Source organism: Castor canadensis, chromosome 1 (genome assembly GCF_047511655.1).
Source record: "Castor canadensis chromosome 1, mCasCan1.hap1v2, whole genome shotgun sequence".
In the NCBI taxonomy this organism is placed as follows: Eukaryota; Metazoa; Chordata; class Mammalia; order Rodentia; family Castoridae; genus Castor; species Castor canadensis.
In genome coordinates this window covers 67,266,064-67,338,152 of record NC_133386.1, presented here as the reverse complement: position 1 = coordinate 67,338,152, position 72,089 = coordinate 67,266,064, and positions in this window count along the sequence as shown.

Sequence of the window (72,089 nt, the reverse complement as noted above, 5' to 3'; positions counted from 1 at the left end):
GTCTGTCTTTGTGCAAGTACAATCCTGTTTTTATTGCTATTGCTTTGTAATATAGTTTGAAGTGAGGTATTGTATTGTGATACCTCCAGCATTGCTCTTTTCACTGAGTACTGCCTTGGCTATTCGTGGTCTCTTGTGGTTCCAAATGAATTTTAGGGTAGATTTTCCAATCTCTGTGATGAAAGTCATTGGAATTTTGATGGGAATTGCATTAAACATGTAGAGTGCTTTCAGTAGTATAGCCATTTTTACTATGTTGATTCTACCAATCCATGAGCATGGGAGATGGTTCCATCTTCTGTAGTCTTCCTCAATCTCTTTCTTCAGGGGTTTGTAGTTCTCCTTGTCATTAGATGTCATTCCCATCCTTTGTTAAATTTACTCATAGGTATTGGATTTTTTTTTTGTGGCTATTGTGAATGGAATTGTTTCCGTGTATTCCTCCTCAGTTTGTTCGTTGTTGGTGTATAGAAAAGCTAATGATTTTTCTCAGCTGATTTTGTATCCTGCCACCTTATTGTAGTTGTTTATGGTGTCTAAACTAGATCCATGCCTATCACCCTGTACTAGTATCAACTCAAAATGGATCAGGACCTCATTAACAGACCTGAATCTTGAAGTTACTACAGGAAGGAGCAGAAAACAGTCTGGAATAAATAGGTATAGGCAAGGACTTCCTCAATAGAACCCCAGCAGCCCAGCAACTAAGAGAAAGGATGAATAAATGGGACTTCATAAAATTTAAAAGCTTCTGCACAACAAAAGAAATGGTCTCTAAACTGAAAAGACCACCCACAGAGTGGGAGAAAATATTTTCCAGCTATACATCAGACAAGGGGCTGATAACCAGAATATACAGGGAACTTAAGAAACTAAACTCTCCTAAAATCAATGAACCAATTAAGAAATGGGCAACTGAACTAAATAGAGCTTTTTCAAAAGAAGAAATTCAAATGGACAAAAAACACATGAAAAAATGTTCACCACCTCTAGCCATAAAGGAAATACAAATCAAAACCACACTAAGATTCCACCTCACCCCTGTTAGAATGGCCATCATCAAAAACACCACTAACAACAGGTGTTAGCGAGGATGTGGGGAAAAAGGAATCCTAATCCACTGCTGGTGAGAATGCAAGCTGGTGCAACCACTCTGGAAAAAAAATTGGCGACTTCTTAAAAATCTAAACATAGATCTGCCATATGATCCATCAGTCCCACTCAGGGGATGTACCCAAAGGAATGCAACACAGGTTACTCCAGAGGCACCTGCACACCCATGTTTATTGCAGCACAATTCACAATAGCCAAGTTATGGAACCAACCAAGATGCCCCACTACTGATGAATGGATCAAGAAAAGGTGGTACTTGTACACAATGGAATTTTACTCAGCCATGAAGAAGAATGAAATGTTATCATTTCCAGGTAAATAGATGGAACTGGAGAACATTATTCTGAGCAAGGTTAGCCAGGCTCAGAAGACCAAAAATTGTATGTTCTCCCTCATATGTGGACTTTAGATCTAGGGCAAATGCAGCAATGTGTTTGGACTTGGAACACATGACAAGGGGAGAGCACACATGGGAGATATAAGAATAGGTAGAAAACCCATAACATGAAAGCGTTTGATGTCCCCACTCCAGAGGAACTAATACAGAAAACTTACAATGACAGAGGTTATCATGTGTAGGGGATAAGGAACCAATGTAAAGATCATTGAGTTAGAGTTGAATCAACATGGGTCATAACACATAGGTACATGAAAGCAATGAGAAGAATCTCTCTGTAGAGCTATCCTTAAATCAACTAACAAAAATGCTTTGTCTTCCTTATTATGCTTATGTCATTTCTTCAACAAAATCAGTGATGAGGGCAGAACATGACCTGCCTGGAACTGAGGGGGGAATAGGGGGAGGGTGGAAGAGGGCGGCAGGGTGGAGAAATGACCCAAACAACGTATGCACATGTGACTAAATGAAAAAAAAAATTAAAAAGATAAACAAGATTCTCAATGGAAAAAAAAATTAACACTTGCTAACAGAATCTAACAACACATCAAAAAGAACACAGCATGATCAAGTAGGATTCATTCCAGGGATGCAAAGATAAATACAACATATTCAAATCAATGAATGTAATACAACACATAAACAAAATCAAGGACAAAATCCACATCAGTATCTTATCAGAAGCAGAAAAAGTCTTCGACAAAGTCAGCGTCCTTTCATGATAAAATCTCTTAAATTACTAAGAATATAAGGAACATTCCTCAACATTATAAAGACTACATATGATAAACCTATAGCTAACTTAATACTAAATAGGGAAAAATTGAAACCATTTCCTGTAAAATCAAGAACAAGACAGGGGTGTTCACTTGTCTGACTCTTATTTAATTTGGTACTGGAATTCCTAACCAGAACAATGAGGCAGGAGAAATAAATGAAAGGGATTCAAACAGGGAAGGAAGAATTCAAAATTTCCATTTTTGTACCTAATATGATCTTATACCTGATAAACCCTAAGAACTCTACCAAAAACTCGTAGATCTTGTAAACACATTGAGCAAAGTAACAGGATACAAAATCATTACACAAAAAATCAGTAACATTTCTATATACCAGCAATAAACAATCTAATGAAGAAATCAGAAAAAAAAAATAGCATTCACAAGAGCATCAAAAAAATCTAAATACTTAAGAAAGAAGGAGGACTATTTTGGAAAAGAAAAGGACCAGAGGGAAGGGGTCAGCAAAAAAGATAGGGTAGTGAGGGCTGAGTATGGTCAAAGTGCATTATATACATGCATGAAATGTGGTAATGCAACCCATTGTTTTGTACAATTAATAGATGCTAATAAAAATGCAAAAATAGAGCTTCATAATTTGTTTTCTAATGCTAAAGAAAGTAATTTGACAATCTGAGTTACATCTTCTTTCAGGCAGGCACAAGTAGAAATACAGCAGTGCTGAGTTGTGAACTTAATTTCTCAAGTTTAGGAAAAACTTAGAAAAACATTTGCTTGAAATGAAAGTACAACTTCTTTCTCGATTTCAAATATAGTAACTGTCAACTTTATTGTATTATTTTTTATACTTCAATCTCTATCCCTGAATTGAAGTTCCTGAAAAGACCAGATTTTGTATCTCTAACATTTTGCACAGTTCTTGAAATCCACTGTCCAAAAAAGTCTATTAAGAAATAACTTGAAAATATTGAAAAATGTTGCCAACTGTGGTTACAGGTATTTTCAATTTTTCCTTCCATATATAATATATTTGTGTGTGTGTATTATATAGATCTGTATATACAGACATATAGGTATATGGAAAATACAATGTATATTATACATATATATTATACATATATAATGTATATATTATACATTAAATACATAATCTTTTTAAAGAAATACATTCTATTGTGTTCATAGCAAATATAAAAGGGATATATGAGATAGTGTGTATACAAGATATTATATGTACACTGCATGTATACATTCCTATCTTCATATACAGTATCACATACATACATCTTATGTACAGTGGGATTTGAACTCAGGTCCTTGCCAGACAGGCACTATTCCACTTGAGCAATGCCTCTCTTCCTTTTTAGCTTTAGTTACTTTTAAACATTGTCCTGAGCTTTATGGTTAGAGCTTGCCTTAGACCACAGTCCTTCTACCTATACCTCTCACATTGATGAGATTGTAGTTGTGTGCCAACATGCTGGTCTTATTGGTGAGGTAGGAGTCTTGCCAACTTTTTGCTCAGGATGTTCTGGAATTGTAATTCTTCCAATATCCATCACCCAAATTGCTGAGAGTACAAGCCAGAGCCATCACTCCAGCACAATATATTATATTTTAAAGAATAAATCATACTATTATTGTAGCTTATTCAATATTTCATTCTTATGTCTGCAACAATGTTGAAAAATTTATTTATTTGATTATATTTTAATTAAAATACCTTTTAATACTACAATGCAATTCTGATACTGACTTTATGAGGTAGTTAAAACTTCTTTGGCTAAGGTGTAGTCCCTCACAGAATGCTCTAAGTCAAGTACCAGCTGTAAACTTTAAAAAAAAATTATTATTCATTTATTCACATGTGCATACATTTTTGGGGTCATTTCTCCCCCCCTCTGGCCCCCTCTCCCCCTCTCTCCTCCTCCCTCCTTCACTTCCAAGCAGAACCTGTTCTGCCCTTATCTCTAATTTTGTTCAAGAGAAGACATAAGCATAATAAAGAAGACAACACATTTCTGCTAGTTGAGTTAAGGATATCAGCTGTAAACTTAAAGTTCCCAGGTAAATGTTTCTTATTAGGGAGTTCCCACTATCACCTCTGGTAGAAAAGTTCAAAACTCTGGAAATCTGTGTACTTTCAGTCATACTTATGTTATGCTATAAAGCATACAAATCAGAACCCGTCAAAAGAAGAGAACCATCAGCAAGGTCTAGGAGATTTCTAAATGTGAATTTCCCATGTCCTGTCCATGTGGAGACAGGATTCATCACCCTTCTGGTAAAACAATGTGTACCAACAACCAGGAAAAGTGCCTAAGCACTGTTTTACAAAGATTTTTTTCTTTTATTATCTAGGTAAGACTGAGGGAGTCATTGAGTATATGATGAAATACAATATCTAGTCTTTATTTCTTCTCATGGTTGAGCTCACATCACATGACTCAAAATTCCAATATTCCAGTCATATGGTTGGTCTTTCTGATACTGCTACCCTCATCCCAAAGCTACCTAGAGGACCCTCTTGTATCACCTCATATACAATGGGTAAAAAAAATTCTAAAACTTAGGGAAATTCCAAAGTGTTCCATTCCAGTAACAAATACAAAGACCAAACACATATTTTTATTATCCAAGAATTACACTAAGATTTTGCTTCAATTTTAAGAGAAAGCATTTGAAAAATATTATACTCAGAGCAGCTCAATGGATCTTAACTATAATCTCAATTTCAATCAGACTAAATGAAAGTTCAGTGGGTGTTTCAGAGTAGCCTGTTACAGCTATCACATTAATAGGGAGGTAGTACAATAATTCATAAGAATGTCAGTAATTGATAACTTTGGAAGTACTCTTATGTGTGTGATCTAATTGAGGATGGTCAAAAGAGTAAGTTAATATGACTCACTACAGTCCATTTTCATAACCCTCTGACCAAGTGGGAGTAAAAAATACCAAGCCCATTATTTATAGAATCATTTGGAAGAAAAAGAGAAACTTTCAGTTTTCAATATTTATACTCCCTTTCTAGTCCTAAAATTTAATCATCCATGCGATACTAAGAAAAAAAATTAGAAGCTAACTTCTTGTGCTGAAATTTATTAATATTATTTGAACAGAGATTAATTAAATTCTACATTGATTTATATTCATCAAAAGTATAGTCAAGGGAGGGAATAGCATACAAAACCTAAAAATTTCCATGTTATTACTTTCAGAACACAAATATAAATAAATATTTGTTCAAGACTTCTTTTTTGTTATAAGGAAATGACTAGAATATGAAGATTAGTAACAGGGTTTTAGACTCTTCTTCTACCTCTATAACCATAGATTCTATGAGAAGGGGTACTCATGGATAGTTTTTAATTTATTATTCTAATAATGAAAACATTTTAATATTTCATATGCCACTTATTAAAAATAGACAAAATAATTTATCCCATTGATTTGAAATTATTTTTCCATTTTGTGCGAGAATATTTTAATCATAACAAACATTAACCTAGAAACTCAAAAGTGATAATTTAGGTGTCACCTGATATGTTACCATCACTTGTATATAGTTATTAGAGTGATTGAAATCACAAGTTGTAGGTAATTTTTAAGTTTAAGCTGTTAGTTTTCAGACTGTATACATAAAAAGGCTGAACACAAAAAAGTGGCAGATAAAATCACTTATTTTTTTTCTTTATTCATTTATTCATATGTACATACATTGTTTGGGCCATTTCTCCCCCCTGCTCCCTGTACCCTCCTTCATTCCCCCACCCCCCTCACTTCCAGGCAGAACCTGTTCTGCCCTCTTCTCCAATTTTGTTGAAGAGGAAACATAAGTGATAATAAGAAAGACAAAACGTTTTTGCTAGTTTGGGATAACGACAGCTATACAGAGAGATTCCTACCATTGCTTCCATGCACATGTATATCACAACCCAAACTGATTCATCTCTACCTGACCTCTGAACTACTTCTCGGTCAACTTCCTATAGTGACCTTTGTTGTTTTTTAATGCTAACATTTGTCTTTCAAATGTCTGGAGTTGAAGATACGTATGAAGAAACATGTGGCTTATTTGTTCATTTTATATATTGATAGTAGTAGCATTGGTTGAATTATTACATTTCTTCTCAGGTAACAAACAAATCTAACTTCAAAAAATAGCAATGACATTTTGAGGACAATTTAGAGAAAATAACTTCACAATTTTCTATATTCCTTTCAGAGGTTGTAGCATTCTGTCACTTGGGAACTGCTCCTACACATCTGCATTGCACCATGTTTAGCAAGTGAGCTAGCATGATCGAAAAGAGGACATTCTCTCTTGATAGAGGCAATTTGTGTAAAGAAGGGAAAGAGGAAACACTGATTTCTCAGCTTCTCTTCACCTCATGAAATCGAAAATCTGATATTTCTTTTCTTTTCTTTTCTTTTTTTTTACTTTAGATAGAAAATAAATAGACTCGTAACAGTTATGTCTGACACCAGTTTGGAATGTTTCGTTTGCACGATAAAAATATGAAACCTGTATACAAAATAAAGGGTATAGATGGGGAGAAAGAAAGTCAAGAACTCCAATGGCATTTTTGGCATTTGCATACAGCTTTTCTGAAGACAATTAAATAAATAAACTTTATAGTTACTAACATGAACTTAATAGATTTTTCTTCATCCATAGGTGATGCTATCTTATATGTCATGACAAAATATGTGCTGGAGTTTTGAACAGCAAACCACTGTGGAAGTACTATAAATACTTGAAGCAAAAAGCCTGCTTATGTAAACTAGATAGACAACTAAAGATATTAATTTTGACTTTGTTGAATTCTCTATGTACAGAAATACACTGCAATGAATACAATAGTATTTATCAGACTGCTTACTGTTGTGTTTCAGGAACTATTCATATGTAGTTTTTTTGTTTGTTTTGTGGTTTTTTGTATGTTTTGTGAATTCAGAGCCTCATGCTTGCTAGGCAGATGCTATACATATTGGCCACTACACCAGCACTTTTAATGTAGGTTATTTTTGAGATAGGTCTCATTTTATGCCTGGCTAGACCTGGGCTGCTATCCTTCTATTTATGCTTCTCCATGCAGGCGGATGACAGGTGCCTGGCTCATGGGTAGTTTTATGAGGACATTAAGGAGCAATGATAATGTTACTCACCCAACTAACACAATTATTAATGAAGACAGTGAAGTGTGAATTGGTTGCAATCACACCTCCTTATGTTATAGTACTATTCTTGTAACTGTTACTGGGAAGTTTCTTTTGAACATTAGAAAATTTCGTTGCTCTAAGCTGATACAAAATGCTGGAAATTTAACTCACTGTACTCTGATTATCAAGTAAAATATTTGTTCAAATTATTGTGCTCATGTGAGAAGAACTGGATTGTCATTGGAGAAGAACTCAAATAAACATGCTTTATATACTTTATAATAGAATTATGTATATAAGGGATTAAATAGTGCGAAATATTTTTATTACATAGAATAAAGTACTTATTAAAGGATTATTAAAACTCAAATATAATACCACCATACCTAATTTTAAGAATTATATTTTATACTTATATCTAATTATTTATTTTGTGCATATTTATAGACATTTTAATACACTATGTTTTCACAAAAATTTCATTCAGTACAACTTAAAAATTGACTATTACTTCACATACGGCTGTGAAGTATGTGAAGTAATTTGAACAAATATTTTACTTGATAATCAGAGTACAGTAGTTACCAGTTTGTTTTGTAAACAGGAAAACAATGAAAATATGATTTAAAATTAAAAAAGGTAAAATTATAAAATTAAGTAATCTTAAAAGACAATATAAAAATAGTTGAAGTTCTACTTCCAGTCCAGTGCATAAGGAACTTGGAAGTAATCATTCTCATCTTCTTAGCAAATAAAACACTAAACAAACTAAAGATCAACAACTCATCTTTTTTTTTAATTGTTTTATTATTCATATGTGCATACAAGGCTTGGATCATTTCTCCCCCCTGCTCCCACCCCCTCCTTTACCACCCACTCCACCCCTTCCCTCTGCGCCCACCTTCTCAATACATTGATAAATTACACACTATTTTATATGAATTAAAGTTTTTAAATGAAACATTATAAATTTTAAAATACTTGAAGAAATATATACATATATATAAAATTTTATAACCTACATAAAGATAATATTTTTATCTTTATTGAGGTATAACTTGTATAAAAATCATGTACACTTAACATATATATCTTCATGGACATATATCATAGAGCCATGATACCATCACCACAATCAAAATACTAAACCAATCTATTACCTCCAAACTTTTCTTTTCTTTTGTGTATTTGTGTGTATGAGTTAAGAACATGTTACCACTTTTTCTCTTTCAACAAGAAGTGCATAATATCATGTTGTTAACTATGGATGTTATGTTGTATAGCAGATTTATATAACTTGTATAGCTTGAGTAATAGAAACTCTATACCTGTTTAACGATAATTTTCCATTTCACCTATATCCAGGCTGGAAAATACCATTCTATTCTCTGCTTCTATGAGTTTGACAATGATAGATGCCTCATATAAATGAAATTATGCAGTATTTGTCCTTTGACTGACTTACCTCACTTAATATAATGTCCATTCATGTTGTTAAAATGGCAGAATTTCCTTCTTTTGGGTTGAATAATATTTCATTGTGCATAAATATCATCTTTATTTGTCTATCAATGAACATTTGAGTTATTTTCATAACATGGCTACTGTTGAATAATGCTTCAATAAGTGTATTGGTGTAAGGGATATTTCATCCAGATTTATCTCAAATTTGTACTTGGAAATGGTTTGCTGGATCACATAGTAGTTTAATTTTAAAAATTTTAAGGAACATCCTGTTTTTCCGTAGTAGCTGAACCATTCCATTTTGTGACAAAGATTGGATAAGGGTCTCAATTTTTCAACATCTTCATCAACATTGGTTATCTTTTGTTTATTTTTAATAATAGTCATTTTAACTACAAAATAACATGTCATTGAGATTATGATCTTCATTTTCCTGATGCTTTACGTTGTTGAGTACATTTTGTCATCTGTTGGTCATTTCTATGTTTTCTTTGGAGAAATGTCTATTTAAGACCTTTGCATATTTTTTAATTAGGTTATTTTTTCTGCTATTGAGTTGTAGGATATTCTTATGCTCATTAAACACTAACCTTTGTACAATAGACTTTATATAAATAATTTCTTTCCACAGGTTGCCTTTTCACTCTATTGATTCCTTGCTGTGCTGGGATTTTAAAAATTTTTTTTTAGATTGAAGTAGTACCACTTGTGTGTGTTTGGTTTTGCTATCTGATGTTGTCTCAAATTCAAGAAATCATTGCCCAGACCAATAACAAAACATTTTGCTGTTTTCTTCAAGGAATTTCAGAGTTTCAGAGTTTTGTTTTTGTATTTGAGTGTTCAATTTGTTCTTATTATTGTATGACAGGAGCACAATTTTATTCTGTTTTATTTGAATATCCAATTTTCTGGCACCATTTATTGAAAAGACTATACTAAAATCTTCCAATTAGTATACAAATTTAGCAAATTAGTGGGATACATAATCAAAACACAAAGATTGTTTTTTCTATATACTGAAATGAACCATTATAAAAGGAAATTCAGAAAACTTTTGAAATTGTATTAAAATGAATAAAATACTTCAGAATGAATTTACTAAATGAAGTAAAAGACCTATACATTGAAAAATGGGCACCATGCTCTCTTGAGCCTACCCATCCACCCATCTGGTGAATGCACTTTTGCTTTACATCAATAAATCTACTCTTCTTTAGAAACAAAAAAGGAAAAATAAAACCACTGTTGGATGAAATTTAAGCAGACACAACAAAGTCATCTCACATTCACAGATTAGCAGAATTAGTTCATGTGGAGCCACAAAACGTCCCAAAGAGCCAATTATTTTAAGAATGAAGAACAATCCTAGCATCTGTACTCTTCCTTTTTCAATCTGTATTGCAAAGCTACAGTAATAAAAATAGCATGGTATTGACATAAAAATGAACACTTACAATTGAAAAGATCCCACAAATAATCCCACGTATCTATAGCCAATTTATCTTTTACAAGAGTACCAGGAAACCCACTTGAATAGTCTTTTCATCAAATATTATTAAGAAAGTTGGACAACATAAAAATAGTATTGTGAAGTTAACATGTTACAGAAATTTATTAAGTAATTAAAATCTGAGGTTATTTTGTTGCTAATAAATGAGAGCCATCTCAAACCAATACATGTAATAAAATATTCAAAAGACCATTAGAAAGTGATAATAATATGACTTCACTGTATAACTGCAATTTCCACCAATATTCTTACAGTTAAAGAGGAAGTCATGGTATTGGGGCTGATTGTATTTACATATGCTTTATTTAATGGGCTGCCACATAATGGGCTTGTGATAAGTTGTTCTTCTTCAAATGAAATGCTAAGAGATCTCACCCAAAATAGAAAGTCATAAATCTAGGATCACTTGTTATAACAAGTTCCACTTTTAGCCACTTACACATTTGATTACTGTCCACTATTTCACTGTCTATTATTTTCATAATATCTAAATCTACATGTGACCAAAAAGACTTAATGATCCTAGAGAAAAACAACTGGTCTTTAGCATCACAGACACACTTACTAAGCATTTTAAAATATCTTATCTTCACCTCTTTGAATGTGTTCATTTATGATTTATTTTTCCTCCATAAGACAAGTTTGAACAGCTTTTTCATGCTGTATTTACAATCAGGTAACATACTAAATTGAAGAGTAACAATGTAATTTGAATACTCAAAATATAGTGCAGTAATTAATTTTAAGCAAAAGAAATAAAAGATTACTGGGAGAACCACCTAGACACTATATAAAATTAGTGTAGGCTGAAGCAAATTATATATTTTATATGAAGCTCATCCCAACTTTCAATTGCTTGTTTGATTTATTTTTATCAATCTAAAATAATTAAACATTAGTCAAAATATACAGCAAATTTATAGCTACACTTAGTATGCTTTTCAATAATAATGACATTTAAGTTATTTCAACAAATATGGTTTTCCATATCTGTGGCATCTAGATTCATGGATTTAACCAACCAAGAATACCAAATAAAAACAAAACAAATTATACTTGTGTTGAACATATATATAGACTTTTATATTTATTGATATTCCTTAAGCAATGCATTGTAACTACTATTTATGTTATTATTAGGTATTAAATATAATCTAGAGATGATTAGAACTATGTAGGATGTTTAACATACATATATACATATATAACATATATATATATATGTTACATACAATTACTATGTTATGTTATAGAAGGAACTTGAGCATCCAGGGAATTTGTTATTCACATGAATCCTGGAAAACTTGCAAATACTGAGAGACAGCCATATAATGAAGTAGTGACTTTATATGGTGCTTCTAATTTTTACTCTGTATCATATTTCAAACTATACCCAGAATAAAACAATTCAACAGAGACAAGAAAGTGTTAAGATAATTAAAATAATACATGGAACATAATAAAATAAACTTTTTGTGTTAAAATGGTTATAATGTATCCTGATCAATTATAACATCCATTTTCTTCCACCAATTTTCAATGATTATTACCATCGTGTTATATTTAGTCAAAATCAAAAAAGCAATTAGAACTTTATTTTTGTTTGCCAAACTAAAGATGTAACCTAAGAGGTTTTATAAGTGGTAGAAATATGTGTTGTTTTAATATATCTATTAATGACATATTTTTTGGAAATTCTGATTTAAACAATGGTAAAGTTACATATTTACTTCAGGAATTCTTAGGGGTTTGTAATGTTTATTTTATTATATTATCAAAAGTAATAGTTTATAGTCCTGAAATCCACATGATCAGAATTCCTTTCACTACTCATTACAAAATATTCTCTTATATTTCATAAAATATAAGAATGCTGACCTAACTTTCTTTTAATTTTTACCCTATCTCTTTCTGAAAGAGGTATCCCACATTCTGTGTATCTTAGATGCTAACTTAACATTTTATCCTTATTCTTTTTCTCAAGATATACATTAATAAAAAAACTAATACTCATTGGCATGCTCTATTTTGTAAAAATATTTAACTATTCAATATAAAACAATGTGATTTTTAGAATATAAAATCACAGTTAGGAGTCCACAAATATCTATTTTGTATTTTTGCTGTATTGATTACTAGCCATTATTGTATTAATAAAATGTTTCCCTTTCATAAGTGAGGAAACTAGAAAGCAGAACGTTAAACTCTATTATGTATCTAAAACTACAGAGAAGTAGACATCTGCCCTTGGGTTAATTTGTTAGCATCTATATACAATATTAAGGTCAAGTCTATTGCTCTGTTTGACTATATAATGATGAAGTTTGTCTCAAATGTTTGGAATTTTGAATGTGTTGAAAACAAAATCAATTGTATAAAATTTGTCAAGCTTGAGTCTTTATTAGACTTACTAATTATCTGTATCATTTATTGAAAAGAAACATGATTCTGAGCACAGTAAGGGGCATGTAAAATCATTAGCTGTCTCTCCCCCTAGATATAGCAAGTGATGTGTAGTCCTGAACTCAGTAGGGACATCTTTATAACTATGCCCTGAAGGGAAGTGAAACATGCTTGAATGGAGTACTGTTAAATGAGCCTAATACTATCCTCCTTTCTTTCCTCCACCTTGTACTTATCCTCTGTAAGACTTGATTTTTGAAATGCTAGCATCATTTCTATTCCATTTGTGCTTCACATATTACTGTACATTTCTTTTTTAATAAACCTTATTAGTTATGAACCTCAGTTACCTTTTGGATTTCATAAAAAACTCCAATATTTGAAAATTAATTTGGCAGCTCAAACTATTCTTTTAGGCTTAGGCTACTGTAGACTACAACATGTCTAACTTCATAATATGCCCTGTGTTAATATCCTCAGAGGTAGGAAAGAAATTAAATTGATCCTCAACCCTGAAAGGTCTTCTTGTTAACATGACATCATGAAAAGTCTCCAGAAATACTCAGTGAATGTCTTATAAACCTGAGCAATTAATAATCTTCCATGCTAAAGCATAATATTTATTACAACTTCATGCCTCGAATGCTATAGAAGAAGAAGTCAAATTTGAGTTTCATTTTTGTTACTCAAAAAGGAATTTTAGTTACAACAGTCTTCCAAATCTGTAATAACTATAGGTAAAAGTTTTAGCTCTGTCAATAGGTTCTATAGAAACAAAATAATAAGGAATTATAGTCACAACTTTGTGACATTGGCTTTTATAAACAAAGTATACAGGATATGCGTCCTTTGATTTTTGAGGTAAGTTAATTAAATAGATCATGGATCAGACAATTTTCTGGGAGAAAACCATTTCAAGCCTAGGTTGAATAGGAATGAATGAATTATGGATGAATCAAATGATCAGGATGAGGCAGAAGGGAAGTACTGGATAACGAAGGGCCAGAATCCATACCACCTTTCAAGCTACATTAAAAATATTAGGTTTAAGACATCACTTTGAATAAGATTTAAAGTAACAGCAGAGAAAGCAATGGGATGGCGGCCATGCAGTACATACTCTCAAAATTGATCCCAATGGCTTGTGGAAACTTGGGAGATAATGATGGGAGGAAGAATTCCAATTATGGGATGTTTGCAATTGTTCAGAAAAGACATGATAACATTGTATTCCAATTATAGAGGTTGATTGTTTTCACTTGTATATTAAGTAAAGAGCATGATGATTTTTGCAGATGATTTAAATAAGTTATGTGAAAGAATGATGGAAAATGATGTTTTCAGGTCTTTAGTCCTAAGCAAGGGGAAGCATGATATTGCCAAATAACAATGCAGGCAAAATTCAGGGGTGAGTAAAAGTTTGTTATTGAACATATTAAATTTTATTATCTATTTATTACAGCCATGGGGATCAAACCAAGAACCTGGTGCATATTACACAAGTGGTCCAGCACTGAGTCCTAACCCTCTTAAATTTTTAATGCCTTTTCAACCTCCAAAACATGATCAAGTTTGGCAATGGGTATGTAAATAGATGCTCAGGCAGCCACTAGGTTAGAGACATAAATTATGAGGTCATAAAAATAAAGAATATATTTAAAGGCAAAGAACATGATGAGGAAAACTGAGACATGTTAAAAATATTGCAGAAATATGGGGAGGAGGGGATAAAGGAGAATAATGGAGAGTGTAAGTTCAATTATGATATATTGTAAGAACTTTTGTAAATGTCACAATGTCCCCCCAACACAACAATAATGATGATAAAGAGAAGAAAAAAGAGAATACAAACAATGACACCAATAAGTAGGAGTCTGGAAAATTTGTACAATATGATCAGAAAGACTATGAACTAAGGCAGATAGAAAGGGTATCAGAGAATGGTTTTAGGAAGAAAAGTATCATTACGATTAAATGCTGGTTACTTCTGAGAATAAAGAGTTGATTTTAGATTAGGCTAAGTGGATCTTTATACTAACAAAACCCTGGGCATACAGACTTCTTTGCATTTGTGGATAGAGAAATCTCAACTGAAGTGAAGTCAATTAAAACATTGAAGAAGATAAATTTAGAGACTGCATATAGTTCCTTTTCTATAAACAGGGTCAAAATAATTGTATGTGGTTGTAGGTCAACAGAGTCCTGTTTCTTTTAAGGTAGAAGAGCAGATGGTGTGCATAAGTTGTTCTATATGACATAATTATCTACCAGAAATTGAAAGCATGCAGTTAACTCACTCATTAAAATAAATAAAAAAATTGTTTGATATTTTAAGAACCTGCATATGATTTGATCATGGCCTATATAGATTCCTAAGCCTGAGTGCAGAGAGCTGAAAGATCATTTCTAAAAATGATATAATTATTCTTTTATGGTACAAAGTGGCAATTTTTTCTTATATAAATGAATTTCATAAATATTGGTTATCTACTCATCATAATATTTATGCTGTATGTGCCCACAGTGGAAACATTGCTTGGCTATGTATTTTTTAATGTAAATACAACAAATGTTTAAGACAGCTGTGTCCAAAAATTAAGAGAGAAAATGTGGTATGGAAAATATATGAGAGAGAGAGAGAACCAAATAACAATCAATATAATGTCTTATTGTGAGAATTTGTATTGTCAAAGACAATCATTTTAACAATCTAGAACTGGAGCTACTATTGCAAACACATGTTATCCATCACCAAGAAAACTAAATTTTATTGAGGAAAAAATGGCCCAAGTTTTGAAAGCCAATTCACTCCAAAGACTCCTGAACTGCAACATGATTCACAGCACTAAGCTGTTAAGTGGGAAACATTTGACCACTGTGAATCTTGGTGTTCATGTTGTTCTTCCTAAATTTATCAACTATTTCTTGCATTGGCCATGAAAACATCTCTCATTATTTATTTTCTCATTAAATGGGAAAGTGTTAAAAAATAAATTAACCCATAATTGTGGCAAAAAGGCTAGGAAAGTTAGCAGTACTTTCAGTGCATTTATGATGAACTCCTTGCTTAGAGATTTGTTATTACAGAGATGAAAGTGTATTCTATGTAATCAATACAATTTTATTAAAATTATAATCAGGAAAAATGAACTGTCACCAGACAACATGCCACAACATTTTTCAATGAGCAGCATTTAGTTAAACTAATTGAAACAATGTGCTATTAAGATTATGGTGTAAAGCTGTTATATATAATCATGTGCTTAATGTACCACAATAAATAATGACTGCTGCACTCAAGTTTGATGATGGTTCTTGAGGTTTTGTTTTAAAACTCTCATAGAAATGTTTTTCTCTGTTAAAAGTTTAGGAGTCACATGTCCAATTATCTGGATGAAAGTATGAAGCTAATTCAGAGTGATAGTGGTTTATCATTCCCTTTAAAAAGAAAGGTACAGAGTTCTCATGATAAGAAAACAATAAATATTCAATTGATATTTAAGAAAACTCATCTCAGACAAAAGTCAACATATTTTCATAAGAAAAAGTGAAAAAGAACTATTCATATGTCAAGGGATTAATACACTGCATCAAAGAAAATGCATAAATAAAGGAAAATATTAAGATTAAAAATCTCTTCCAATAAACCTTGCCAATATTTAACCATTAACTACCTGAATCATGTTGAACAAGAGTAGTTTATTGAATTGTGACATGTACATCAAAAGCATCATTTTTTGCAGGTATTTACTTATGATATTCAGTTTATTAAAGATTGGAGCTATCTACAAATCTATTTTAGGATATAGTGTCTCATTAAGTAATTTAAATTGCATTTTTTCTACTGTATTATGTAGTATTAAAAATGGAACCAAATTAGGCATGATGGCACCTATAATCACAGTCACTCGAGTTAAAAGATAAATATGGGAGGGATGCTTGCTTGAGTCCTGGAATTTGAGACAACCTGGGCAACATAGCAATACCCTCTTTCTGAATCAATCAATACATAAATAAACAGGCAAATAAAATAATTTCTTCTCAGTGTTCAGACTATACATCCCTCCATCTAGACTATCTTTGATGTGTTTTAAAATAATGTGTTTTAACCTGCAGTCAACATGATAATTAATGGTGAAAAACTGAAACCATTTCCCCTAAAATCAGGAAAAAGACAAGGGTGCCCACTATCCATACTCCTTTTCAATATACTGCTGGAATTTCTAGACAGAGTAGTTAGGCAAGAAGAAATAAAAGGAATACAAATAGGTAAAGAAACTGACAAATTATCCCTATTTGAAAATGCTCTGATCCTATATCTTAAAGACCCAAAACACTCTACCCAAAAACTCCTAGACATCATAAACAGGTATAGCAAGATGGCAGGATACAAAATCAACTTACAAAAATCATTAGCTTTTCTATATACCAACAATGAGCAAACTGAGAAGTAATAAATGGAAACAGTACAATTTACAATAGCCTCAAAAAAAAAATCAAATACCAAGGAGTAAACTTAACAAAAGATGTGAATGACCTCTACAAGGAGAATTACAAACCCCTGAAGAAAGAGATCAAGAAAGACTACAGAAGATGGAAAGTTCTCCCATGATCATGGATTGGAAGAACCAACACAGTAAAAATGTCTATACTACCAAAAGCAATCTACATGTATAAAGCAATTCCCATCAAAATCCCAATGACTTTCATCACAGAGATTAAAAAATGTACCCTAAAGTTTATTTGGAAACACAAGAGACCATGAAGAGCAAAGGCAATACTCAGCAAAAAGAGCAATGCTGAGTACCCAACTACAAATATACCCAACTACACACTATACCCAACTACAAACTATATCACAAAGCAATAGCAATAAAAACAGCATGATACTGGGACAAAACCAGACATGAAGACCAGTGGAACAGAATAGAGGATCCAGATATAAATCCACACAACTGTACCCACCTTATTTTTGACAAAGGGGCCAAAAATAAATGATGGAGAAAAGACATCCTCTTCAACAAATGTTGCTGGGAAAAATGGTTATCCATCTGCAAGAAAGTAAAACTAGATCCATGTCTATCACCCTGTACTAGTATCAACACAAAATGGATCAAGGAACTTAAACAGAACTTTCTCAAAAGAAGAAATTCAAATTGCCAAAAAACACATGAAAAAATGCTCACCATCTCTGGCCATAAAAGAAATGCAAATCAACACCACACTAAGATTCCACCTCACCCTGTTACAATAGCCACCATCAAAAACACCACCAACAAGTGTTGGTGAGGATGTGGGGAAAAAGGAATCCTAATCCACTACTCATGGGAATGCAAGCTGGTGCAACCACTCTGGAAAAAAATTTGGCAACTTCTTAAAAATCTAAACATAGACCTGCCATATGATCCAGCAATCCCACTCTTGGGGACATACCCAAAGGAATGCAACACAGGTTACTACAGAGGCACCTGCACATCCATGTTTATTGCAGTACTATTCACAATAGCCAAATTATGGAAACAGCCAAGATGCCCCACTACTGACAAATGGATTAAGAAAATGTGGTATTTATACACAATGGAATTTTACTCATCCATGAAGAAGAATGAAATCTTATCATTTGCAAATAAATGGATGGAACTAGAGAACATCATTCTGAGCGAGGTTAGCCAGGCTCAAAAGACCAAAAATGGTATGTCCTCCCTCATATGTGGTCTTTAGATCTAGAGCCAATATAGCAATGTTGTAGGACTTGGGTTACATGACAAGGGGAGAACATATACAGGAGGTACAGGGTTAGATAGAAAACCCAAAACATAAAAACATTTGACGCTCCCACTCCAGGGGAATTAATACAGAAACCTTAAAGCAACAGAGGTCAACATGAGAAGGGGATCAGGAACCAGTGTAAAGATCAGTTAGAGATGAATCAACCTGGGTTGTAACACATTTTTACATAAAGCAATGCTAGGAATCCTTCTGTATACCTGTCCATATCTCAACTAGCAAAAATGCTATGTCTTTTTTTATTATTGCTTATTTCTACTCTTCAATGCAACTGGAGAAAAGTACAAAACAGGTTCTACCTGGAAGGTAGAGGGTTGAGGGGAGAGGGTGGGGGTGGGGGCAGGAAGGAGAAATGACCCAAACAATGCATGCATATGAGAATAAATTAGTAATAATAATAATAAAAAAAGAGATAAGGTGAGGGAATAAGGCTGATGGGCTTCATATATATATGTGTGTGTGTATGTATACATGTTTATATATAAATATATGTATATACATATATTTTATATAAAACAGAATAATGAAACATCTTGGAACTGCTTTAAGTGAGCTTGGGGGGAGATGGTGGCGGTAGTCTAATCAATGTACAATGTAAAGCTATTCAGAATTGTCACAACCCTGTAAAATGACTATATCCTAATAAAAATGGGGGTAAAAAAGAAAAAAAAATAGGATGTTTGTCCTTTTCCCTAACCTTATTTTCTGTCATCATCTAATCGTGTCCACAGATTCCAATTGTTCCCTTAATGCGACTTTCTTTGTTTCAGTAGTTAGGGTAATATGGTAGTACATGGGATGCAAGGAGAGACTATATTCTAGTGACATTACCCTGTTTGACATGAGTCATATTGAATTCACCTTGATGGCTTTTTGCTCAATATCATAAAGCATATTTCCATAATAAGAACTGAGTAATCTACCTAGCTGTATGAATTTCTAAATGTACCCAGGTTTTATAAGCCCCATCAGCACATTCTATTTCTTTCTTGCTACTTGTTGAATTCCATGATACTTAATAATATCTGTGGCTACCATTTATATTGCATTATCTGCAGTGCTGGTTATTATGTTTTAAATGCTGAGCCTGCGTTCCCTACATTTTAGCAACAGTAGCTACTTACAACAACCTTTCCCAACTTGATTATTCCATAAAACTGGCCAAGATAAATGTTGATCATGAAGATAGGTCAGAGTTATACAAGCCAGCCCACTTCTAAAAAGACTAAGTGAATGCTTTTATGGGATGTTATATTTAAAATTTCCATTGCATAGATAATGTTACCAGAAATGTTATAATTATGTATCATTATGGTTATTTTTATTTACAATTTTTAATGGAAGCAGAGCCTACCTTTTCCAAGTCTAGTAGGTTTGACAGCTATAAGAATTGTAGAAAAAAATTAGTTTATTTTAATTAATATGATTTATGTTAAAAAGCATTAATTTTTGGTTTTTCTATCAAATGTTAATGCTTAGTTCTATTAAGTAATGAAAATGCAAAACAATTAAATGCAGAAATGATATTGTGATTTTGCATTTAATGACATTGGCATAAAAAGATTAGAAAAATATTTAATAACATAACCAGATATATTTAGGTATCAGAGGAAGCAAATTCCTGAATGATGGTATGCCAAATATATGATGAAGGTAATAATGATAGATATCATAATGCTGTACAGCAAACAAAAAATCTGATTTAATTTCTAGCTGAAAGGTTTGTATACCCTGATTCTTCCTATAACATCCACTCCTGGTGAGTTCAGGTCTATCCAGATAACATATAAGGTAATGATACAAATATTTTCAGAGACTAAGATAGCATGTGTAAATTAATTGTATATTCTGAGGTACAAGCAAAAGCATTCATTTAGCTGTATACAGATAATTTTCAATTTCTATGCATTATTTGAGCTAATATTTCTACAATTTGAACATGAAAATGAATGAAACAGATCTTAAAATATGTAAGTAATGAAAATTTATGAGTCAAAAATGATTTTTTCAAAGTTAAAGAAAGATATAAAGAATACACATTTGCTATGAATACTACCCCAATCTGATGAGTTATTATCTAAAACTCATTAATTAAAGAAGCAAAACTAACCATACATTCTATTATTTAGAAAGAACTCTATTTCATCTTCTGTTGATAATCAAAATTCCTTTTTTAGAGAAGGCTAGTTAAAACTAAAATAAATATGTGTTTGAAAATAATTTTTTATTAAATTGTAGATTCAGTACATAGTCATCAATGTTTGCTAAAAGGGAGTGAAGGGAGTGAAAAACAAGACATCAAGTATTTGTAAGGTCTAATGCATATTATTTCACAGATTCCTTGCTAATTAAAAAAGGAGAAGGACATGGAGAGGTGTAGCTTATTATATGAATATTAGCTTCACTTAATTTGGGATAACTTGAAACTGGAGGAGAACTGATGGGATATAACCTGGACTAATTAGTATTCATATTTTTATAGAGCATATTTAACCTGATATTTACTACACCTTTAGACATATTTGCCAATTTAGAGGAAACAGAAGATTTGAGAAAAGGGTTACCTGAAATCATAAGAAAATGATTAGGTAAGTGTAGCATATGGGGAACTCCAAAAGAAAGAAACACTGTCTTTAAATTTTATATTTTTGGAAAAATAAAATGTGAGAATTGAATATAGATTTTTACAAAAACTAAAAGTACACATCAAAGCATGATGTATGAAAAATTTGGAATCATGGTTTACAATAAGATAGCTTTAAAACATGCATTAGTTAACATTTCGAGAATTTCAAATATTTATTGCATGTTAGATACTAAGAAAATATTGTTAGTTTTTTGGTAGACTATTAGCATTGCAGTTGTATAGTAGTATAGTATATCAACTATACTATATAGTATAGTTGTATAGTAATATAATATAATCAAATACAGTATATTCAATTTAGGAAATGCATACTGATTTATGCATGGCTAATGTATTATTAACTTTATCTCCATTAAGCAAGTCAAACACAGAAAGAAAAATATCGCATTTTCACTCATATGCAGAATCAAGACCTAAATTAATAATAATATGATGTAATCATAAAGAAAGAACTGTTTGGGAACCAGAGGGTGGAGTAGATATTATAGAAGTACATTATATATACTTATATAGTGTAATGAAACCTACCAAAAACTTTAAAAAATGAGGGAGGAAAAATAAGGGAGGTTAATGAAATGTAACATATATGTGGTGACCTTGGCCAAAGTACATTATAGATATATTCTAACTGTCACAATGTGACCTCTTTGTATAACTAATGTATGTTAATAAAAAATCACTAAAAAAGAAGATTAGAAAGATATGTAATTAAACAGCTGTTAACTAATGGTTAGGTAAGGTATTATTGTTCTACACATCATTAAAAAATTGTTATACAATGTGAAACGATTAAATCAAGCTGACTGACATATATATTATCTCACATTTTTTGTAGTAACACTTAAAGCCTCCTATTAGTTATTTTCAAGAATAAAATATATTGCTAACTATAGTCACCATGTTGTATAATAGTAAATATTTTTCATCTAAGTAATTAAGATATTATGCCAGTGTTTACAGTCACTTTCATTTTTCTGTGTGTATCATATTATTTATGAGACTGATGCAATTGAAACACATAAGAGCATTTAGAATAAAGAATGTACTGAACTTGAATTGGCCATGAAATATTTTTATTTTCTACTTTCATGTGAACATGTCTTTTCATTTAATAAGTCAAAATTTGCAAAATTGTTTAAATATTGCCTTCAACCTGATAAACAAAATAGACTAGATGTAAAAGAAGGTATAATATAAAAAAGAATATTACTCAAGTGTTTGCTAGATTGATCTTTCTATTCCTTGACATCTTCTAAGTCTGTAACAAACTTTTCTAATTTGTGAAATTGCCAAGGCCATCTTAATTTTGAGTTTTACAGATTAAATATGATTCATCAAGTTAAATAAGGTATTTTTCCTTGAGGCTTAAAGATAAATTACTGGTGTTTTGCATTTACTTCACTGTTGACTAAAACAGCTCATTGAAAATCATCCTGTGGGCTGTTGGTACAAACTTTGTTAGATAATAAATAAGTAAAAGACTAAAAAAGTTTAAACAAAAGAAAACCATGAAAAATGGATCATGCTTTTGCTAGCAATGGATATCAGCTCATTTCTGTTTTGAAACCGAAGGGTAACTCTTTGCAATAGTTGCACTTTATTTTCTATTTGGTATACTATTATATCAAATATGTTAAAAACACAGTATCTTTCATTAAAAATTGACAGAGTTTTCAGAGAGTATCTGCAGTTATTTAAAACTATCCATTCTATTGCTTATGAAAAAGGAGTGTACACGTGTTCTTGTAATTTCAAAATATTTATTACTACATTGGGAACAGATAATGCAATGTGTATAAGATGAAAGGAGATGGAGAAATACCAGGTGACATGATCTACTTGAGATCAGCTATCATTATAAGATAACTGATCCTACAATGGCTCAAATTCAGGACAGGAACATTGTGAACATAGTCATTGCATTATCCAAGCCTTTAAGGATCCCATGCCAGCATCCTAGTCAGAATTGTTGGATATAAGTTTCTTGACTTAAAATCCAGGGCTCAGATTTTCTGACAAGTTATAGTCTCATACATGGAAATCTATATGTTTTAGTTATTAGAGCTGTTAATATTCATCAAAATTGAGTTGATTATAAATCATTTGGGATTTACAAATAATTAGGATTGATAATCCCAATCTTTGAAATTTGGGAGATTGTGTATATGGATGCTAAAATGTAAACTGTAGAATAATGTACCAGAACTTACTGATGTTTATTATTAAGCAAGAGGTAATCACCAAATATGTTTCAAATAATCTAAATATTTTTTGCATATTTTGATTTTTTTCCTTATAAACCTTAAAACAATTTAAGCTAGAAAACCAAACTCTTCACGGCAACTTAACTCTTTCCAGTGTAAATTTTATTTATGCTATAGCTGAATAAATTCTCTAGATTATAAATGAAATTTATCAGTCTTATAAAATTTGTAATGACTTGAATTTTACTTAGTAATTTAGAGGAACATGGTGAGCAAAGTTGACAGGGATATACAAATCTATAGGTCTCATGTCAGATGTTCTTTGTTATTTAAAGAACAAAAACAATGCAAAAATACTTGTTTCAGATGTTATTGGGCTCTGCTTTTAGTGATTTCAATTAAAAATGTTTCTGATTTAAAAATTAAATTGTATTTGTGTAAATCTTCTGAGGACGGTGAGCATTTGGTCTATCTTTCCAGTCCTCACAGACAGCACCACAAATCACCACAGTGAGGCACGCTCTTTACTCTTACTTCACTATTTTCTAAGCCTTTAACATATTACTTTTAAGAGATTGATTTCCACATTCCATGAAAAATATGTACATGATTTCTCTCAATGAGGAGTCATGTCTTATTCATCCTTGATTGCTTAGATCTTAGCAAAGGACCTTACCTGATTCTTAGTGTATCTGTGCTGAATGTAATTTGGCAAATCAGAGAGAAATGAGAACTGTGGCTCGGCTTTGTTCTGGGAGAGACCCATTTTGAGAACTAGTTCACTTGCTCTACCACACAACATCCCTGAGTGAACTGGAGAAAAGAACTCTGTACTGCCAATTCTCAATTTTGTAATATTTAGATCAGGATTAATTGTGATGATAGTAACAATACCTAACCTTTATTGAATGCCTATTAGGTAGTATGTCTGGTGTCAAGTACCATGTGCCCTGTTCTCTGCCAAAAACTTTACATGCATGATTTTAGTTAATCTTCCACAACTTCATACATTACCATTATTTCAAAAATTTACTGATTAAGAAAACAACTCAAACTAAGATTAATTTGAACAAGATTAAACAGAAAATAGATGAAGTACACAGCAGTTTGATTTCAGGGCCTGTTGTACTATTGCAAAGGTCCTAAATATAACACAGGATCAAGAAGGTTAGATTTGTTAAAACTAAATAAAACAAAAAGACTTGAAATGTTATTCATTATTCATGCGGTTTCTTTTCTGGAATAAAAATGCAAAGTTTTCTTTGGTCTGTAATTGCTAATGAAAGTGTCATTTTCAAGAACATATGAAAGTACTTATGCCTTCAAAGACTCTCACTCCTGTAAGTGCTAAAACACTAAATAGATTTGAATAGCTACAGGGGGATATTCTGCGCAATGGGAGTAACTTCTGTATTAAAGGAAACCACGTGTGACTCAGGGTACAGTGTGACACTTTTGCCAGATGACACACAACAACATATCTATTCCTTTAACTCATCCCAACAATTTCAATGTACACATGCACTTTTTAACCTAAATCCTCTTACCATTCAGTAGAGATTTGACATTTGAAAATATGAAATAACAAGGTTTATTTCTGTCTAATTCCTAGAAATTTGGCTTCCATCTAGACAGGCACCTGATTTGGAAAAAAGCAGAGGGTCTGGCCAGCTGGAAAGAACTAAAAAGCAAAAAGAGTCAAGGTTTCCAAAAGTATACGTCTCTCTCCATTAAAACTGTTCCAAACCACAGTAACTTAAAAACACACATGAAAAAGTCTTGATTCTTTCTATGTGGAACCTTTTTAATCATTTATGGCAGGCCAAGGGCTACAGCTCTCAGCAGCCACATGGTCAGAATCTCCATTCTCATGTCTTTGGATATAAGAAAAGTCTATAAACCAATTTCCAGTCTGTGTTAAAAGTAGTTTTACTATGAGGGGAACTGATACCTTTGATGTTCAATATTTCACATTAAACATTTGGTTTATATATGTGTCCTTTCCAAGATTATTAAATCATAACCAGTCACTTAATATTGGAATCCCACATTGCTGTAGCCAACTAACACTTATATCACTTTTCAGCTGCCTCCAGTATTAGGCTCACAAAGTGCCAGTTATAATGAAAAGGATTTAAAATAGAAATTCACTTAGTTTATTCATAATACTGCTTGCATTTACTTTGTGCAGTTACCTACAATGAAGATAGGTACACAGGTGCAGGACTCCTGAAAAACACCCTCAATTACTTTCCATAAATATTAATGGTTTCAAAAAGGAACTCATTTTTTTCTGACTTTTAGCTGCTATAAAATATAGGAAAGAATGCTAGTTTGAATAGCTCAGTTAGAGGAGAAATCATGTTTGTTTTTCAAACTATAGGGAGCTTTTTACAGTCATGTTTGCTTCTTCCATTAATATTAGAAATTCATGACAGAAATTAAAACACAGAAATGCAATTTTTGGTATCTGAATGAAACTGAGGCTAGGGAGCTTGATATATCCTAGCACAAAGATGAGTTCATGAGAACAGTTAGTTCTCTGCATTGCGCATCAACTTCTGAAGAAGATTTGTAAGACCAAAAAGGTAAATTTTACTTTTACAGGGCTATTTCTACAAAGTACAGTTAAGCGACAGCCATAAGGATGATGTTTGGAGGTTTTTTGTTTTCTATATCCAGCAGACCCACTGACCATCTCTCATAAATACCAAATAGATATATGGTCAGCCTTCTTACTGTAGGAACATACATTCAAATGCTCCATCCCAAATATACTGTGTCTCCTAAGTATTATTTCTCCTCAGCTTAAGTGAAGTATAAATAGTAAAAATTGTATGTATTTAAAGTATACAAGTAGTGTTTTGATATATGCATCATTGCAAGATGATTATCAAAATCAAGCTAATCAACATTTGTGTCTTTACGTAGTCACCTTTGGGTGGGCAGGAGAGATACTAAAGATACACCATCTTATTTAATTTAAGATGTAACATTCTTACTTGTTGTTAACTATTGTCACCATGCTCTAAATTAGGTTTCTAGAGACTATTCACTTTTTCAGTGAAAGCTTGTACTTTTTGAACATTTCTTCATATATTCCAACCTAAGCTCCTCCTACATAGAAAATTTAAGTTACCATGGGGAGTTTTCCTAGCAAATCTCAGATTCATTAAATGATAATATAAAGAAAAATTTTATAAAAATACTTAACAAATCACTCCCAGAATATTTGGTGTATTTTATATACTAAAAAAGTTGTAAGAGTACAAAGAAACAAATTACAGAATAGGGGAAATATTTGCAAATTATACATCTGACAGGGAGCTGATATCCAGAATATAAAAGGAACTCCAAAACTCAATAGCAAAGTATGAACAACCTGATTAAAAAGTGGATCAAAGATATAAATAGACATTTCCCCAAAGAAGACATAAATTGCCAAGAGGCGCATGAAAAAATGTTCAACATCACTAAACATCAAGGAAATGAAAATCAAAACCACAATGAGGTACCAATTCTCTCTATTATAAAAAAATTAAAGATAGCAAATGCAGATAAGGATTTAGAGAAAACAGATCCCTTGTACACTGATGGTGAGTATATAAATTAATTCAGCCACTTTGGAAAACAGTCTGGAAGTATTTTTAAAAATTAAAAATAGGGATACCATATGATCAAGCAATCTGACAAGTGAGTATATAGCCAAAGGAAATGGAGTAAGTATGTCAAAGAGACATCAATAGTCTTCTGTTCATTGCAGCACTATTCACAATACCCAAGAAATGGGAGCAACCTAACTTTCCATAACTGATGAATGGATACAGAAAATGTAGCACAAATATACAATGGAAGACTCTTCAGACATGAAAAAAAGATGAGATCCTGCTTGTCAATTGTAACAACATGGCTAGAACTAAAGATCTTTATTTTAATTGAGATATGCCAAGAACATATGATTCGCTAGTATGTGGAATTTTGTTCTCATAGACGTTGAGACTAGAAAGGTGGTTATCAAAGGCTGGAAAGAATAGGGTAGGATAGGAGAGATGAAGAAATGTTGACCAATGTATACTTAGAGAGGAGTAAGTCTTGATGTGTTATTGCATAGTAGGGAAACAAAAGATAACAATAATATATGGGTCATTTCAAAAGGAATTTTGAAAGTTTCACAATAAAAAATGGCTGGTTTAAATATTACATAAACACATTACATGGTTCTCCTTTAATATGGATAGTTTTTATGACTTTATGAATGAGTTAAGCTAAATTTAAAAATTAATCTGAAAGGGATCAATGAAATAGAATAATATTCAGTTACTCATCAGGTACAAGGTGGCTACATGAATCATCCAGAGAATAATTCATGACATATGCATAAGAAAATGTTGCTTATTTGGGCTTACAGGCTTTTCTTGGTAATTTGTATGAAACAAAACTTGTCTCTCACAGAATCCCTATATAACAAAATCATATTTACTAGTATAGCCCATACATTCACAAATATTTGTGACCTCATTGCTTGTTTAACTGGGGAAATAACACCTGCACACCCGTGTTTATTGCGGCACTATTCCCAATAGCCAAGTTATGGAAACAGTCAAGATGCCCCAGCACTGATGAATGGATTAAGAAAATGTGGTATCTATACACAATGGAATTTTATGCAACCATGAAGAAGAACGAAATGTTATCATTCACTGGTAAATGGATGGAATTGGAGAACATCATTCTGAGTGAGGTTAGCCTGGCCCAAAAGACCAAAAATCGTATGTTCTCCCTCATATGTGGACATTAGATCAAGGGCAAACACAACAATGGGATTAGACTTTGAGCACATGATAAAAGCGAGAGCACACAAGAGAGGGGTGAGGATAGGGTAAGACACCTAAAAAATTAGCTAGCATTTGTTGCCCTTAACGCACAGAAACTAAAGCAGATACCATAAAAGCAACTGAGGCCAATTGGAAAAGGGGACCAGGAACTAGAGAAAAGGTGAGATCAAAAAGAATTAACCTAGAAGGTAACACACACACACACAGGAAATTAATGTGAGTCAATTCCCTGTATAGCTATCCTTATCTCAACCAGCAAAAACACTTGTTCCTTCCTATTATTGCTTATACTCTCTCTACAACAAAATTAGAGATAAGGGCAAAATAGTTTCTGCAGGGTATCGAGGGAGGGGGAGAGGGAGGGGGCAGAGTGGGTGGTAAGGGAGGTGGTGGGAGCAGGGGGAGAAATGACCCAAGCCTTGTATGCACATATGAATAATAAAACAATAAAAAAAATTGGGGAAATAGGCATATTGCATCTTCCCTTAACTGGACTATCCACTTACCTATAAGTACAGTAAAAGATCCTTCAAGAATTCTTATTTTCCATCATATTTCTATCATACTTTGTTTTCACAGCATTTGGAAAATGATTCCACACGTTGAACAAAATGTTTTTTTTAATTTTCAATGAATTGATATGTCATATAAACACATATAAAAAAAGATGGGTTGTAAGCTACAACTGAGGGCTTGAAAAACAATTTTATTTCTACACTAATATCAACCTATAAAAAAAGTAGGGTGAAATTAATATAATAGTATCAAAACATATTCATGTAATAAATCTATATAACGTTCCCTAAAATTTAACATTAACTTATTTTCAAACATATAAACATGCCTAAAAACAGTGACTATTTTAGATGACAGCTAGAAGAAATTTTTCTATTTCTTTGTTTTGCCTTTTGCCTAGGTGAACATATCCATATAATCAGCAAATAGAGGAAAAAATAGAACTTTACCTACATCCTCAAAACTTCCATTAGGCCCAATTTTAGATAGAATCCAAATGAATGTAAGGACTTTTCTGACTTCCATAGATTTACTCACCTGATTTAGAACCTTATGTAGCAAAGTCATGCAACTGTACTTTTGTGATCAATGTCTGTTATTGAGTATTTGTGGTCGTAAAGCTATTCATGTCTTTTAAAATATTATTTCCATTTTTTATGGCTCGCTTGTCTTCCATGTTATGAATATATGACAATTTATTTAATTACCTACTATTAATGATCATTAGGAAGTTCCCAAATGGATTAATTTTATAATGCTACTTGTATTATTTCTGTGGATATCATGGGTCACATTTGTACATGAAATTGTGTGAACATATGCACATAATACAGAAAGTAAAGATGAAATTGCTAGGACTTACAATATCTAAAGGTTGAACACAGGAACGCTGACATTTTTCGACTATATCTTCAAATATGTATTCCAGCCATTAATACATAAAAGTTCTAGTTCTACCACATCATTACCAACTCCTAATATAACAAAAGCTTTTTAAATTTGTGTTTAGCTTTAATTTTGTAGCAGAGTGTACAGTGGCATTTTATTTCATTTTTAATGACTATTACTGTTGAAACCATTTTCCTATGATTTGTGCTCATTTTTATACATTCTTTGAAAGAAATTCTAGAAACCCTTAGCCTAGTTTTTTGAACTGTGTATTTCTTATTGTTGAGATATAAGTTATTTATATAGTGCTAACACAAGTATCTTATGATTTCTAAAGGTTTTCTTTATTCCATGTGTGGTCTTTTCGATTATTGCTTGCTTCTTTTCTCTTTTTATTGATTTATTTATTCATTTGTTCATACGTGCATACATTGTTTGGGTCATTTCTCCGCCATGCCTACCACCCCTTCCTTCTCCTCCCCACCCCTCTCACTTCCAGGCAGAATCTGTTCTGCCCTCTTCTCTAATTTTGTTGAAGAGAAGACATAAGCAATAATAAGAAAGACATAGAGTTTTTGCTAGTTTGAGATACGGATAGCCATACAGAGAGATTCCTAGCATTGCTTCCATGCACATGTGTATTACAACCCAAATTGGTTCATCTCTACCAGATCTCTTCACTACAGTGGGTATATCAAACACTTTCAAGTTTTGGGTTTCCTACCTTTCCCTATTCCTTCTGTATGTGTTCTCCCCTTAGCATTTGACACATGTCCAATAATATTACTTCATTTGTTTTAGGTCTAAAGTCCACAAATGAGGGAGAACATGCAATTTTTGACCTGCTAAGCCTAGATAACTTTGCTTAAAATGATGTTCTCTAGTTCCATCCATTTACTTGTGAATGACAGGATTTCATTCTTCTTCATGGCTAAGTAAAATTCCATTGTGTATAAATACCACATTTTCTTAATCCATTCGCCAGTAGTGGGGCATCTCAGTTGTTTCCATAACCTGGCTATTGTGAATAGTATGCTTCAACAGACATGGGTGTACAGGTGCCTCTGAAGTAACCTGAGTCTCATTCCTTTGGGTATATCACTAGTAGAGGGATTGCTGGATCATATGGCAGATCTACATTTAGTTTTTTAAGAAGACTCCATATTGTTTTCCAGAGTGATTGCACTGGATTGCATTCCCACCAACAGTTTATGAGGGTTTCTTTTTTCCTCACATCCTTGCCAATACCTGTTGTAGGTGGTGTTTTTGATGATAGCTATTCTAACAGCAGTGAGGTGGAATCTTAGTATGGTCTTGATTTGCCTTTCCTTTATGGGCAGAGGTGGTGAACATTTTTTCATATGTTTTTGGCCATTTGGACTTCTTTTGAAATAGTTCTGTTTAGTTCAGTTGCCCATTTCTTTATTGATTCATTGATTGGGGGGAAGTTTAGTTTTTTAATATTCTGTTTATCTGGTTATCAGTCCTTTGATTGATGTATAGCTGGCAAATATTTTCTCCCACTCTGTGGGTGGGCTCTTCAGTTTAGAGACCATTTCTTTTGTTGTGCAGAAGCTTTTTCATTTCATGTAGTCCCATTTGTCCATCCTTTCTCTTAGTTGCTGAGCTGCTCCTGTTCTATTGAGGAAGTCCTTGCCTATACCTATTGCTTCCAGAGTATTGCCTGCTCTTTTCTGTACTAACTTCAGAGTTTCATGTCTGATATTAAGGTCCTTGATCCATTTTCAGCTGATACTAGTACAGAAGGATAAGCATGGATCTAGTTTCAGTTTTCTGCAGGCCGATAACCAATTTTCCCAGGAACATTTGTTGAAGAGGTTGTCTATTTTCCATCATATGTTTTTGGCACCTTTGTCAAAAACAAGGTGGGTATAGTTGTGTGAATTCATATCCAGGTCCTCTATTCTGTTCCACTGGTCTTCATGTCTGTTTTTGTGCCAGTACTATGCTGTTTCTATTGCTATTGCTTTGTAATATAGTTTGAATTAGTGTATTGTGATCTCTCCAGCATTGTTCTTTTTGCTGAGTATTACCTTTGGTATTCACAGTCTCTTGTGTTTCCAAATGAACTTTAGGGTAGATTTTCCAATCTCTGTGATGAATGTCATTGGGATTTTGATGGGAATTGCAATAAACATGTAGATTGCTTTTGGTAGTGTAGCCATTTTTACTATGTTGATTCTACCCATCCATGAGTGGATCTTTCCACTTTCTGTAGTTTTCCTCAGTCTCTTTCTTTAGAGGTTTGTAGTTCTCCTTGTAGAGGTCATTCACATCCTTTGTTAAGTATACCCCTAGGTATTTGATTTTTTTGAGGCTATTGTAAATGGAACTGTTTTAGTATATTCTTTCTAATTTGTTCATTGTTGGTGTATAGAAAAGCTAATGATTTTTGTTGTTGATTTTGTATCCTGCCACTGTGCTATACCTGTTTATGGTGTCTTGGAGTTTTTGGGGAGAGTTTTTTGGGTCTTTGAGGTATAGGATCATGTCATCTGCAAATAGGGGTATTTTGACAGTTTCTTTACCTACTTGTATTCCTTTTATTTCTTCTTCTTGCCTAATTGCTCTTTCTAGGAATTCCAGGACTGTGTTGAATAGGAGTGGGGATAGTGGGTTAGTGGGCACCCTTGTCTCGTTCCTGATTTTAGAGGAATGGTTTTAGTTTTTCTCCACATATGATGTTGGCTATAGGTTTTCATATATAGCCTTTATAATGTTGAGGTACATTCCCTCTATTCCTAATTTCTTGACGCTTGTATCAATAAGTGGTTTGGGATCTTATCAAAGGCTTTTTCTGCAGCTAATGAGATGATCAAGTGGTTTTTGTCTTTGCTTCTATTAATGAGCTGTATTACATTTATAGATTTGCATATGTTGAACCACCCCTGCATCCCTGGGATGAAGCTGACTTGGTCATGGTGAATGATCAAGTTGACATGTTGTTGAATTTTGTTTGCCATTATTTTATTGAGGATTTTGCATTGATTTTCATTAAGGAGATTGGCCTATAGTTCTCCTTTTTTGGATGTGTACCTGTCTAGCTGTGGAATAAGTATAATATAGGCTTCATATAATGATTTAGGCAGTGTTCCTTCCCTTTCTATTTCATGGAAAAGGTTAAGGAGAGTTGGAATTAGTTCTTCTTTAAAGGTCTAATAGAATTCAGCTAAGAACCCATCAGGTGCTGGACTTTTCTTTTTTGGGAGACTATTGCTGCTTCAATTTCATTTCATATTATAGATCTCTTTAGGTGGTTAACATCTTCTTGGTTCAGGTTTGGATAGTCATAAGTATCTAGAGATTTGTCCATTTCTTCAAGGTTTTCTAATTATTGGAATATAGGTTCTTAAACTAGTCTCCAGTGATTCACTGGATTTCTGTGGTGTTTGTTGTTTCTGATTTTACTGATTTGGGTTTTTTTCCCTTCTCATTTTAGTCAGATTTGTCAGGGATCTGTCAGTCTCGTGTATATTTTTCAAAGAACCAAATTTTGGTTTTGTTGATTCTTTATATTTTTTTTTTGGTCTCTATTTCATGAATTTTGGCACTTATTTTTGTTATTTATGTCCTGCTTGCTTTAGGTTTTGCATGTTCTTGTTTTTCTAGGAGTTTGAGCTGTAGCATAAGTTCATTGATTTGAGATCTTTCTGTGCTTTTAATATATGCACTCATGGCTCTAAACTTTCTTGTTAGGACTGCCTTTGCTGTGTCACATAGGTTCTGGTAGGTTGTGTTTTCATTTTCATTATCTTCCAGGAACCTTTTAATTTCCTCTTTTATTTCATCAATGACCCACTGATCATTGAGCAATGTGTTGTCAACTTCTAATTGTTTGTGCATTTTCTACTGTTGTTTTTGTGTTGAGTTCTAGTTTTAATGTATTGTGGTCAGATAGAATGCAGGGGATTATTTCTGTTTTCTTTTATTTGCTGAGGCTTGCTTTGTGCCCTAAGATATGATCAGTTTTGGAGGAAGTTCCATGGACTGCTGAGAAGATTGTATGTCATGTTATTGTTGGATGAAATATTCTGTAGACATCAGTTAGGTCCATTTGATCTATGGTGTGATTTAGCTCTAGTATTTCTATATTGATTTTTTTTTTTGGATGAACTATGTATTGGTGATAGGGGGTTTTTTAAATCTCCCATTACCACTGTATTGGAGTCTGTATGTGCTTTTAAGTCCTTTAAAGTATGTTTGATAAAATTGGGTGCACTGACGTTGGATGCATATAGGATGATAATTTTTATGTTCTTTTGGTGTATTTCCCTTTTTATTAGTATGGAGTGTCCTTCTTTATCTCTTTTAATCAATGTAAGTTTGAATTCTACTTTGTTTTGGGGGGGCCATTGTCTTGGTAAATCTTCTTTCAACTTTTCACCCTAAGCCAGTGTTTGTTTCAATGAGATGGATCTTCTGTAAACAAAGGATTGTTGGATCTTCCTTTTTAATCTGGTTTACCAAAGGTGTCTTTTGATGGGGGAGTTGAGTCCATTGACATTCAGTGTTCATATTGATAGGTTTGTGGTGATTCCTGTCATTTAGTTGTTTTTGTTGTGTAAGAGTTTGATTCTGTGTGGCTGAGTCAATCTTCCTCTCAGATTCCTTGTCTTTTCTTCTCTTGTGGTTTGTTACTGCCTGTCCTTTTGTGGTTTTGTTTGTTTTCCTCTTCTGTGTGCACAATTGCTTGGAGAATCTTTTGTAGTGGTGGTTTGGTGGTCATACATTGTTTTCGTTTCTGCTTATCATGGAAGACTTTTATTGCTCCATCTATTTTGAATAATAGTCTCATTGGGTAGAGTATCCTAGGGTTGAAGTTTGTTCAGTGCCAAGAATACCTCACTCCATGCCCTTCTTGCTTTTAAGGTTTCTATTAAAAAATCCACTGTGATTTTGATGGGTTTACCTTTAAATGTTATTGTTTTTTCTCTCTTATAGCCTTCAATATTCTTTCTCAATTCTCTGTGCTTCTTGTTTTAATGATAACATGTTGTGGGGAAGTTCTATTTTGGTCAAGTCTCTTTGGTGTCCTGGAGGCTTCCTGGACAAGCTCAAGATATTTTAATATTGATAAAGTCAAATTTGTCTATTAGTTTTATTTTTGTTATTTTGCTTTTGAGTCATAATAAAAATGTTGGCTAATTCAACATAAAAACATGTATTCCTTGGATTTTTTTCCATTACTTTGTTTTTTTCTTTTCCTTTATTATTGTGCTGGATAGAGGTACATTGTGGCATTTACATTTATAAAGATTCTTACAATGTATCAAATATATCATATTTGAGTTCATGTCATCCACCTCTCTCATTGCTCTCTCCTTCCCTGATTCCTGGAACAGTTTTAACAGGTATCATTTTTGCATTTACATACATGTGTATGTATTATTTTTATCCTGCCCAGCCTGGAGCATGATTCTCTCAGCCTCATGAGATGCTGGGAGTACAGATGCATACCATCATGAGCAGTGCATTTTTTTGAGATATGGTCTTGCTAACCTTAGTCCAGGCTAGCCTTTAAACAATCCTTCCAACCTCTGCCAACCAAGTAGCTGGTAAGGATGAGTCACCCTGGTGTCTGACCCTATATATCTAATTTTAAATGTCCTTATCAAACATACTAACAAATAAACAATAGCAAAGAAACATACAAAAAAGAACAGAAAGGAAAGAAAAATTGATACACATGGAGATCGTGATGTGAAGTCAGACTCTAAAAGACAAATAGTGCATGTTTTATGTAGAGGGAAGTGGGAGAAGAGAGAAAAGAGAAGGTAATGGAGGAATGAATTTGATTGAAGTACATTGTAGTGTGTATAAAAATGCCATAAGCAAACCCTTGAATAAAGAGAGAGTGGGAAGGAGAAAAGAAAGAGAAATAGAGGGATTGATATGATCACAATACATTATTTGCATGGATGGAAACATCACAATGAATCCCTTTCCTTTGTACAACTGATACTTGAAAAGGAACACAAATGTATACTTGGAAGTGATGCATGTGTTTTGTACCTAGGCTATGGTGACAGTAGGTGTAGGTGTCTGCTTACATCCAAATTGAATGAAATGTGTGCATTAAATATATGCAATTTTATTAACAATTATACCTCAAAAAGTTTAAAAATTCAATTACTTGTTAAAGGTCTTTTCAGACTTGCACTTCTTAAATTGTTTTAAGTAGCTGGGTATTTTCTAAGCTTTCATTTATTTCACTTAGGTTACAAAATTTGTTAGTATAAACATGTTCATAGCTTTCTCTTATAATTCTTGTGGTTTTTTTTTTTTTTTTTGGTGGCACTGAGCTTTATGCTTTCCAAGACATACACTTCAGCCACACCTCCAGCCCCATTTTCTTTACATATTTTATGAACATGAAACTGTGATCTTCTTATTTATGCTGAGTTGCTGGGATGCCAGGTGCACACCAGTACAACCAGCAACTGATGGAGAATGGATCCTTGGAACTTTTTGCCTGGGCCGGCATTGAACCACAATCCTTAGGATCTCTACCTCCTGAGTACCTAGGATTGCAGGTGTAAGCCACTACACCCAACTAATCCTTTTTTTCAAATGTGTCCATGAATTTGGAAGCAATGTCCTTTATTATTATTTATCTAGAGAAACAATAACAGTTGGACATGTAGACATATATGGATACACACAGATGCACGTGTTCCTCAAAGTTATCTCAATTGTACCATATTCAAGTTTTCTTATTCTTTCTCTGTTACATCAGTTCTGCAGTTCAGTGCCCGCCCCAGAGACTTTTCATTTCAGTCATTGTACTTACTACTCAACTCTTCAGTTTCTTTTTTTTATGTAAAAAAATTGATTATTTTATTATTTGTAGTCTCTACATTATCAATATATAGATGCTTATATGCTTATTTCACATTTTAACTTTAAGAACACAATGAACTTCTTTTGATTATATTTTTCTGTATAGATTATTCATTGTTTAACATGGTTTCAGAAGCAAAAAAGAAAGATGAGTAACAACTTTTGCTCATAATAGAATAAATTATCTCATTACTGCAGTGTTTTTTCAGTTTGCAAACCACTTTTACAATCACTGAACTTCCTTTTTTTGAAATAGGCTATTATCATCATTTTACAGATAAGAAGACAGGTTATTAGACAATTTGTATCATCTTCATAGGTGATTCAATGTTTATATTAATCTAACAAATAAGATTGTACATGGAAACTATCTTGCATACTGTGATAGATTTAGCTTGATCTTAATGCTTTTCTGAGTACAACTCTTCAACTGATTATTTTTTATTTAATTTTGGCTCTTATTGATATTATTTATTTGGTGAGACTTTTTTTATACTTTTGTGCAGTTTCTTTTGACAGTTTTTCTTAGTGCTTTGAGTGAATCTAAAATAGGTGATGTAACATCTTTGTTTCTAAGTCTAGTGTCAGTTTCTTCATGGACTATTTCTATACACTGATGTTGTTCTCATCTGTTGGCCATCATTTCTAATTTATTTTAATACATTCTAATTGTTCTGTGGTTGTTATTTTTTTAAAAGAGTAGATGTTTGAAATCATAATTCTACAATTTAGAGATATCCTTCTCTTCCCTCCCATGGATAGGGTATTGTTATAGCTTTATTTAGTTGTTTAGTTACTGAGTAAATTTTCCAAAATAATTTTTTAAAGTCTGTTGTCAATGTCATGTATGTCTACTGAAGCTTCTGCTTGGTTAGTTTAGTGGTCAGTTAATGATTACATGGAGATTTCCTTAAATTTCTTTGGTTAAGTAGTCTTCCAGTCACTATTGAAGTGTCTTGTGTGTGTTCTGGGGTGTGTCTTCAATGTCCAGGCAAAAATATGACCCATCTTTCACACAGAGTTAACCACTGCCTGCTGACAATTTTTATGAACACTATTGGATAAGACTGTGCTGAGTGAGATTTGAGCCAGTTCCAATAATTCTCTGCAAATATGGGTCTTCTGTGGAACCACAAATTAGATCAAATAGTGACAAGACTTTGTGAATGAGACTTTGATAGAATTGCCAACAATTCTTATGTCTCAAGTGACGGTTTCACCACAAGCAATTTTTGGCTTTTACACATCATTGTAAGAGGTAGCTACAGAAGTGAGATTAAGATTAGGGTTAATTAAAACACCCACTGAAGTTTCTGTTCTTTCTGTGATTATTGTTTTTGTTTTAAAAAATATATTTCATAGCTCTTCCAAGACCAACGTTGGTTAATATCAAGAGCTGTGAAAAAATTGACCCAACATTTTTTGCCAGCTTATTCATTGTTTTCATAGAGAGGAGCATATTTCAGCACTCCCTACTCCATGATTTTCCCTAATTTCAACTTCCATCACATTTTTAAAAGACTATCTTAGTTGGATTTAAAATTGAAATTTGAAGGGTTTCTTTTTTCCTTGCAGCATTTTAATTTGTAATGTTATTGTTTTCTTACTTACATGACTTCTCACAAAAGTCTATTGTTTTCCTTGTTCCTATGAAGTTATTTCAGGTATTTTCTAATTTTTTTAAATTTCTTTTTTCCTTTATTGATCTGTTATGTAGGGGTACACTGTAGAATTTACAAAGGTTTTTACAGTATATCAAATACATTATATTTGAATTCATCCCCTTTACTGCTCTCCTTCATTCTAAATTTTCTTATTTTGTTTTGTTTTCAGAATTTTGAGATTTTTTTTTGTTTCCATTCCTTGATTTTCTCTGATATTCTTGAGTCTATTTTTATTGTCAGTCATTAAATTGGAAATGTTGTAGAAATTTATTTCTACATTTATTTTGCCCTTTCTGTCTCCATTATATCTTCCTGGATATCCCTATGCTAGTCTGGTATTTTCCCATTGATCTTGGTGGTTTGTTATATATTTTTAATTTTTTTCTTTTGATTTCAGTTAGAATGGCTTTAATTAGTTTGTCTTCAAATTTTAATGGGCCTGGATATAGTTCATATTACTTGTAAGATATGATTGGAAAATGTGTGAAATTATTATAGCAGTTGCATTGGGGAAAACCTATTTTGTGTAATAGAGGGAAAACAGCAATCTCATCACTTGAAGAGGTGATGGTTTAGAAACTTTGAAGCATGCCAAGTGTATCTGTCTTTTATAATCACCCATATAATCTTTTTCATGGAAGAATCTCTTCCCTCAAATGATTACAAGTAATTTTAATTATCTTTCAGATCAAGCCCATAATGTTAGTCAACTTTCCATTACTGTGACAAAATAACTGAGATACTCAAATTAGTGAAAATGATTATTTGGACCATGGCTTTAGAGGTTTTAATCTGTGGTCACTGGGTTCCATTTGTTTTGGACCTGTTGTAGTAGAGTATATCATGGCAGAAGCATATGGCAGGACAGCTATTCAGCTTATGGCCAGGAAAAAGTAATGACCAGATGAGTAGCTGTAATCCCAGCTACTCAGGAGACAAATCCTAAAAGATCATGGTTCCAGGCCAGCCTAGGCAAAAAACAATTTAGCAAGACATCTCCTCAACTAAGAAGCCAGGCATGATGGTGCTTCTCTACAATTCCAGCTATGCAAGGGGCATGGCTTGTTGGAATGTGGCCCAAGGTTAGCAGTGAGCAAAGCTGTCAGACACTAACCAAAAAAATCACTATAACGAAGAGCACTAAATTGTACAGCACCTGTGTAGCAAGCATGAGCACCCATGTTCTAAAAGAAAAAAGCAAACAAACAAATAAATAAAGTAAGCAAAAAGAAAACAACTGCTGGAGTTGTTGTTTCGAGCAGGTATCTTCATGACCTGACTTCCTTCCACTTGGCTCCAGCTCCTAAATTTTCCACTACCTCCCAATAACACCAGGGGCTGAGACAAAGATTTCCACATATGGGACTTCAGAGATCATTCAAGATCCAAACCATAGCACAGACCTTGGCAGACGACTCTAACCAAGACTTCTATTGCCACTGTCCAATTTCTTGACACATTTTTTAAATAGAGGAGATGGCATCAGCCCACCATCTTTAACACACAACACCTGTTAATATCTTTGCACATTTTGACCACCCACATCCTCATAACATCACTAATTTATTTTGTGAGACATCATCCTACTGTTGACTGAGACACTTTCTTCAATAAGACTTACAGCTTGGAAATCTAAAGCTGGCCAGTTCTCTGGGAAGCTACATTTATAAATCTTCTCAATTTCTGCCCCTTCTTAATGGATATTAGCCCTGCCTGTGAACAAAATTTCTTTTTAAGGACATCATATATGTTTCCAAAATTATGTAGTTTTTAATCTAGTAATGGTAACCTAACTCTCCTTTCCCAAAAAAATGTAATGATTTTCAACATAGTGGTAGATAATAGATGAATTGAAATATTTCATGAAATTATGAAAAATAGATGTCTAGAAATATCATTTCAACCTGAGGTTCTGTTGATATTTTTCAGAGGGATAACTGATACATTTATGTGCTCCTGGACATTGTTGTCTTTACTACAAGGATCAACAGGTCAGCAACTGGCACAAAATTTATCACTGTCTTTAACTGAAGACATCATTTATGCTGCATTGGCCCTGGAAGTCATACAGCTCTGCTTGCATACATCGGTCATAGTGGTTAAGTATGATTGCCTGAGTCTTGTCCCTTACAGGCAAAGGTAGGCTGTGCAATCACTAATGCAACTTGCTATGATTGAATCATTGCCTCCAGGCAAGTGAAAATATTACTACTAAACATTGTGGAGAAAGACACGAAGATTTCTAAGTTACAACATTATTTCTGTGCTCAGCTATGTCTAGTACTTTTGAAGGCGTATTTCTGTTCAGTACTCAGGGTTGACCTCATTGTAGTGCTTGGAATCTTACAGAGAATAGACTTACTTCAATGTTGTATAAGACAACTGAATAGAGTTGGTCTTACCTTTGCAGTTTGTATTAATCAGAGTAGCTGATAAAGTGGCACATTCATGGGAAAATAACTAAAGTTCATAAAATTGCAGGAATGAGTGGTGGACATTGTTGAGAGACAGTTCCCCAGAGGCCTTTCATGTTTTCTATGTACTGTGAGAGAGGTGTTGAGGGTTCTTTTGTTCCAGAGTATTTTACAAATGGCAATGGAAAAAAGACAGTTTTGGAAGATAAAGTATCTTGTGCAACAGCAAAGTGAAGACATGTTTTTGACTTCTACAATGATTAATGTCTCCTTAGAGCAATAGATTTACTGACCATTAAATAACTAAGTTTCTCTAAATTTAGGCTCATTCTTCTGTAAAACATTTTATCAAATGCAAAGGTAAAAAATTTTACTAGACAATTTATCCCATTTATTCATAATATATGGGCTAAAACAAAAAGACAGGAAGAATGGGTGCCCTAGAGTAAAAACATAATAAAAGCCCCCAAATCTAATTAAATACATCAACCTAATGTAATGTATGGATTTAGATTGGTGTAAATTAACATAAATTAACAATTAAAATGTATTTTTGAAATTATTTTTAAAGTCAGAATATCAAAATGTATTAGATAATATTAAGAAATTACAATGAATATTAATTGTGGGAACTAAATTAAGGTTGTATATGAAAAGAAAGTTCTAAATGTTAGAAATACATATTAAGTGCAAAACACAACATTTTTGAGAATTGTTTTCATTTACTATTGCTACTACTGGAATTTCTGCTATTGCTTCTGAACAACACACACAGTTGGATACACCTGAAAAACTGTACAAACATTTCTAATATTTCAACCTAGTTTATATGTATATGGAAATGCATTTTGCAAAACAAAAGAATATGGTTCAATTTGTAGTTCTAATAATTTTCTCACTTTGTGAACTTCAGAAAGTTCTTTACTATTTTCTCTTCAGTTTCCTCACTGAAGGTAAGGATAATATTAATCCTTGTCTCATGAAGTGTTAGGAGTTCTAATGGGTTAACTCAAGTATTCCTAACAGTGCTTCACTATGTTATTTAGAAAGGAAAATATAAATATGTGCAGATAGTATTGTTGATAAGACAAGGACTTCTGCTGCACAAATGTATTTTAAAGGATTAATTAATGACTTTAAAGAATTAGTTGATGCATAGTATAGAATAAATAAATGTGATAAATTTATTAAGACAAACAAATTAACAACTAAATAGTATACCACCTTAAACACAAATTGACATATTTTTCATTTGTGTCTTTTTATATTGTTACCCTAAAACAGAAATATGACTCTTTAGAGAATTCCATTCTAGTTCAAGATCTCCAGGATTTCCATGACTTCTACTCAATGTAGTAAATTTAGAAATTAGTTTAACAATTTCTTTTACATATATTCCAAGGTGAAAAGCATTTCCTTTCTCCTCCCTATCTCATAAACATTTATACCACTTATAAGAAAAAAAAACCCATGAAAAAATGATATTTTTTCACTAACCTACACAATTTGATTTATAGCCCCAATGTCTCTAGATGGGTAGCATTCCATTACCAATCAATGAATATTTTTAAGTGAGTAGACTAACAGAATCAAGAGTTTTCCTGCCTGTAGGTAGGCACTGGTAAAACTGTCTGCTTTATAAAATTCCCCTGTGAATTCATAATAGAAAGTAGAATTCACAGAAGGAAATATCACATTATTTACTTTCCCTTCCCCCATTATGTTAAAGGTGGTTCTTCTAGAAAACTGCACTTCCCACTCAGTGCTGAATGCCTCAAAAGCAAAGGTATGCCTCAAATACACTTTACAGAGTATTGTTAATTTACATTTCCTAATGAGAAATGCATGTTTAATGGTTGTAAAGAAAGTTTCATCTACTTGTTAGTTTCACATATTGCCCCAGGAACTCTTCCCAATGATAATGGCTATCTCTAAGACTAAGAATGTGCAGTCCTGAAACAGAGATCTCATTTCCCAAACTAAATGATGTAGTTTCACAGATCAAGTGGCAGAGATATGCCTGTCACATTTTCTCAATTAGGCCAAATAATTAATTAATTAGGACAATTAACCACCAGTGAGTGGTGGTTGGGAGTTACTAGCAAAAATTAAATAAAAAAGGGAGAAATGTAATGTTTTCTTTTCAGAAATAATATGTCTATTTAAATTATATAATATATATGATTAAAAAATTGGAGGGGATTTTTGTATGGTACTGTATTTCCATGGGTGTAATAATAATAACCTCAGAATAAGTTTAATCTACAGAATTCTATACTAAATTTTTAAACTAAACATTTAATATTATTTTCAATTCACAACCAGGCATTTATGTTTATATAAAATTGGAGAATAATTCAAAATTTCTATTATGGCTTCTGATTGTAAGTAAAAATATTACTATGAATATAAATCAGTATTACATTTTAAATTAGTAAGATCCGCTTTGTATTATTAAGTATTTTATATATGACACTTGCTAATGTGAATGTTAGGTTTCTGAAGTCAATGTCTGTGAGAGTTTAACACTACTTACTGTTTTAGAAACATACATTTAGGAAATAGCATGGTCTTAGGGTAAAGAAACTGGAAGAGCATCCACCTGGTGAGAACTAAGGGAAAAGACGTGAGACAGTTTCTGAGGTTGATGAAATTTGGTATATCATAATATGAATGTGAGTTATATGGACATATTCATCAAATTATTTAACTATATACTTAAGATATGTATATTTCCTTTTATATTAATTACAATCAAATAAAAAGTACAAAAAAATCTGACAGGGAAGGAAATCATAAGTAAAATTGTATCTTGAGTTGGGGGTTGCAGCTCAATGGTAGAGTATGTGCTTAGCATGAGCAAGGTCCTGGGGGTTTCATCCCATCTCTAATACCACAATATATATATGAAGAAAACAAAGCCATTTATTCAACTAATAATTCAGCCACATTTTTGCTCCATTAACTGTATTATACACTTTCATACATTCTACCCCATTGATCTACTAAATACTGAGAAGTACATTCGAATACATTATTGTTTGTTTCTGAGCACATATTTGCTTTTTCTAACTTTTTTCTACATAAAATTTAATTTTTCTTTACCCTTATAATATAATTGTAGTGGGCCTGAAAGTACACCTTTTCTAGAATATCCTTTAAAATTTCTTCAGTTTATTTTTAATTTTATTTCATTTTTTATTTGACATAACCTATTTTCTTCATGGAAAACAATTAACAATTAATTTTTATATCCATAACTTGTATTGCATGTGTGAACTTTCCTCAATAATGTGTTTAACTCTCTGGCATTTTACAAGTGTTTTGTAAATCTGTTTCCACCTAATTGATTCAATTTTCTTTAATATCAATTGGGATTTTTTGGAATTTAATTACTGGACAATGGTACCATGATTCATAAGCTGCTTCATTTTATTTGTATTTCATGTGTAATCCTGGCCTTTTTTGTTTTATCCTATTCCCATTTTATCTCAACCACTTATATTTTTAATTTTTTGCTTATACAAATGATATTTTTCTCCTTATATTATTTCATGAAGAACAAGTCTTTTTCATGCACTTGAACATAACAAAATATTTTCTGATATTTAAGTATTGGGAACCCTAAATTAAATATCTTTTCCAAAAATAGGCAGGTAAAGTATTCCCTTTCCTGTCTGATACATATACTTTTTGCATAGAACTTTTTGGCTCTATAATAAGATACATTTTCTACCATATTTCACTGATGTGCATTTGTTCTTCATTGTTCATATTATTTTTTTGACAATTTGAAAAGAATGGCTTTTGCCATTTGTAAAGCCACTGTATAAAAACGACAGAACATATTTCTACTACCATTTTTTGAATATCTTTAGAATTTCACCAGATCCTTCCTTGTTCTTTACTACTTAGTTTTGTAATTCTCTGAAATGATATGAAAACTACAGTTTTAAAGCATGCATAATTACTGACATTACTTTTTACTTCAACTTTTTCCTTAAATGTATGAGAAACTATTCCTCCAATAATAGGAGAAAAACCTTCCCATTTCTTCTTTGAACTTCCTTCCTAACCCTCCTTTGTGTACAAATGTATTTGTAATTTATCACTCTGAGACAATGTCAACAAATCTATTCAAAAATCTACTGATCACTCACAGATAGCAAAAAAGGCAAAGTACTAAAATGCAGATTGAGTATTGTTCAGTTTTCTGATTGTTACAGGTCCTGGATAAGTAACATAGATAGCAGATGGTGAAGGGAAATGCATTATTCTTTTTTGTAATTATTTTTAGATATTCTATATTATATTTTATAAAGCATAAGAATGTTAGGCCAAGAATTGAAGCCTACATACAATTTATTTTCAATCTAGCTCCATCTGTCTTTAATTAATGTTGATATTTCCACAATTCAGGCAGTCAGTGGTCTGATAGCTTAGTTTAGGGATTACACCAATGTGTTTACGGTTATTTTATTAAAACTTCACAGCAATACTATTAGAGTCTTCTTGTCATTCTACTCTGAGAATTCAGATATGTCTCTTTCTTTTTTTTTTTTTTTTTTTTTGGTGGGACTGGGGTTTGAACTCAGGGCTTTGTACTCGCAAACCAATCTACCACTTGAGCCATCCGTCCTGTCCTAAATTAGTAAAAAACACATTTGTATGAGTAATCTCAAAAACTGTTAGGATGGTTGTTAATTATTTGACAGAAAAATTTGATGAAATCCATTCCATTGTAAATTTTACATGCACTTTTTATTGCAATAATTTCATCTTCACTATGATACAAAGGTAAGTACAAGAAAATGTAACATAATTTATGCTTGTTGATCTTTGCATCATTGCTTAAATTTTAAATAATACCTGGGATAAGTAGAAATATCTACCAACAGAAGCTAGATTGTTTAGATATAAACTGGCATTTAATAAAATGAGGAGCATCTACTTGTAATGATTTATAAATTCCTCAAAGACCTATTGTAAATAATAATGAAAAAATTTTAAAGTATTAATATTTATTCCATTTACACATCAAATGTTAGTGAAAAATGAATACATGCAGTGTTTATAAAATACATATTTCTGTATTACTCTAAGTCATCATATAATAGAATAATTTTGAAGTGGTTGCAATGTTATACTTTGAGTATTTCTATGTCATTATTTTATGTATTCTTTGTCCACTTATTATTATCATTTTCTTTAAAAATTGAGTAAGTTGAAGACTATCATTTCTTCAATAAATGTTCTTCATATTTTTTTAAAAAGCCATTTGACTGAAAGAAACAATTTTAAATATATTGCTAGGATAATGGGATGTGTACATACAAAAGAGTGAAATTAAAATATATTTCTATTACAAAAATCAACTTCTAGAGGATTAAAGACTTAAGTATAAAACCTGAAGCTACCAAAGGAAAACATAGGAGAGATGTTTCTGGTCTTTGGAATGGGCAAGGATCTTTTTGGGTAAGAAGGACAGGAAACAAAAGCAAAAATAGATAAATGAGCCTGTATCAAACTAAAATGCCTCTATACATGCAGAGTGCCACTCCCCAGAATGCAGATATATTTTACAGATTAGAAGGATATGTTTTTAAACTGTACAAGTGACAAGAGCTTACTATATTGAATATTTAAGGAAGTCCAAAAACTCAATAGAAAGCAAATAACCTCTTAAAATGGGTAAGAGACATAAAAATAGGTATTTCTCAAACGAAGGCACAAAAATAGCCAATAGGTACATGAAAAAATGCTTTAACATCACTAATCATCATTGTCAAAATCAAACCACAATGAAATATCAACTCACATAATTATGATCTGGCTGTTACCCAGTGCATATAATATGCACTATGAGGATCTGGAAGAAAGGTAACTGGAAACTTTGAACACTATTGATGGGAATATAAATTCATTCAGCTGCTATGGAAAAAAGTATGGAGGTTCCTCAAAAATTAAAAACTATACTATCATATGAATCATCAATCCAGATTCTGGTTATATATCTATAGGAAATTAAATCAGTATGTCAAAGAAATAGCTGCTCTCTGTGCTCATTGTTGCATCATTCATAATAGCTGAAGCCACCTAAATGTCCATTAGGTGATGAATGGGTACAGAAAACAGGTCCTGCATTCACAGTGGAATACTATTCACTCATAAAAAGAATGAAATTCTGACATCCATGGCAACATGGCAGGAACTGGAGATCATTATGTTAAGTGGAGCAGATCAAGCACAGAGAGAAAAGTAACACATCTTCTCACTCATTTGAGGAATCTAAAAGCATTGATCTCAAAGAAGCTGAGTGTAGATTGGTAGTTATCAAGCTGAGGAAGGTAGGGTAGGGAGGGAATGAGTAATGTTTGATCAAGGAGTGCTAAGCTACACTTAGATAGGAATAAAAAATCTGGTGTGCTATTGCAGAACAATAATGTGTAGAAACTTTCTAAAAGATATAGAAAAGGGTTTGAAACTTTTCACTATAAAGTATAATTTTAGAGGAGATAAACATGTTTAAACTGATTTCAAAATAACACAATGTATGCATATATTAAAATATCCCATTTTAGCTTAGTGCCAATGGCTCACATCTGTAATCTTAGCTACCTTGAGGCTGAGATCAGGAGAAGCATGGTTAGTGGCCCCATTTGCAAAATAACCAAAGCAAAATAGACTGAAAGTATGACTGAGGTGAAAGAGCAGCTGGTTTGCAAGTATGAAGCCCTGAGTTCAAACCAAGTCCTATAAATAAATAAATAAATAAAACATCTGTGATATATGATTGCCTGTTTTATAATTATTAAACTATTTTCTATTTTGTAATCTCATTTGAGGGCAAAGGAAATCTGCCTGGAAATATGTATCATTTTACTGATATTTAGTTGTTCTATAATGCTTAAAAAATAATAATGCATACATTTTCAAAAAATATGTTGAATGTCTTGCATAATCTTAAAAGAAAACAGCTGAATTTTAGTTATGACAAACTACTCAAACTTTTATGCTTTTGTGTGCCATGTTTTTAATAAATGCAGTTATTTAAATATAAAAAATATATATAGTAAATTTATGTCTATTCATAATTGAAAATTTTAAATGTCTACAATTATAATTTTTATTTTTTAATGACATCGCCATATTGGCCTTGAGAAGAGTGGTGGAGGAATGTCTCAACAGGTTTTGACCATGTATTTTATAGAGGCTCTGTCAAAATGTTCAAATCATAGAATCTGTATTTTTATGAAAATTAAGATACTGAATTAAAAATTACTTTTGGAGCCATTTAAGCTATGTACAATTATGGATATAATTATGCTGTATAAAATTAAATTATATTATATGCATTATGGAAATGTCATGATGAAACCCCTTACTATGTACAGGACAATTTAAAAATTTCAAGTTGTTGGCTGAAAATTGCAGAGTTCACTGATTATTTGAAATGGGGACACTTTTTTATTAACCAGTAGACAAGTTAGCCTTTGGCATCATGGATAAATGATGGCATAATAGCACAACTATCTAATCTTCGGATTAGATATTAGGAGTAGGCTTGAGAGCTTAGGGAGTTTGGTAGAAACACAGCTCTTGAACAAACATCCTGGGTTCTCAGTAAGACTCTGTCTTCAGTCCTCTGAAAGGCACCCTGGGCAGTATTGATTGCTTCTCCTTTGCTCCAACTTTTGCTCAGAACTCCTGAGAAGATATTTTACTTAGTATTTAGAGATTTATGTTTTTATTTCTGGAAAAGCTCTCTAAAATGTAGTGTTTGCTTTTTTGTGGACACAAATTCATGGAAATCAGAAATAAGGCAGTGGTTTTCATGGCAAAGGTTGATTACAAATGAATGCACTAAGTCTGCTCATTTAAGTTCAAGTGCTAATAGGTGCTGGATTTTCATGAGGCCAAGCAGAGGCTTTTTTTTTTTTTCCTTTTTCTTTTATTATTCATATGTGCATACAAGGCTTGGTTCATTTCTCCCCCCTGCCCCCCCCTTACCACCCACTCCGCCCCCACAATACCCAGCAGAAACTATTTTGCCCTTATTTCTAATTTTGTTGAAGAGAGAGTATAAGCAATAATAGGAAGGAACAAGGGTTTTTGCTGGTTGAGATAAGGATAGCTATACAGGGAGTTGACTCACGTTGATTTCCTTTGCGTGGGTGTTACCTTCTAGGTTAATTCTTTTTGATCTAACCTTTTCTCTAGTACCTGTTCCCCTTTTCCTATTGGCTTCAGTTGCTTTTAAGGTATCTGCTTTAGTTTCCAAGCAGAGGCTTTTGAGAAAACTCTGGCTGGTGTCCTGGGTTCTCTTCAAGGTCAAGCATCTGATTTTTTGGAAAGTTGTGCAAAGTCACTTCTGTGACCTTAACCTAAATTGAGTGGATTTTCCTTCCCATCTGTAAAAAATTAGGTTACTTAGCACATGTTTATTTCTGTCCAGAGTGAAAAAGTCACAAGAGCAAATATTGTTATTATTATATTTACTAATTGCTGAAGATGGTTTCAGTGCACCTTTGCTATTTAAAAACCCTGTTTGCAGCTGTGAAAACATCATCTTAACATGAGCAATTATAGATGGTGGTTGGTTCAGAATTTAACAGGAAAGGCAGCTGTTGAAATTACTGTTTATTAAGAATAGGATGATAAAGTAAGAGAAACGGGAGGTATTATTTTAAAACTGAGTGATAATACTGAATAATGTATTAAATATATACAACCATATGTATATGGAAAGCATTTCCATTTTTATAATTAGAGAAAGAAAGAATGGGGTGGGGGGCTTTGTTTTCTTTTGCTGCTGATATTCTCTTGCCAACACCAGATGCCTAGGGCCTACTGATTCTGCTGTCCACATGGATTGGTTTTATGCATTGATTACTGGATTTTTATTTCTCAATAATATAGTAACATTAAAAAATCATAAAAGTAAAAAGTAAAAAAAATAGCAAAGCAAAGGGAATTAAAGGGTTTCTTCATGAGAATTACATCTTGTCCTTTTCATGCCTCAAAGCCCAACAACATTTGCTCAATTTGGCATCAGACAGACTGTTTGTTTCTGTATACCTCTTATTTTGTTTTATTTTACTGAATTTCTTTGACCATATGCTAACTTGTTTACTATACCTGAGTTTACTTATACTATTATACTGTTATTGTCAAATTTCAATATGGTTTTTGTGGATTCTTTTGATGTCCTAATTTCATCAGTGTGTTGCTGCTTATGGAAACAAGCAGAGGACCAATACCAAGACCCTGAGATGAGGGAAAGAGGAGCATAGTCAGAGCATCTTCTAGTTACAAATTCAATTCATCATCTAGCTGATTAAACCTCTACAATATTTCCTTTAGTGGAAACAGAGTAAGAGTCTACATGAAGTGAGGATATGACCAGTACTACAAATTCTTTCTTTCAGCAGAAAGATGGAAAAGAGAGTTCTAAAAGAGAAAGATTGGACACTGAACAGATTTACAACTCCTACTTTCTCAGTCTACTCAGTCTAACCACCTTCTCTGTTTTTCTCCCTTAACTTTTTTCAACTGCCTCCTTTCTCTCTTTTTCTCCCTATTATTTTAATTTTGCCTTCTGTTTCTTTTTTCTCTCTTCTCTTTCTAGGCTATAAAAGCTGATATGTAGCTATTGAACTCACTAGAAAAAAGTCATCTGAGGAATACAATGAAATTACAATAAATTGAAGCAACTGTTCAGATTCTTCAGATAAATTCAAAGGAAGTCAATATTCAATGGAAGTGACAATATTGATGTTTACATTAAGCAAATTTATCCAAGTCCAAAATATATTTGACTTTGGTTTATGGACCTTAGATAAAAGACACTTTAGAATATGTATTATGGAAGAATTTATTTTTAACATACTTTGGAGAATGCTTGATTGATATTACTTTTAGTACTACATTATCATCCTTGGTCCATGCGAAGATATTCTTGCATTTTATGTATTCACTTTAAACCACATACTCATTCCATTCTCTTCCCTGCTCACACCCCATCCTGCTTTATAGAATCATTCCACAATATTTTTGGCTTGGTTATTTCTATGCATTACTATGAAAATGAACTTTTATACTACTTAATTAAAACTTTTCTGTTACTTATATTTGATCCATTGAACACTGATATTTATGATCTATTTGTAGTTTTGGATGAATTAAAAAATGTTATTAGCATAATTGTACAAATATTATTGTCATATTTCCATTAATACATACAAGGTACTTTGATCAAATTTACCTATCCACTACCATTACTTTTTTTCATCACTCTACCTAACTCCCTTTATAATACAGTTTTAGTGGGTTTCATTATGTTATTTTTATACATTTTATGTGAATTTTATGCTAATGTTACTAAGGGTAGAATTTTTTAAAGTGGATTTAGTTTTGTGTTGAAAGACAGGTAAGCTACTTGAGGATCAGTTAGATACTTATAAGTGTAATTCTACCTTGACAATATAAAAGCCTTATGATTACCTGAGGCAGTTCTGGGATTCTTTACTGAATGTAATAGCAATTTAGTTAGTTCTTTCCAAGCTGCCTACTTGGAACTTGTTCATTTTCCATCTCTGTTTGGATTTTGACATAATAAGCAACCTATTCATCCATGTCCAAATTTTCCTAGGATTAAAGTCAACTTGATCATTTCTGCAAATGCCAAATTATTAACTAATGTATTTTGCACAAAATAATCAGTTTCATTATATTTTCATACATGTATATAATGTACTTTGAACATATTCATATAATAAAAGAGCTTAGACTGTAACACCTTTATAATTTACATAAGTACAGACCTTATATTTCAATCAATTTTTATTAATATTCTACAAAAACATTCTGTGTTGCAAGTGTTTTAGAGGCTCTTAATATAGATTTTTGCTCTTTCTCTCACTCTCTTTGCATTATTATTTTAACTCTCATAATGTAGAGTTCAGCTTACATAAAGCTGAAGGTTGGATATAAACAGAATGATTAATATCAGAAAAAAGAAATGGTAGTTAATCCCAGTCTATGTTTTATATACACAATGGAGTATTATTCATCCATAAAGATAGCAAAATTATATTGTTTGCAAGAAAATGGACGAAACTAGAGATTATCCTGTTAAAATGAAATAAGCCAGAAACAGAAAAACAAGTATCACATATTTTCTCTATGTGAAATCTAGACATAAAAATTCAAAACAAAGCAAAAATAAAGTCATGAGTAGAAAGGAAGAACTGCTTGGGTGAGAATCAGTAGGTAGAGGTGAAAGGAGAGGGCAATGGGTGGTGAATATGCTCAAAGTACATTATATGCATGGATGAAAATAAAATAACAGAGCACTTCAAAAATTATATTTCTTCCTTTCAGGTAAAAACCTTAAAAAGACAATAGTAGTGTCTTTGCTCCAAGTTATGAGTGTTTAATTTTCTTTTACAATTCCTTCTCTACATGTATTTTGATGTTTTCTTCCTACCTCCAGGTTACTTTCCCCATATTTAAAAATAGTCAAGCTGGCCAAAATCCATTACTACACTAATAAATAATTTTAGCTAGCTTACAAGTATATAAATTCCTCTTCTGCAGGAATGGTGCTACATACATCTACAAATCAAGGAGAGAAATGGGAAAATGATATATAATGTATGTTTATGGACTACACAGTTTAATAAATGAAGATTCACAACAAAACCATAGATGTTCAAAATAATTATAAATCATGAAAGTGCATATTACATCAGCAAGATATGTTTAGGAATTTGTAAGAATGGCCAAAAATCTAGATCCAGATGATCAACAATGAAGCATTGGGTACCAAAACTTATGGGATGCAGAAAAAGCAATTGTAATAGGGAAGATTATCATAATAAATACCTACATCAGAAGAGAAGACCTCAAATAAAAACCCAACATGGCAACTCAAGCAACTACAAATAGAAGAGCAAAGTAAAACCAAAGATATTCCATGAAAGAAGATAATAAAAAGAACAGGAACAATTGAATGAGACAAAAAAAAAAAACAAGATAAACAGAGCTGAAGTGTTTTTTAAATATCAACAAAACCTTAGTTAAAATGAGAAAAACTCAAGCAAAATTAGAAGTGAAAGAAGCATCATTAAAACTGATAAAACAGAAATGCCTGAATAAGACACCATGATTAATGACTGCATTCCAACTAATTGAACTCATTAGAAGGACACGATATGTCCCTAAACAAATTTAAACTATATCATGAAGAGACCTAAATCACAAAGAAATAGAAAATATCAAGATGACAATAATGAAAAATATTGAATCAAAAATAAAAACTTTCTCATCAAATAATCCTTAAGGTGTTTCATTTTTACAAACATTTAATAAGAACTATTACCAATATTCCACAAACTCTTGCAAAAATTGAAGAGAAGATATTACTTCCAAAGTCATATTATAAGGATAGCACTATGCTGATAAAAAATTTTAAAAGGACATTATAGGAAAGTAAGATTATAGGCCAATATTTCTCATGAACAGAGGTGTAAAAATTCTCACCAAAATATCCAAACCAAATTCAAAAACATATTAAAAGAATCAGTATTATGATCAAGTAATGCCTGGGACTCAAAGATGACTCAACATCAGTAAGTTAGTCATTGTGACACAGTGTATTAACACAACAAAGGACAAAATCTACATGATCTGCTCAGTAAGTATAAAAATTATATTTCATAAAATTTGACATTCTTTCATTATAAAAAGCTCAATTTATTAGGTATATAAAGAATATATGTCAATGCAATAAATATACATGGCAAACTTGTGGTTAACATCATACTTAAAAATTAAAAGTTGAAAGATGGCTAAATGTTGTGATATGCATTTGTAACTCCAGTATTCTGGAGGTTGAGATGGGAGGATCATAATTGCATGACCAAATTGTCCATCCAGTGAGGTCAAACACAACTTTTAATATATAAAGCCTCTCTCGACAAAAAAAGAAAGGAAGACTTCCCTCTAAGATCAGGTTAAGATAAGAATGCCCATTCTTACCACAACTATTCAACATAGTACTGGAAGAATTGGAGAAGTTACAGAAGAGAAAGAAATAAAAGTCATACAAGTCAGAAACAAAGGCAAATTGTCACTGTTTGCAAATGTCATGGTCTTGTATATTGGAAAACCTAAAAGTTCCATTAAAAAGCTGTTGTGACAAATACAATTATTTCAAATTCAGTACAAAATAAACACAAAAATCATGTGTTTCTATACACTAACAACAAACTATATAAAGAAGAAATAAAGAATTCTATTTCTAATTATTACAAAAATTCAGATATTTAGAAATACACAGGGTGAAAGCTTTGCATAATTTGAACTATAAAGTGTTGATGAAATAACTGAATACACAAATCAATGAATTTATGCCATATTCATGGATCGGAAGAACTAATATTGCTAAAATGACCATAGTAGATGAAGTGAACTACAGATGCAAACACTATCACACTTTCAAAGAACTGTTTCATAGAAATAGAAAAACAGTCTTAAAATTCTTATGGAACCACAGAATAATGTAAGATAGCCAAAGCAATCAAGAGAAAAAAGAAAAAAAAAAAGACAAAGTCAAAGGTATTATGTCACCAGATTTCAAAACCTGGTATAAAGCTCTAGTATTCAAAATAACATTGTACTGGCATAAAAACAGTCACATACTTCAAAGAAATAGGTTAGATATTCCAGAAATAAACTCAGATACTTAAAGTTGATTGATTTTTGACAACCTTGCCAAGAAAACAAAATGAGGCAAAGACATTCTTTTTAAAAAATGGTAGTAAGGAAATTGGATATCTATAGGAGAGCAAAACTAGATCCTCATTTCACACTGGATATACAAATTAACTCAAAATTTATAAAATTTTAAGGAAATAAAATAGAGGGGTATGAACTCCCTCTCCACACTGCATTGTCTCCACACTGAGAAATTATCACAACAAAACCCCTGTTATATTAATGTATGCTATCACAATAATAAATATGTACTTCCCAAGAGAAGGACTTAAATGCTAGATTCAAAGCTAGAAGAAAAGAGGGAAAAAGCATCATGACCTTGGTCTGAACAATGATAATTTGGAACAGACACTAAAAGAAAGGAAATAAAAATAAAAACAGAATAAAAATAGATAGAATCTTATCAAACTTAAAATCTTCTGTACGCTAAAGGGAATGTTCAACAGAGTGAACAGGAACTTACATAATGAGAGAAAACATTTACAAACCATACTTCTGATTTGTAACTAATATCTAAAATATATTGGGAACTCAAACAACTTGATGTTAAAAAAAATACAATTTAAATATGGCCTCAGGGTCTAAAATGATATTTCTAGAAAGAAAATGTATGTCTACAGGTACATGAAAAATTGCTCAGTATTATTAATCATCAGAGAAATGCAAATCAAAACCACAATGAAATATCACCTCACACATGTCATGATGACTATTATCAAGAAGATAAAAGATAAGAAGCATTAGTGAAGATGTGGAGAAAAATAAATTTGTTAGTGGAAATGTAATTTAGTACAGTCTATATTGGAAATAAAAAAGAGAGTTCTTCAAAACTAAACATGGAAATACTTTATAATTATGCAACCCTGCATAATTAAAAATTATGAAATCATCCTGTCAAAGAAGATATTTGCACTTCCATGTTCATGACCACACCATACACAATTGTCAGTCATACTTATAATTACATTCTGTGTAAGTGTTCTAAAGAATTCGGTAAAAAATACACCTTGAGATTACAACAGTAAATAAAAAATGGAAACATAATTTCATGTATTTTTCCCTAGATGTACATTTAATAGCAAGATGTAAAAATGAAAACTATGAAAAAGTGAAAGTGAAATATCATGCAAATAAACCACTATATGGATCATAATAAAACACATATCATTGGAAAGTTCAAGTAGCTCAATTATCAAAATAAAACTTTAGCACAAAGAATATTATCAGAGATAAAGTGGTAGAGAAAGTGAATACTAATCATGAAGATGAAGCAAAGATGGACAAATTTGAAGCAAAACTTGTAGACTTAAGAAGAGAAATGGGAAGTATTCAAGATGGTGATGGAGACAGGCCCAGATCTCCTGAGCTGACCCAGAGATCCTGCGAAGAACCTGGAGACACTCCTGACTTGAGGTAAAGCTCCAGGGACAGCCAAAAACACAACACTCTAAAGATTTAGATCGTGGAAGTCTTCACCACACCACAATCTAATAAAAGAACAGCCGGCCTCCCAAATCCCTGCCCCGTAGGTTTAAAGAGCCACTGCTCCGTTTTGCTGGGCTCTCCGCCCTGCCTGGCTCCAGCCCTGTGTGGAACAACTGGAGTCCTGCCCTGCTGAGACAGGCACCATCCTGGTGCAAGGCAGCTGCACCCACCAGGCTGCCAGGTACCCCATCCCCTGGGGAGAGTCAGCCCCAGCTCTACATGCTTCCAAGTTAACTGCTCCACCAGGCTCCTGCTCAGCTGACACTAGAGGGTTCCAAGTGTGCCTAAGAGACACTCACAGACAGGACTGGACACTAAAGAAATAAAACCAACTAAGCCTGCAATCCTACTGTTCCAGAATTGTTTTTGTTTTTGTTTTTCTCCCTTCTTTAAGGGTTTAGCAGCCTGGTTTGCTGTTTGATCACCCACCATCTCTCCCATTATTTTTTCCTTTATTTCTTTCTTTCCTTTTTTTCTCTCTGGTCTCTTCTTTTCATCTTCCCTTCTCTTTCTCATTTTTATCTTTCTCTCACAATTTTGTTATTATTAATATTGTAACCTGGCTAATACAAAATTACACATAGTCCAGGCAGAAATGGTACCTAGTGGAAATATGAGAAGAACAAAAAGGGATGGAAACCATTCTTCCCCCAAAAATAAGGTAGTACAGGATTTAGAGCAAAATGAAGAAAACGGATACCCAGACCCGTACTCCAAAAAAACAGATAAGCTATAACAAGGAACCCAAGGAAGAACACAAGAACACCCTGAAATAAGAAATTCTACAAGTAATTAATGAGAATTTCATAGAGATGCTACTAGACATGGTCAACCAAAACACACAGGAGGCACTCAAGAAATTCTAAGACAACAAAATTCAAGAATATCAGAAAACACAGAAACAAATAAATGAAATCATAGGAGCCCTAAACAAACACCAAAAGGAAACAAAGATCACCATAAGCAGAGAGATAAATGAATTAAGGGCAAAAATTAATATTAAAGAAGAAGTAACCCATGATATGGAAAACCTCAAAACAAACACAATGAAACAGAAATACAAAACAAAATGGAAGGCTATTCCAGCAGAATTGAACAAGCAGAAGTCAGAATCTCAGAACTTTAACAAAAAAAGGCAATTAAAGGAAAAACTGAAGAACTATTAGTTAAACAGCTCAAGACCTGTGAAAAGAAAATGCAGGAACTCACTGAGTCCATTAAAAGACCAAACCTGAGAATCATGGGCATTGAAGGAGAAGAGGATTGAGAAAAGGAATGTGTAATATATTCAACAAAATGATAACAGAAAATTTCCCAAACCTAGAGAAAACTATGCCCTTTCAGGTATAGGAGGCCTCCAGAACACTGAACAGATGTGACCAAAATAGAGCTACCCCATGACATATCATCATTAAAAAAACAAATACAGAGACTAGAGAAAGAATATTGAAGGCTGTAGGAGAGAAAAAACAAAATAACATACAAAAGTAAACCCATCAAAATCACAGGAGACTTCTCAACAGAAACATTAAAAGCAAGAAGAATTGGGGTGAGATCTTCCAAGCACTGAATGAAAATAACTTCAATCCTAGGATACTTTACCCAGCAAAATTATTCAAAATAGATGGAACAATAAAAGACTTCCATGATAATCAGAAATTAAAACAATATATGACCACCAAGCCATCACTACAAAAGATTCTCCAAGGAATTCTGCACATAGGAAATGAAAGCAAATAAAACCAAGAAAGGGCAGGCAATACCAAACCACAGGAGAAGAAAAGGCAAGAAAGTAAAGAGTAACATTGTTTCAGCTACACACAATCAAACTCTTAATCAACAAAGAAAACTACATGACAGGGATCACTATGTACTTATCAATACTAATACTGAATGTTAATGGACTAAATTCCCCCATCAAAAGACACCAACTGGCAAACTGGATTAAAAAGGAAGATCCAACAAACTGCTGCCTACAGGAGACCCACTTTATTGACAGAAATAAGCACTGGCTGAGAGTGAAAGACTAGAAGAAGATTTACCAAGCCAATGGTCCCCAAAAAACAGGCAGGAAAATTTATAGTCATGAGTGCATATATTAAAAGGACAGAAAGATCTCAATTCAATGACCTAATAATACAGCTCAAACTCCTAGAAATACAAGAACAAGTAAATCCCAAAACAAGCAGAAGGAAACAAATAATTAAAATAAGGGCTGAAATCAATGAAATAGCCAAAAAACAAAAACATAACAAAACATACAAAAAAAATACAAAGATTCAATGAAACAAAAAGCTGGTTCTTTGAACAAATAAATCAGATTGACAGACCCCTGGCAGACCTGACTAAAATGAGGAGAAAAAAACCCCAAATCAGTAAAATCAGAAACACAAAAGGTGAGGTAACAACCACCATGGAAATCCAGGAAATCTTCAGAGACTACTTTGAGAGCCTATATTCTAATAAATATGAAAATCTTGTAGAAATGGACAGATTTCTAGAAACTTACAACCACCCAAAATTGAACCAAGAAGGTATTAATCAACTGAATAGATCTATAACACAAAAAGAAATTGAATCAGCAATCGAGAGTCTCCCAAAAAAGAAAAGCCCAAGACCCAATGGATTCACTGCTGAATTCTATCAGACGTTTAAAGAAGAGAAAATACCAACTCTCCTTAAACTGCTCCATGAAATAGAAAGGGAAGGAACACTGTCTAATTCATTCTATGAAGCCAATATAACTCTCATCCCAAAACCAGACAAAGACATCTCCAACAAGGAGAATTATAGGCCAATTTCCTTAATGAATATTGATGCAAAAATCCTTAATAAAATAACGGCAAACCGAATCCAACAACGCATCAGAAAGTTCATACACCATGACCAAGTTGGCTTCATCCCAAGGATTCAGGGATGGTTCAACATACGCAAATCTATAAATGTAATACTGCACATCAATAGAAGCAAAGACAAAAACCACTTGCTCTTCTCAATAGATGCAGAAAAAGCCTTCCACAAGATCTAACAACACTTCATGATAAAAGCTTTAAGAAAACTAGGAATAGAAGGAATGTACCTCAACATTGTAAAGGCTATATATGACAAACATACAGCCATAATCATACTTAATTGTGAAAAACTGAAACCATTCCTCCTAAAATCAGGAACAAGACAAAGGTGCCCACTACCCCACTCCTTTTCAGCATACTGCTGGAATTCCTAGCCAGAGCAATTAGACAAGAAGAAGAAATAAAGGAATATAAATAGGTAAAGAAACTGTCAAAATATCCTTATTTGCAGATGATATGATCCTATATTTTAAAAACCCCAAAATATCCACCCAAAAACTCTTAGACACCATAAACAGCTGCAGTAAGGTGGCTCGATACAAAATCAACCTACAAAAATCATTAGCATTTCTATACACCAACAATGAACAAACTGAGAAGGAATATATGGAAACAACTCCATTCACAATAGCACCCAAAAAAAATTAAATACCTAGGGGTAAATTCAACAAAAGACGTGAGTGAACTCTACAAGGAGAATTACAAACTACTGAAGAAAGAAATCAAGGAAGATTACAGAAGGTGGAAAGATCTCCTGTGCTCATAGATTTGTAGAATCAATATAGTAAAAATGGCTATACTACCCAAAGCAATCTACATGTTTAATCCAATTCCCATCAAAATCCCAATGACTTTCATAACAGAGATTGAAAAATCTACTCTAAAGTTCATTTGGAAACACAAGAGACCACAAATACCTAAGGCAATACTCAACAAAAAGAGCAGTTCTGGAAGTATCACGATATCTGACTTCAAACTATATTTCAAAGCAATAGCAATAAAACCAGCATGGTACTGGCACAAAAACAGATATGAAGACAGTGGAACAGAATAGAAGATCCAGATATAAATCCACACAACTATACCCACCTCCTTTTTGACAAAAGAGCCAAATACATATGATGGAGAAAAGACAGCCTCTTCAACAAATGTTGCTGGGAAAAGTGGTTATTCATCTGCAAGAAACTGAAACTAGATCCATGTCTATCACTCTGTACTAGTATCAACTCAAAATGGATCAAGGACCTAAATATTAGACCTGAAACTCTGAGGTCACTAAAGGAAGGAGCAGGAAACACTATGGAAATAATAGGTATAGGGAAGGACTTCCTCAGTAGAACCCCAGCAGCCCAACAACTAAGAGAAAGGATGGACAAATGGGACTTCATAAAATTAAAAAGCTTCTGTACAACAAAAGAAATGGTCTCTAAACTGAGGAGACCACCCACAGAGTGGAAGAAAATATTTGCCAGCTACACAGCAGACAAGGGACTGATAACTTGAATATACGGGGAACTTAAGAAACTAAACTCTCCTAAAATCAATGAACCAATTAAAAAAATGGCCAACTGACCTTAATAGAACTTTCTCAAAAGAAGAAATTCAAATGGCCAAAAAACACAAGAAAAAATGCTCACCATCTCTAGCCATAAGGAAATGCAAATCAAAACCACACTAAGATTCCACCTCACCCCTGTTAGAATAGCCATCATCAAAAACACCACCAACAATATGTGTTGGCCAGGATGTGGGGAAAAAGGAATCCTAGTCCACTGCTGGTAGGAATGCAAGCTGGTACAACCACTCTGGAGAAAAATTTGGAGACTTCTTAAAAATCTAAACATAGACCTGCCATATCATCCATCAATCCTACTCCTGGGGATATACCCAAAGGAATGCAACACAGGTTACTCCAGTGGCACCTCACACCCATGTTTATTGCAACACTATTCACAATAGCCAAATTATGGAAACAACCAAGATGCCCCACTACTGATGAATGAATCAAGAAAATGTGGTACTTGTACACAGTGGAATTTTATTCAGCCATGAAGAAGAATGAAATCTTATCATTTGCAGGTAAGTGGATGGAACTAGAAAACATCATTCTGAGTGAGGTCAGCCAAGCTCACAAGACCAAAGATCCTATGTTGTCCCTCATATGCGGACTTTAGATCCAGGGCAAATTCAGTCATGTGGTTGAACTTGGATCACATGATAAGGGGAGAGCACATTTGGGTGATATAGAAGTACATAGAAAACACAAAACACGAAAGCGTTTGATATCTGCACTCCGGAGGAGCTAATACAGAAACCTTAGAGCAACAGAGGTTATCATGAGAAGGGGATCAGTAACCAGTGTAAAGATCAGTTAGAGATGAATCAACATCGGTCATAACATGTATACGAAAGCAATGCTAGGAATATTTCTGTATAGCTATCCTCAACTCAAGTAGCAAAAACACTTCATCTTCCTTATAAGGGTTGTCTCTTTTCTTCAACAAAACTAGTGATAAAGGCAGAACAGGACCTGCCTGGAACTGAGCGGGGAAGGGAGGAGGGGGGGGGCAGTGGGGAGAAATGACCCAAACAATGTATGCACATGTGAATAAAAGAATTTAAAGAAAAAGAAGAGAAAGGGAATAAACTGTTATATACAATGCCATTTTATTCAGCCACAAAAAAGAATGAATTTTTGTAATTTTCAGATAAATAGATGGAACTGAAGAACATCACCTTAAGTGAAATTAGCCAGGTTCTTAAAGTCAAAAGCTACATTTTCTCTCTTATGTGTAATGTAGACCTAATACAAATATAGTAATAGCATGAAAAACAGTACACACTAAGGGGAGGTTGCATATGAGAGGGGGAGGGTAAAAGTAGGAAATTAAGAAGGTGAATATAGTTAATGTACTCTCTATACAAGAATGAATATAGAATTTTTAAACTGGTTGAAATGAAGAAAAATAAAGAACCAGTTTGCCTTATAGTACATATACACATGCAAACATCACAAGGAAACACCCCATATAGCTATTTTAAACAAGCAAAAATGTCATTTTTTTCTTTTTTCATGTACAAATTCAGAGATCAGTAGGACAGAACAGGAAGGGCAGAACAGGTCCTGCTCAGGGAGAGGGGGTTGGTACTATTGGTAGGGTGTAGGTGGTAGGGAAAGGGAGTAAGAGGGTGAATATGATGCAAATACTGTGTAGACATGTATGCAAATATAAAAATGATATCTTCTGAAACTCTTCCAGGAATGGGGCAAGGGTAGTTAAAAGAGAATGGTGGATGGGGTGAGTTCAAGAATGATATATTTGATATATTAGAAGAACTTTTACAAATGCCACAATGTACCTCCACCCAACACAACAATAAAAAATGTAGTATTCTACTCTTTGATCAATAAACTTAATAAATTCACATTTTATAATAAATTTACACAAAATTATTGAAAAAGTACTATTTTTCCAAATATGAATGGTACCTGCCCTGAGAAAGTCAATATGCTAGCTCATAAAGCCACACTTATTAAATTTGGAAGTATTCATATGCATAAAACACATACTCTATCCACAGAAAATTATATTAGTAATTAATACCAGAACTTTTCTTTGGAAAATCTCCAAATTATTTGATAAGAAACAATACCTTTTAATCTATAGATGAACCAAGAATGAAATTGCAATGTTGATTATAAAATAGTTTGAGCAGAGTGCTATGAAAATGGAAATCAAATTCTGGGCAAAAGAGAAAATAGATAGTTATAAAACTACCAAATCATGAACCTGAAATATATGTATTTCATTTACCACAAAATACACTCCAACAAAGTTCAATTAAAGACACAGGACATGAAGTGGGTGCTCACGCTGTTATGGCTTGCCAGAGGAAGAAAATTGCTTCATGATTTCTTCAGTGAGAAAAATATGTACAGTCATTAAGTCTAGCTTAACATATTTTAAAATTACTTTTGTATTATAAAATTTTGTGAAAAATGAGGTATTTTACTCTTCTATTAATGCATCCAAATTAGGCACCTTAATTTTAAATTTATAGATTTTAATCACTCATATATAAGGTACAGAAATAAATGCCATTTGATTTAACATTTATTTCTTGAAAGTAAATACGATATAGATGAGTGTTTGAACTTAAGCTATGTAATATGGCTTAAAAAGGTTCGCTTATTAATGCATAAAAACTAGCATCCTATTATGTTTGACAATTTCTTCAAAATAACAAATTTACAGTCAGAAATATATTACAATTATTTAATAAACTAGAAATTATCACAATCGTAATGAATCCATCCTATCAGCAATCTGAGATATCTGAACCAATACTACAGAATGCAGAGATTATTATATAATTAACAATATACCAAGATTTCAAAAGCTCACACTTAGAAGACATTACTTTACATGGAACTATAGCAATAGAAAGGCTTCAAAGACACCTCTCCAAAAAAAGTAGATAGAAGATATTAATCCCTCAAAAGAATATCATTATTTTTAAAATATGTGAAATCATCATAATTCTGGTCCTTAATTTTAAATGATGAGATTTATTTGGTGAAATTTTATAAAAATAATTTTGTGGCAGACTCTAAAGATGTGCTTTAAGTTTTGCACTATAGTTGTGAAGTAAGAGAGGGGCTGAGATGCCAATCTCACAAGGCTTTAATGACACTTTTTTAGTTTTATTTAAAACTTTGTTTTGCACATAATATTCCAAGCTACAAAACTTTTGTCAAATGACCATAGTGTCATGAGTCACAGATGGTTAAACCCCATCCCACCTACAGCTCTGTATATATGGTGTGTCAGTTTGTTCTTGTTCGCTTGCCAGATCCATGTTTTTTGCAGGGGTGGTTATAGGCAGATGGTAACACACAGATGTTTTATTTAAAACAGAGAATATAATACAACTCTAAATAAATGTGCTTCAACACAAGGGATATGAACACAAATAATGGAGTTTGAAAAAATTATTGCTTGCATGGTACAATCTTTTCAAAATAGCTAAAAGAATACTTCTGTGATTTTAGCCAGATTAAATGGTTCATATGTTGGTAATTTATTCTATCTTGGAGAAGAGATTAATGAGGAACTTTGTTTGAGTTGTTTATATTAAAGAGTTAAATCTAAATATGTATGATGAGTGGCCAAATTCAATTACAACTTTTTCTGTTACAGATTTTTTTTAGATTATTCCCCCAAATACTGTATTTTGGCAACCTTCTTCCCAATTACAGAGATATACCAATGCAAAATTGAGTTAATTATTTTTTACTGATAAAACTACTGTGATACTTGAAGCTTATATTAACAAATATAGTCAATAATATCATCCATATTTATAAATTGATAGCACCTTGAAGTACAATAAAATAATGTACTCTCAGTGATGAAATATATAGCTTGGACATATGCAGCTTTCTTCATTTTGTCCAGAAAATCCTTATATACCAGACTTTGTATTCAATGAACTAAAGCAGTAATTGTAGGTTGCTGTGGACATCAACACAAAAATCACTTGAAATATATAATCTATGCTTTAACCAAAACTCACAAAGGAACACCTAGTAGAGTGAAGAAATGTATAGGGAAGGGCAAAAAATTATTATAGTGCCATTCAGGCCTTTCCAGTGATATGAATGGAATAGAGTGTTATGTTTTCTTTCTTCATTGATGGAGGTAGAAGTAAGAGCCTGAGGTATGCTATGCAAGTACTATAACATTGAGATATACATCCAGCCTGAGAGCTCTGTCTTTTGAAAGACATTCAATGTAAAATTCAGAAAATACTACAGAAGAATAAAGATATTATTGCCAATCCAAACATCAAAATTAATATTACTAATCATTTAATATAATACTTCATTACTTTGTTACACAAATGTAAAAAAATGAACTACATGCTTAATCATGTGTATTAGAGAGAAATCAAGTGCCAAAAGTTATTAGTATATTTGTATGACCAATAAAATTTCCATCAAGGGTTCAATACAGAATCATTGGAAAATGCTATTTCATACTTCAATGATTGTTATTTTATGATAACTGTTTATATACTTTTTATATACTTAATCTGAAATAAAATATGGTTATAATCTTTTGAGACTTTAATCACCAAGCTGGTATATTCTGTTTCTGCTTTTTAGGTCTTTTTGTTTTTTTTCAGAACTTTGATTTAAACTCAGGGCCTCACACTTGCTAGGCAGGTATTCCACCCATTTTAGACATCCCCAAGCCATTTTTCTGCTTTGGTTATTTTTGAGACAGAGGCTTGTGTCTTTTCCCAGCCTGGCCTGGACCACAGTCCTCCTACTTATGCTTCCTACATAGCTCAGGTGACAGGCACCCACTAATAAGCAAGCTTATTTGTTGAAATGGGGTCTCCCTAACTTTTTGCCCAGGCTTGCCTTGAACCACTTCCTGAGCAGCTAGGATTACAAGCATGAACCACTGTGCTTGACCATGGTGAAGCATTTGACTTCTCCAAACAAAAAAGTCATCCAACATGTAAGAATGATACTATTTAAAAGCAATTTTCTTCTTATTTTTTAACTTCAAGGAATAAAGAAATGTATTTTATATGTTATTCAGTCTTTGTTAAAAAAGTATTGGAATTATTTTTCTCTTTCTCATGATTCAATCTTGGTACATATGAATGTATGTGAAAAATGTTATGTATGTACATGTGGATTTAATCTTAGAGTTGTTACATATATTCACAAATATATTCATATTTAATATCTTTCAAATTCAATTAAACCCCAGAAAAATTAAAATAGCATTATTAATTGTAAGAGGTGAAACACCAAAATGAAACATATATGACCAAAAGGCAAATAATGAAGAGATAAAAGTTTAAAAATACAAAGTAAGGATATTAGAAGGATTACTATAGAATAATTTGAGCAGATAAAAGACAAAGAACTATTCAATGTTCTTGAGTTTTCTTTATGCATATTTTAAAGTTCTTATCTAGGGAACGCCTTAAGTTTCTTAGTATATGTAACTTACTGTTAATATGCCTGCAATGTCCTATTACTCTAAAAGAATCCTTTTTCTAGATAATTCTAACCAATGCTGTACTCTTCATTTTTTCTAAGTTTTAATAGGATAATGCAATCTGGAAGGTGAAGAAGTGCAGAAAATAAAGACTAATTTTGTAATAAGTACTACAGATTTTTAAAATTTTCTTTGAAAGCCAATCCATTAAGTGATGAAATTTTTTTGAGAGTCATTTTCTTTTTATTTATTTATTTTAAATTGTTTTACTTTATTTTTTAATTTTTAAAAATTATTCATTTATTCACATGTGCATACATTGTCTAGGTCATTTCTCCCCTCTTCCCCCTTCACTTCCAGGCAGAACCTGTTCTGCCCTTATCTCTAATTTTGTTGAAGAAAAGACATAAGCATAATAAGGAAATTTTGATATGAATAAGTAACAAAGATATGCTGGAAAATATATTCTCCTTTTACACTTATGTGAAAATTTCTAAAACTAATCCATCTTAGGTGTTATCTCACTGTATTTATGTTCTATAACAAAAATACCACAGACTGGTAACATAAATAACAGAAAATCACTTCTCAGGGTTCCAGAGGTCAGGGAGTGCAAGCAAAGGAGCATGAAAGTTTACCATCTGGTGAGGGTTTAGTCTCTACATCTAAGAGGGAACTTTGTTGCTGTATCCTTTGATCACTATGTCCTCACTGAACTTAACCCTCAAGCCCTTTTCTATGGCACTAATCCATTCATGAGGCTTGGCTCCTAAAGACACCACTGCTTAATATTGTTGCATTGGGAGGTGTTTCAACATGAATTTTGAAGAGACTCCAGACATGTAAACCCTTGCAGGTACTATACAGCCATGACATAAAAAAGTTCAGCAATTATTCTTAAAGATTATTTAGACCTGTTTGGATATAATTAGCTCTCCCCAAAGTGACTTAATTATTCTTGATTATGAAGAAATAAATTTTGTATCTGAAATATAATGCAAAGTGCAGATTCACAATTGAGGATGACCTACTCATCTACTCATCTTGTATTTCATGTTAAAGCACCTACATTTAATTTCCTGAGGAGATGAGGTTTGCAACCTATAGAAAAATTCCCACAAAAAGTAATCTTTCATTTACATTCTTTTGAAACACCTCAAGGGCTGTTTAAGGTACACATTTATACTGTCAAGTAGTAACACATGCCAGATTCTGTGCTAAGAGAAAAGTACAGAATCTTTTGTAATTGAAGAAAGGTATCTTCTAACTAAACTAATACTGAATTGTACATTAAAGTGAATAGCTATTGAGATAAAATCTAATGCATTCTCATATTTTCTAATACTATAAACCAAATATTTTGATATTGTGGATTTAAATCACAAGTTTCTATTCAATTCTTTTTGGTTTGGGATCTTAATTTTATTTTAAAAGATTAATGTTCCTAGATTAAAATAAAATCAAATATAGCCTGTTCCCTATCACTTTGGTTGTAATAAAATTAAAGTGAAAAGTTCTGATATAACAAGTGACATTGTGAGAATTTATTTTTTAATGTAAATCACATTAATGCCTTTTCTTAGAATTATCAAAATATAATTATCCTAGCTAATATTATACTTTATCAAAAGGAAAATTTTCTCCTTAGTTATACTAGACTCTTAGAATCATATGTAAGTCATACTAGAACTTATAATATACTAGAACTTAAAATATTAGCAAGATGTTAGCTATGCTACTGAAATGAAATTGTACACTTAGAAATTTTAATATGCATGAATTTATGAAAATAAGAAAATTGAGCAATATGTTTTATAACACAGATACAAATTGAACAATAAATTCAAGGTAAAAACACCTGAGTTATTGCCTTATTTCATTTTCTACTACTGTAGCAGACTACCTGAGACTGGGTAATTTAAAATGAGCAGAAATCTATTGGTTCATGGTTCTATAAGCTAGTAAGTCCAAGATTGAAGGGGTGGCATCTGTCACAGGCCTTCTTACTGCATCATCCATAGTTGTAAGCACAAAGGGAAGAGACAGAAAGAAAGACAGAAAATGGGCCAATTTCATCTTTTCATAAGAAATCCAGTCTTACAATAATGAATCCATTCCCAGAATAACAGAATTAATACAGAGACCTCTGAAAACTGTTTCATTGAAGACTAAGTTTACAAAAGATTTTGTTTACATTGTAACAAAAAACAAACTTATTTGTCAAGTGTGACAGTACTATGGCAACACAAAAGCACATAATTGAGCTACATATTGAGGAAATTAAACCAAATATTTGGTATGTAACAGTATATAGACATGAAAAAGCAACCTTCTCCATAGGCCAGTTATTTTTACTCTGAGTACATTTAATATACAAGACTGAGCTCTGTTCCAGATACAACACCCCAGGAACAATTACTCTCAGAAGTATACAGACTTAAATAAAGTTGACATTGAAGAAAAAGAAAAAACTGATGTAAGTCAGGTATCAAGAGCAGTTAGATGGGGATGTGATTCACTACCAGGTGGACTAGGAAACATAAATTCAGAGAAGATACATTAATTATTTCAGTAAGAGCAGGGATTGGCAAAGGAAATGAACAATTAAACAGTAAATGAACATGAGGTAATTGGCAATTAAGTACCAGATATATTGTTATACATTTTACAGACACTTTCATTTAATCTTTACAGAAATTACTTGAGATAAATAGCAGTACTCCCCCTAACCAGTTGTATTCACAGCAGTTACAGCTACCTTTAAATCATGCCAAAGTCTATTGGAATTTGAATTCAGGGCTTCATGCTTGCTAAGCAGGTCCTCTAACTGCTTGAGCCACACCTCCAGGCAGAGTCATCTCTGGATGTTTCTGAATCTTACACTGATATGAAAACTTTTAAATCATGTCAGAGCCACTTACTCTTATTGTCAAACTGGGTTTTCAGTGATACATAAGAATTCATTCTACTATTTAATGTTTTCATCTGGATATTTCATGTCATATTTATAACTTTAGAAGAACTCATAATTGATTTATGAACTTAGTGAATTTTTTGTCACAAAGAGAATAAAAAGTAAGTCAAAGACAACCCAAATTTGATGTAATGAAATGTTTTTGCTTTAATGGCCCCCATTTTTAGCAATAGTGTAGAATAATGATGGGCCTTTCATTGAAATCTTTAGAAATTATATTAAATGTTCATTTTTATTCAATGTTAATGTATGAAACAAATTAAAACTATTTAAAATTTTATTTTTAAAAAAGGCAGAAGGGGATGAAATTGTTGAAGCATATGGTAGGGTAGAATATTCTAATTTTATCTTTGTTGATATAAATCTTACCTGTCGTTGAGGTTATACATGAACAATTGTTTCAAGTCCAATGAGCTTTGAAGGAAACCAAATCAGCTTCTGACTAGAAAGATGACCTGGTAAGTAACTCAAATTCTTAGACACTCAGCTCTTTCATATGTAAACTGGTACAAGTGAAATATCTTTACCTTAAATCCCAAGCAACTTTAACATTCTGCTGGGAGTAGATGTTTCCATGACTTACAACAATAACTACTGTAAGCATAGAAGGAAAGATGCAGAATTATGGCATAGATTGATTAGAGTATGACTAACTCAGTAGGAACACATGAAAATTGAAATCAAATCTAAATACATTGTTATAAGTTTATGGAAAATTGGAAACCATATTTAATATATATTGTTTTCTATTAATGAATAAAATAATCAAGAAAAACTATAGTCCTATGTATATTTTTTTTCTTTCTTGGTGTTTGTATGTGTTTTACTTTATTTTTTAATTGTTCTGGATGGGTATACATTGTAGAATTTAAAAAAGTTGTTAAATATATTAATTATATCATACTTGAATTCACCCCTTCCACTATTCTCCTTTATCTCCTTCTCCCCTTATTCCTGGAATAGTTTGAACAGGTATCATTTTTCCATTTACATGCATATGTACACAGTATTTGTACTGTATTAACCCTTCTTCACCATTTCCCCACCTTCTGCCCCCTTCATAAATTTTTCCAAAAAGCAAATAAAACATGTTACTCTATTTACTCATATTGTTTTCTTGCTTTTTGTTACTCAATACTATAAGAACAATAAGAATAGTTTAAAAGTCTCAAACAGCACAACTTAATATAAGTAAATTTGGTTATTAATATATGGGTATATATTCATGTTTTTCTTTATAACAAAGTAATTTTATTATTCATGTATTTACCTTCATGCTCTGACAACACGTTTGTCATTAGTCTCTTGATGCTCTATCTTTCACTCATTCCTTTATAATTGCTTTCATTTTTCTAATGTATAGTTGCTAACTCCAACCATACATTATTGTTATTAAACTACTCTCAGTGGGAAATTATATTTTGTGACATTCTGATGTATCACCAAATTAAGGAGTAATTTCTAGAGACTAATTTTACCTTGTTCCTGTCCTTAATTTTCTTTTCTTTAATGTTACAATTTCATTTCCAAGATTTAACCTCACGTGAACAGATTCTCAATCATGCAAGTATGGGTTTTCTAGTACTTAGTGGATGCTTTCTCTAATCCATTGTTCTATACAAGGACAAGATTCCCTGAACCCCAAAACATAGTATAGGGCTTTGACTGGTTTATGTAGCTTGGAATGTGAATTCAATTGGACACTAGATTTTTGAAGATATTAAAACCACAGCATATAATTTTTAAATAATTTATCTAAATATAACATTTACGAGGTCTGCCTGGTAAATGTTAGTTGACCAATTAACAATAGTTATTCCCATCATAAGGTCTCTCTGTGGAAAACTTTGAAAACTTATAGATTTACTTTAGTAACAAACTCAACAGTCAGATTGGCACAGTGTCTTGGATGTAGTGATAAGACTTGTGATTCCAGGTTCAGAAAGAAAGGATAGTTCATTTTTCATAACAAAAGGTAAAAAACCATAGTATCATCATTTTTCCAGGGTGGCTTTCAAATGCCAGAGAAAAATTTACAGAAGGCCAATAGCATCTAAGTGCTCAGTGAGTGTGTTATAAGAGTGGAACTATGAGTTTAGGAATCCTGAATCTTTTATAATGTGCAGTAAGTACGTGCATTTTGCCCTAAAGACACTACAGGTTCCCAGGCTATATGTAGCATACAGTATTTTAGTTTTGGTATATATTTAATCATTTTGTAGTTAAGTTTTTTACATTTTTTTGGCCTGTAAATTATTAGTTCTTACTTTTTCTTTATTGATTTTATTGTTTTTCTGGATGGGGGCACATTGTGGCATTTAACAAAAGTTATTACAATATATCAAATATGTCATACTTGAATTCACTCCCTCTACCTTTTCCCCTTCTTCCTCCATTCCTGGAATAGTTTCAACAGGTCCCATTTTCCCATTTACATACATGTGTACCCAGTATTTTCATTGTATTCACCCTCCTATGACCTTTCCTTCCCCATCTCCTCCCCTGTCCCTCTGGTACTAAACCCCCAGCCAGAATCTTTCCTGCCCTTTTGTTCTCTGATTTTGTAGATGAGAAAAATATCATTTTTGTTTGTTTAAGATAGCAACAAAGGGAGTTTTCTTCTGACATATCTATGTATATATGTATTATAACCCAAATTAATTCATCTCCTCTATATTTCTTCTTTCTTAGTCTCCTTCTTATGGTGACTTCAACAGGTTTAAAATTTCTATATTCATTCTTGTATAGAGAGTACATCAACCATATTCACCTTCTTAACTTCCTTCTTTTACTTTTCCCCTCTTGTATGCGACATCCCCTTAGTGTGACCTGTTTTTCATAGATTTGCTGTTTTTGTTTTAGGTCTCCATTCCACATGAGAGAAAACGTGGGTTTTTGTCTTCTAAACCTGGGTGACTTCACTTAAAATGATGTTTTTCAGTTACCTCCATTTACCAGCAAATGGCAAATTTTCTTTTTTTTTTTTTCATTTTTCTTTTATTATTCATATGTGCATACAAGGCTTGGTTCATTTCTCCCCCCTGCCCCCACCCCCTCCCTTACCACCCGCTCCACCCCCTCCCCCCCAATACCCAGCAGAAACTATTTTGCCCTTATCTCTAATTTTGTTGTAGAGAGAGTATAAGCAATAATAGGAAGGAACGAGGGGTTTTGCTGGTTGAGATAAGGATAGCTATACAGGGCATTGACTCACATTGATTTCCTGTGCGTGGGTGTTACCTTCTAGGTTAATTCTTTTTGATCTAACCTTTTCTCTAGTACCTGTTCCCCTTTTCCTATTGGCCTCAGTTGCTTTAAGGTATCTGCTTTAGTTTCTCTGCGTTAAGGGCAACAAATGCTAGCTAGTT